The sequence below is a fragment of the Helianthus annuus genome, chromosome 8 (assembly GCF_002127325.2).
Source record: "Helianthus annuus cultivar XRQ/B chromosome 8, HanXRQr2.0-SUNRISE, whole genome shotgun sequence".
Taxonomy (NCBI): Eukaryota; Viridiplantae; Streptophyta; class Magnoliopsida; order Asterales; family Asteraceae; genus Helianthus; species Helianthus annuus.
The window spans coordinates 146,800,726-146,872,814 of NC_035440.2; the positions used below are offsets into that span (position 1 = coordinate 146,800,726).

At 38.7% G+C, this 72,089-nt stretch overlaps 2 long non-coding RNA genes across 2 annotated transcripts; both read right to left on the minus strand.

Annotated features, from left to right (window-relative positions):
- Positions 1-29,060: 29,060 nt before the first annotated feature.
- Positions 29,061-31,494, minus strand: LOC110871450. Its single transcript, XR_002553746.2, has 3 exons — positions 31,356-31,494; positions 30,390-30,482; positions 29,061-29,087 (listed from the first exon to the last, which is right to left on the minus strand). It is a non-coding gene; the product is annotated as an uncharacterized LOC110871450 (long non-coding RNA).
- A 2,852-nt stretch (positions 31,495-34,346) lies between these two features.
- LOC110871452 lies at positions 34,347-36,973 on the minus strand. The gene is made up of 3 exons (XR_002553747.2): positions 36,838-36,973; positions 35,873-35,965; positions 34,347-34,569 (listed from the first exon to the last, which is right to left on the minus strand). It is a non-coding gene; the product is annotated as an uncharacterized LOC110871452 (long non-coding RNA).
- Between the last annotated feature and the right edge of the window lie 35,116 nt (positions 36,974-72,089).

The following is a 72,089-nucleotide window of genomic DNA, read 5'->3' on the forward strand; positions in this document are numbered from 1 at the left end:
ACGGAAATCAATATGCTAGCATGTTAAGTGAACATACATTGCAAAACATAATGAAATCATGTACTAATAGTGTACTATTGAACATAGTAAGTATATGATATAAAAACATGGGAAACATGAAAGTATCAAGTAGGCACATGTGTTCCACCCCAAAACAGTTTGAAAACAGTAAAGAGGGGACTATGTACTCACCTGAGGGAGCTTAGAAGTCTTGAACAACAACCAAGCAAAGCTAGAGTGATCAGGGAATCAAACGGCACCCTATATAGGTAACTATGTAAATAACCGGACCTAAATCGGGAGATAGGATAGAATGAGGTTCTATAAATCAAACGAGTAATTAACCTCATATGGTATTATTTAATAGACCTTACATTCTGATTGGAAAGTCTACCTAAGTGCTTTTGACCCGTTTCGACACATTATGGTAACATAAGCTACTATAAGGCGTCGTTAGCGTAAAACTATGTTCGGATGGTTAACTATGTGCTATGCCAAGTCTTACATGCCCAATTATCCCTAAACATGTTACTAAATCAGATTATATGTCAAAAATAAGTTCACATAGGCAAAATACGAATTTTAGCTTCAAAAGGGTATTTTGGTCATTTCCTATGGGCATACAAGCTAACTAGCAAATGACTAACCAATCCTATGTGATCATAAGGTATAACCTCAGTGGTTATTCCCTAAGCAACTATGATCACTAACTAAACTTGGTCGGATCCTAAAGATCGACCAATCGGGTCGGGTTTGAAAGTCTAAGCGGTTGTTTAGACCGCTTACCTTACGACCCTAAACAAGCACTAAACTAATAGTGTCGAGTTAAACATGTCAAAACATGTTTAACCTACTGATTTGGTATCAAAACAAAGTGTTTTGATACACTAAAGTAGTTCCGTTGCAAAATGCGTGCTAAAACGCATTTTGACCGAAACTTTGACTCGACACTACACCTAGCGAACGTGGTAATCAGCGGGTATAATCACTAAGGATTATAACCAACGTGATTACAATCATGTTGCAAAGTTCAACCAAACTTTGCGTTGACCAAAGGCTGGTCAAACTGATAGTCAAACACTTGTTTGATTATTTAGACTAGAAAGCAAATAAAAGAATGAAAGAAGGCTCACCCAAGTCCTTGCTATCTTTTCTACAAAGAAGACAATTCCCAAATCAGCTTAGGAAGCTCCCAACGCAGATGAGAGGAGAGAAAAGAATGAAATGAGCAAGGAATGAGGAGAAATGGCTTGCTATTTATACTTGTTGGTGATCAACAAGATCATTCCATGTGCTTGTTTGGCCACCAAGCATGAAATCTCATCCATACAAGTGTTAGGAGCAGGTGCAAAGCCTTGGAGAGGTGGTAACTTGGTTACCACACAAAGAATTTACATAAACAGCCCCTGAATTAGCAACAGATTGCTAAAAACAACTTTCTGGTCGCTGGGCATCTGAGGCGGCCCGCATAAGAAATGGGGAGGGGCTTACGCGCCCCGCCTGAGCTCCCCAGATCATCAACTTTCAATTTTGGCAGCTTTAGTCCCTGCATGCATTCGAGTCCATTTCAGGCCTTTTTGACCCCCGTTAAGCCATTTTCAAGGCTCTACAAGGTCAATAAAGTTTAGAGGACTCAAAATATGCTCAGAGAAGTCTCGGATGTCGGCTCGTTTGGTCGTACGGTCCGTTGTTCGTCAAATTACGACGAAACTCAAACGGACGCGAAAACGATCCAAATTAAGCGACGAATGGAATTTTTGCATGCCGATCACAAAAATAGAAATATTTTAGTGTGTACAAAAATTTTGGATGTCCAGATGTGGTCAGAACGTAAGATATGCGCGAAAATGCAAACTTACGCCGTTTTTGACACTTTTAGTCCCTGTAAGATCATGTAAGCATGTTTTTGCACACCGAACCTATCAAAGCTTATTTCTAAGCCATGTTTAGGTTATATATGGTATGTTTAACTTATGATCAAGTCCCGGACTGTACATTGTCTTAAGAAACGGCAGACTTTTGCAAGTTGACGCAAATAGTCCCTGTAAGCGAATAAACTTGATTTCGGCATACCAAACCATCCAAAACTTACTTCTAAGTTATGTAATGGTTATTTAAGGTATGTTAAGCCTATTTCACTATTCTGGAGTGTTTGTTGCATTAAACTGGTTATATTTACGCATCGGATCGCGTATAACCTTCCAGAAAGCGATTTAAAGCCCGAAATTGAACAAGAATTGATGTGTACAAATGATACACATATTTTCACAAATCCCAAGTATGGAACACAAAATTTCATTGGTTTGGTGTTTGTTTGATGGTCACAGTGACACAGGTGTCACAGTCTCCCCTACTTTAGGAAATTTCGTCCCGAAATTTATTCGTAGGAGTCTGTCTGTGACTTTGTGTCAAATAACCACCAGAGATATGCAAGGCATAAACATGTCATTTCCTTAACAGACATTCTTCAGAAACAGCAATGAACAGACGGAGTCATTTCCAACGGTTGCTTCCTCAGAAACGGAAATGAAAAAGGATAATCAAACGGATATTCATTTCCTCAACGGATAATCTTCAGAAACGAAAATGAACAGACGGAGTCATTTCCAACGGTTGCTTCCTCAGAAACGGAAATGAAAAGGATAAACAAATGGATATTCATTTCCTTCAATGGATATTCTTCAGAAGCGAAAATGAATGGATGATCCATTTTCCTCAACAGATTCTTCATCAGAACGGAAATGAAGGATTAAACAAACAGATATTCATTTCCATCAACGGATATTCTTTCAGAAGTGAAAAATGAATGGATGACCCATTTTCCTCAACGGATTCTTCATCAGAACAGAAATGAAGGATTAAACAAACGGATATTCATTTCCATCAACGGATATTCTTTCAGAAGTGAAAAATGAATAGCTAGTTCATTTTTCTTCAACGGGTGCTTCATCAGAATCGGAAATGAACAGGGTTCACTCTGGACACATGACAAAACTCGCTGTGGTTTCTGTGCACTAAATTCCATAATTATGTAGGCGTCCATAATTACGTAATTCCTTGCACAGTCCGCACAGTTTGTTTTGTAATGTGAAAGGGATTGAATTTGAACAAGCTTAAGACAGCATTGATTGGATCAACACATAAACGCATAAATGTTTTTCTTGGATTTTTTATAATCTTGTTATTGATTTCTATAAACTTGACGTCGATTTGAATATGGGCATTCGAGATATACCAGGAACCCAGTCGATGGACTTCAACGTCCTCAAACATCTATCTGAAAAGATAGGATGATCTTCCAAAAATTCGATTTTTGATTACAAAAAATCACCAATTTCGAATTAATGTATACAACAATTGAGGACTTACGGAAATACCCTTAGGTATCCTATCAAGGATTGGGTATTCGTCCAGAGTTGTAACTTGCGCCTTGTACTTCGTTTCCTAGAAGGAAACGGGTACTTAGGATTTTCGTGGAAAACGCAAGAGATCATGAAATGGAAGAAATTTGGGGGGTAGTTTGTTCTCCAAGGAATACGGCTCCTTGATTGTCGGTGTTGTAGGGGATATGTTGTTTATACATGCAACCATATCAATATATTGCGATGTAAAATAAGAGATTTATTTATAAACAACAAATACAACTGTTTCATGGACCATGACAACAAAAGAAATAATACATAAGGCTTGATTATTTCTAAACAGTGTTGTCTTCCAATTGGTCAGGTGCTCATCCCTGCGCTGGATTCGCATTAACAAGCTTTGGGCAATTTCTTCGGAAATGGCCCATCTCGCCATAGTTGAAGCAAGAACCTGGTGGAAAATGACCCAGAGCAGGATTGTTGCCAGCTTGATTTGGTGCAGCTGCAGCTGGGCAAACTCTTTGTAACACCTCGAAAAATTTCGTCCAATAATGTCTTGACACGTGTCATAAGGTTCCGTTATGTGAAAACATACTTTAGAGGGACTAAAAGTGACAAACAGTGAAAACTATGGAACGTAAGGGTCCAAAGTGTCAACAATGGATAAATAGGCTCTATGATAACCCCGCATAATGTTTATAACCTTTAACGGATGGTTCATGGATCATACGACGCGGAAATTGCCCAAAAGTGAAGTATTGTAAACTATAGGGGCCAAAAGTGTCAACATGTTCAATTTATACCTCTGAGTGAACTTTTGGCAGACCCGAAGATTTGTATAGCTAAAATATACTCACTAGAATATGTGGTTAAAATTTCATGAAGTTTCGTCAACGTATGAGAAAGTTATGGCCAAAACCGTACTTAAAGGACTAAAAGCGTCAACGTCGAATTTCAGGGCTTTTCGGTTGAGCGCAAAGTTATCCGAGGGCATTACCATGTTGGTAAAAGTCCTAAGGTCCTTAAAAACCAAGTTTGGGGGTTTACGGGTCGAGAAAAATAGCCGAAACATCGCGTACAAGTTCAGGGGTCAAAGCTGTCAACAATTGAAAGTTGTTTGGCTGAACCAAGGGACAGGCGACCCGCCTGGGAAGGCCCAAGCAGGCCGCGTGGGTTGCCCAGCGTGCAGAATTTCGAAAATGGTTAGTTTGGGTCCGAATTCAAGTGCAATACAGCTCATTTTCGCCTCCTCTTGCACCAATAACATGCCATGCATGCCTACATCAACAGTAAACCTCAGAATCTCTGCTTTAAATCCGAATTCATCTCATTTTTGATCATTTACCATTGTGAACAAGAACACCAAGACTTGCAAGAGCTCTCAAAGCTTCTCTGGAGATAATCTGATCATCAAGGCCGACTTCTAGTGTCCACTAAACATCTTTAGGACCATTGTAAGCCTTCAATTCGTTCTTTAATCCGTTTTTATAGTGATTATTGCTAAAAGTCAAACTGGGTGTTCATAACCTTTGACTTTCTGATTAAACGGATTTCTTTCAGTAATTTCTCGAATTGAAACTTGTTATAGATTGGTATTTATGTGGGAAACAAACCCTCTAAAGGTTACTAACTGATTCCCACTACATGCATGCTTAATGTCGAGTCAAACCTATTTCTAAAAAGTCAACAGAAGTGATTTTTGTGAAAAATGACATGATTAATGATATAGATGACATGCAACCTGATTGATCATTGAAAATAACTTGTAATATATATATAAATGTGTTTTAATCATCATCAACTCGACAATCTATAGTATAGCCACGAATCGGAACCGAAAGTCTTGTAAAACGATTATTTCGTAGACTATCGATTCGGATTCGTACATGCATGTTCGAGATCTGTATTGGAAAGTATTTTTGACTATTTTTATTTTAGTTAAACTTTCTGGAATTTTCTTTGATTGAGTCTATGTTTAGCCTATTCGAATGTATGTTTCCGGTTTATGCATAAAGTTGACTATTTTGCCCTTTTTGATTTAAAACGGGATTTTTGGAAAAGTGAAAGGATAGAAATCTTTATTTTTATTATATAAACTTGCACCGAAAGTTTCGGATCAGTTGGTGGTCCAGATTGTGAGTTATGGCCATTAGCGTAAAACTATATTATAAATTTACATAAACGGTCCTTTTCGCATAGAACCCGTTTCTGGCCACGTTTTGGTACAAAACTTTTTACCAACAGAAGTAATATAATATTCTGGGAATTTTGATGATTTTTAATTAATTTTTGGCTGAACGGATCCTAGTTCTCCTAGTCATTTCGGCTTATGTCGGTTTTGACCGTTTTAGCCATAAAATGAGTTTTGCACATCCTTTTGACCCGAAACCTTTTTCTACTGATTTTATATGATGAATAAATTATTATAAGACTTCTGGAAATATAAAAATCTCAGATTTAATTTGAAAACCCGAAAACGCCCTTAAATCGCATATTTAGCGTTTTAAGCGCATAGTAAGCGTTATACTTGTTTTAAACATATAAGACCTATACCTACTGATGTGTTTAGCTTATTTTCATATAAAAACAGTAAGTATAAGTATATGAACTCAGATTTCCAGTTTTGGCATTTTTAGCCCTTGTGAAATTACTAAATTGCCCCTACGGTGCATAGTTTGGTTTTAAAATGATATATTTGGTATATGGGTCATACCCTACTGATATAATATGTTATATTAAGTATATTTACTGTATGGACCAGACCCGAAACTCAGATTTCTAATCTTACCCTTTTATTATCTTGTAAATGACCAAAATGCCCTTCTAAGGCATAAATTGAGTTTAAAATTATCCCGGGCAATATAGAACATAACTTACTGATATAATATCATATTTTATGCATATTATCTCAGGGAACTTGCATTTGAATCATTTGGCTACCCGTATCGCCCTTTTCGCGTTCGGTTCGGTTTACGTAACTAGTTTGCGTAAATTGACCAAAACGGGTCAAACGATATCATTTTTATTTCAAAATCCAGAATGTATTTAGTATACCCATATTATACAAGTATTCAAACTTGTCGGGTCTAAATCACATTCTATCCGGTCTTTCGCTTAATCGTGCGTAAACCGTATCATTCCTAAAACTAACCGGTCAAAGCTTAGGCTTAAATAAAAGGCCGTTAGGAATCTAATAGGTTAATTATAAACCTTGTTCCAGATTAGGAAGCCCGGTAAAAGCTATCAACACTTATCATTTGTGACTTATACTTGCTCAGGTAAATACATTTTGACTTATTTTCCCTATACGGGCTTGGGGTACGGTATTTAAAATACCGCTTGATCGGGCGCACAAGTCCTGCGCCTTATAGGTGTACAGTCTTGAATAGCTTGTGCGACTTCGTTTAAACAGTTTTGTCTTACTTAAAGGCTTTGGGGGGTTATTGACCGTGTCCCGGATATCCTTGGCATTATCTTACGAGATGGCCACGACCAGAGCACGGGGTGTAGGCGTACACTCGTCGTGTATAACTCTTTAATGTGGTGTGTCAATTAAATCTCTAGCCCGGACAGTAGATCCCGGGCCACCAGAGATATAAGTGCATGTAAATCGTTCACAAGTTTATATTATATAAATATCCCAAGTTAATAAAAATATTTATGCCTTGTGCATTTAAATCAAATTTTCAATCATTTTCAAAATGAGTCAGTCGATTTGTATTTACCAGTGTAAACTGACGTATTTTTCCCAAAAGGTTAAGTGCAGGTACTATACGAAAATAGGCTGGTTGTTTCCTAAGAGCGTCCACTATAGTCTCGCAAGCTCGGACGACAAATATCTGTTGAACTATTTTTATCTTATTTTATTTGATCCGCCTGTGGATCCATTTCAACTACTGTGATATTTATTATTACACTTGTTTAAAAGTTGAAATGTTTCTATTCTGCTTCCGCTGTGCATTATTATATTGTGTTGATTGTCTATGACGATGCCAACTACGTCACTGTACCCCACACCGGGCCCACCGGTGACACGTGGAAATGGGGGTGTGACAGGTTGGTATCAGAGCCAATGCTGAGTGAATTAAACACTATCCTAATGTGTTTAATCTCAGTTACACAAATTGCACATTCCTCGATTTTCGAGTCTAGACAAAGAACTTAGGAAATGTTCGACATTTCGTTTAATTTATTTTTATTTATTATTGCATTGTCTTATATATTTTGTTGTGCAACTTGTTTGACTTTTGACAGGATCACTATGCCGCCAAGAATGAGAGGTCGAGGAGGATTTGCTACAACCCACGACCATGAGGCAGGGCCCTCACATAGGCGAGCACCATCCGCCACACACAACACAGCCGCCAACGACCTTTGGAGGTCTTTCGCCGAGCCTGCTAGACACTCGGTGTCCGCCAGCACTTCACCGTCTTTACCCCACTCGTTTGGGCCCCACTCGGAGAACGGGCCCCATGGTTCGCATGGATCGTACATACCCTTGCACCAGTCACCGCACCAGTATCCAGCGCCAGCCTACCAGGGTTTGTATAACCCTAATGCTTATGTGGAGGAGCCAGTGGGCCACAACCCACTCGGGCCGGAGGACCATTTTCAGGGAGAGCACGAGATGGACGTAGACGAGGATACGGACCCGTCGCTACCTCCATCAGGTACGCCTAACCATCCGATTGAGATATCGGATGGGTCGCCATTTAGGGGATCACCCTACAATGGTGGGGACAGCTTCCAGGAGAGATTCAAGCAGCATGATTGGTATTTCACCCCCAGCCACAACTCTCCAATGCTCCAGTCTCACCAGGTTTCACCGGTGCACTCGCAGCACCACTCGCAGCAGCTTCAGCAGCAGCCGCCTCTACCGCAGGACCTATCTGAGGCCCTGTGGCGTGACGTGATCACTCCGTCACCACCGCCGCCGCCAGTTTTACCTCCTCCACCTCAGAGGCCGAGGAGGAACGCGCGCATGTCTACGCGCGGAGGGATTCGCATAGGCACCCCTCCACGTGTTAGTAGCAGCCGCTACACGTCTCTTCCCGGGGAGTCCGAGACAGGGGAGTCTCAGCATCCCGTATCGGAGGTTACCTCTATACCGATCCCGCCTCTGCCGCCGCTGAACTTTGGAGAGCCAATTCCGGCTTATGCTAGTGCCGCTCAGTTTAACCCGTTCGAGCAAGTTTTCCCTCAGGGTTACGATTACACAGGAGACCCTTATTGGCAAGCTGTGAACTACAGCTCACTCCCTCCTAGCGGTCCATTGGGAGACACTTGGACTGCTGGGCAGTCTACTTTTGGTTACCCTCCGGGTTACCAGCAGCCACCGCAGCCGCAGCCGTACCAGCCGCCGCAGCCGCAGCACTACCAGCCACCGCCACCGGCGCCTATGATGTCGCCGCCGCAGGTTCAAGAAATCCTGCATGGGATTGATAGCATGCGACGGGAGTTGCAAAATGATCGCCGTCACAACCGTGGCATGTTCAAGAAGGTGTTTGACCTGCTCAAGGGTAAGAGCAAGAGGGATCATTGAATCCTTCGATTATTGCCTCATGTACTCATGTCCCTGCGTGGACATTTATCCTTGTACTCTACCCCTGTGTGGGTATATCTATCTTATTCTACCCCTGCGTGGGTATGCTATTCTGACGACCCCTGCGTGGGTTTGCTTTATTTTGTTTTGTTATTGTTGTTACTTGTTAGCCCCTGCGCGGGCCTGTTATTCATGTTATCCCTGTTATTTCAAAATCCCGTTTAGGGCAAATATGTACTGGTATTTTATTGGAAATTTAAATGGTTAATTTGAATTTATCATTTTATTTATATGCATGAATAATATTAAAATAATGGAAAATATCAATTTTATTTAATTTGCCATTTTATAAGAATCTTAGTAAGGTATAACCTAGCCTGAATGCCTTATTAACAGGCCTGGCCTTGATGGTAAAACCTGGTTGAAAGGATTCAACTCCCTGTTAACATCTGAAAACGTGTTAACATTCTGGGCTAAGCGTGATCTGTAGAATCACACGACCCACCTTTTAATAAATTATCTACAGATTATATCTGTATACAAGTCTATTAATGACTTGATACCTACGGGTTATGACTATGTCATATAGTGGCAGTTGTGGTCTATGACTCCCTGCCTAGTAAAGAATTACCTACAGATTTTTATCTGTACACAAGTCTATTAATGGCTTGATACCTACGGGTTATAACTATGTTATATAATGACAGTTGTGGTTTATGACTCTCTGTCTAGTAAAGGATTATTTGTTTAATTATACAATTTATAATCCTATAAAAATCTAAATTATAATTTAGTAATTGTCCGTTGTGACTAGGCCTATGGTGCCAATATATATATTTTCATTCCCTGATTGCTAATAAGAGCCTGAATGAAATTTATTAAATTAACTGCTAAGGTTTTTGATACCATGGTTAATAAATCGTCTAGAACGATAATACTGTTAGGTTCTAAATAAGACCTTGTCCTTTATTGTAGCTTAAAGCTACGATGGCCAAATCGGAAGAAACCAACAGTCATTCTGGGGAACGCTCAGATAATGCAAAGATTCACGTTACCGGTGCAGAATTGCAAGCACTGATAGATAATGCTGTCGCCAAGGCTATGGATAGGCAGTTCAAAGAATCTAGTGGTACTCAGAGTAGAACCCGCTCAGTGACGCATGCCAAGGCTAAGACTCATTCTGGGGCTCATAGTAAGCCTCCATCTAAAAAGAGTGAGCCAAAGAAAGTTGAGGATGATAATCATTCCTCCAACCACAGCAGCGTCCCAAAGCAGGAGATTGAGCTGAAGCATGACACGTACAGCAGGTCCTGTACGTACAAGTATTTTGTATCCTGCAAGCCCAGAGATTTCACTGGGGAAAAAGGAGCCGTCGACTGCATGACGTGGATTGACGAGATGGACACTGTAGTTGATATCAGCGGGTGTGCTGATAGGGACGTCGTGAAGTACGTGTCCCAGTCATTCAAAGGAGATGCGTTAGCATGGTGGAAATCACTCCTACAAGCTGCCGGTAAGGCCACACTGTACGGTTTGTCATGGGAACAGTTTGTGGCCCTGATCAAAGAGAACTTCTGTCCGCAGCACGAGGTCGAGCGAATTGAATCGGATTTTGTATCCTTAGTTATGAAGAACCTCGACTGCCAAGCGTATCTTACTACGTTCAACACGCTGTCTCGTTTAGTGCCTTACTTGGTGACCCCGGAGCCGCGTAGGATTGCTCGATTCATTGGGGGTCTGGCACCGGAGATTAAAGCCAGCGTCAAAGCTTCAAGACCTACTACATTTAGATCAGTAGCGGATCTATCCCTCTCCCTCACTCAAGACGTGGTTAGATTGAGAGCTATGAAGAGCTCTGAGGAGAACAAACGGAAACGTGAGGATGACACCTCACGAAGATCTGAAAAGCGACATAGAGGGAACAACGACCACAGGAAAGGGTCGGGGTCTAGGAAAAGTGATCATCAGTCGGGTGAGAAACCCAGATGCAAGATTTGTAGGAGACACCACTTTGGGAGGTGTCGGTTTGAAACAAAATCCCAGTCTTCTGAGAAACGATGTGGAATCTGCAAGTCCACAGATCATAAAGCTGTGGATTGCAAGAAGATGAAGGATGCAACGTGTTTTGGTTGCAACGAGAAAGGGCACATTCGGCCCAACTGTCCAAAATTTGCAAAGAAGGCCGAGGAAGGGAAGAAGACTAATGCGAGAGTCTTCAAAATGGACGCAAAGGAAGCAGTCCTTGACGATAACGTCATTACCGGTACGTTTCTTGTAAATGATGTTTTTGCTAGAGTCTTGTTTGATTCTGGAGCTGATAAGTCGTTTGTAGATAATAAGTTTTGTAAACTATTAAACCTTCCTGTTAAAACCTTAAGTGTGATATATGAGGTGGAATTAGCCGATGGAACCTTAGAAACCGCCTCGACTGTTCTAGATGGATGCGTTATATCCATTAGGAATCATTCCTTCCCGTTATCCTTGCTTCCCTTTAAGTTAGCTGGATTCGACATAGTGATAGGCATGGATTGGTTGTCGAGTAACCAGGCCCAGATTCTGTGCAATAGAAAGCAAGTAATAGTTAAGACTCCGTCTGGTGAGTCACTTACTATTCAAGGAGATACCCAGCATGGATTGCCTGAGCAAGTGTCCATGCTCAAAGCATCCAGATGCCTGCAGAAAGGATGTGTCATTTATATGGCACAAGTTACCATTGATGAGCCGAAGCCGAAGATTGAAGATATTCCTGTTATTTCGGAATATCCTGAAGTTTTCCCTGAAGAACTACCCGGTTTGCCACCGGATAGACAAGTAGAGTTTCGGATAGATATCATACCAGGTGCAGCACCTGTAGCAAGAGCACCATACAGATTGGCACCAACGGAGATGAAGGAGTTGAGGACGCAGTTGGATGAGCTTTTAGCCAAAGGTTTTATTAGACCTAGCTCGTCTCCTTGGGGAGCGCCAATCTTGTTCGTTAAGAAGAAGGATGGTTCGATGCGTCTGTGCATCGATTACCGTGAGCTTAACAAGGTCACTATCAAGAATAGGTATCCGTTACCCAGGATCGACGATCTGTTCGATCAGTTGCAAGGAGCAAGCTATTTCTCCAAGATTGACCTGAGGTCAGGTTATCATCAGTTGAAGGTCAAGGAGGAAGACGTACACAAAACAGCGTTTAGGACTCGTTATGGACATTACGAGTTCCTAGTGATGCCGTTTGGGCTCACTAACGCACCAGCCGCGTTCATGGATCTCATGAATCGCGTCTGCAAACCTTATTTAGATAAGTTCGTTATCGTCTTTATTGATGACATTCTTATCTACTCGAAGAGCCAAGCTGACCATGAGAAACACCTTCGTTGTATTCTCAAACTTCTGTATCAAGAGAAGCTTTATGCCAAATTCTCGAAGTGTGAATTTTGGCTTCGAGAAGTCCAGTTCCTTGGACATGTAGTAAGCGAGCGTGGTATCCAAGTAGATCCCGCTAAAGTAGAAGCAGTCATGAATTGGCAGGAGCCGAAGACTCCTACTGAGATTCGCAGTTTCCTCGGATTGGCAGGATATTATAGGAGATTCATCGAGAACTTCTCAAGGATTGCTGCGCCCCTAACTTCGTTGACCCGTAAGAAGATTAAGTTTGATTGGGGCCCTAAGCAGCAGGAATCCTTTGACATTCTGAAGCAGAAGCTGAGCAATGCGCCAGTGTTGACATTGCCCGATGGTATAGATGAATTTGTGGTGTATTGTGATGCATCACATACGGGCATGGGGTGTGTACTCATGCAGAAAGACAAAGTCATTGCCTATGCTTCTCGCCAGCTAAAGGTGCACGAGAAGAACTACACCACCCACGATTTGGAATTGGGTGCAGTTGTATTTGCTTTGAAGCTATGGAGACATTACTTGTATGGAACCAAGTGCATAATTTATTCGGATCACAAGAGTCTTCAGCATCTGTTCAATCAGAAGGAATTGAACATGCGTCAAAGGCGATGGATGGAAACTCTCAATGATTATGACTGTGAGATAAGATACCATCCAGGCAAGGCAAATGTGGTTGCCGACGCCTTAAGTAGAAAGGAAAGGGTGAAGCCAATCAGAATCAATGCCAAGCGCATTGAGATAAGAAATAACTTGAATGAAAGGGTGTTAGCTGCACAGAAGGAAGCTGTGCTGGAAGCTAACTATCCTGCAGAAAAGTTGGGAGTAACTGAGGAGCAGTTATCCCACGACAAGGATGGAATGCTACGACTAAACGGACGAATATGGGTTCCAGTATATGGAGGACTTCGGGATGTTATCCTCCAGGAAGCCCACAGCTCTAAATATTCCGTTCATCCTGGAGCTGATAAGATGTACCAGGATTTGAAATCAAACTACTGGTGGATTGGTTTGAAAAAGTCCGTGGCCGAGTATGTGGCCAAATGTCTGACTTATGCGCAAGTCAAGGCTGAGCATCAGAAGCCGTCAGGTTTGCTTCAACAACCTGAAATTCCCAAATGGAAATGGGAAATGGTGACAATGGATTTTATCACCAAGTTGCCAAAGACGAAAAAGGGAAATGATACCATATGGGTCATAGTAGACAGACTGACTAAGTCAGCTCATTTTCTACCCATCAAAGAGACGTATAGCTCAGATATGTTAGCCCAATTATACGTCGATAAGATAGTAGCGCTACATGGTATACCTATATCTATTATCTCTGATAGAGATACTAGGTATACGTCACATTTTTGGAAAAGTTTCCAACAGTCGTTGGGCACTCGTTTGAATTTTAGTACGGCTTACCATCCTCAGACTGATGGTCAGAGTGAGCGTACTATTCAAACTTTGGAAGACATGCTTCGTGCATGTGCGATCGACTTGGGTGGTAGTTGGGATAAGCACCTACCACTGATTGAATTCTCCTACAACAATAGCTACCATTCCAGCATAAAGGCTGCGCCTTTTGAGGCCCTATACGGTAGAAAGTGTAGATCGCCCATTTGTTGGGCAGAAGTTGGAGATGTCCAGTTGTCTGGACCAGATATCGTCTTTGAGACGACAGACAAGATCGTTCAGATCCGTGATCGTTTGAAAGCTGCCAGGGATAGGCAGAAAAGTTATGCGGATCCTAAGCGCAAAGACTTTCACTTCGATGTAGGTGAAAAAGTGTTGCTTAAGGTATCACCTTGGAAAGGTGTAATGCGATTTGGAAAGAAAGGCAAGCTGAGCCCGAGATACATAGGACCTTTCGAGATAATCGAACGTGTCGGGGCAGTCGCTTACAAGTTAAACTTGCCTGAAGAGCTTAGTGCCATTCATAATGTGTTTCACATCTGTAATTTGAAGAAGTGTTTCGCTGACGATTCACTGGTTATACCGCATACAGATATACACATAGACGAAAGTCTAAAATTTGTGGAAAAACCTTTGTCGATTGAGGATCGACAGGTAAAGAAGCTTCGAAGGAAGCACGTGCCTATTGTTAAGGTCAAGTGGGATGCCCGTAGAGGTCCCGAATACACGTGGGAAGTGGAATCCACGATGAAAGAAAAATATCCCCATTTGTTTGAATAAATCTCGGGGTCGAGATTTCTTTTAAGGGGGTGAGGATGTAACACCTCGAAAAATTTCGTCCAATAATGTCTTGACACGTGTCATAAGGTTCCGTTATGTGAAAACATACTTTAGAGGGACTAAAAGTGACAAACAGTGAAAACTATGGAACGTAAGGGTCCAAAGTGTCAACAATGGATAAATAGGCTCTATGATAACCCCGCATAATGTTTATAACCTTTAACGGATGGTTCATGGATCATACGACGCGGAAATTGCCCAAAAGTGAAGTATTGTAAACTATAGGGGCCAAAAGTGTCAACATGTTCAATTTATACCTCTGAGTGAACTTTTGGCAGACCCGAAGATTTGTATAGCTAAAATATACTCACTAGAATATGTGGTTAAAATTTCATGAAGTTTCGTCAACGTATGAGAAAGTTATGGCCAAAACCGTACTTAAAGGACTAAAAGCGTCAACGTCGAATTTCAGGGCTTTTCGGTTGAGCGCAAAGTTATCCGAGGGCATTACCATGTTGGTAAAAGTCCTAAGGTCCTTAAAAACCAAGTTTGGGGGTTTACGGGTCGAGAAAAATAGCCGAAACATCGCGTACAAGTTCAGGGGTCAAAGCTGTCAACAATTGAAAGTTGTTTGGCTGAACCAAGGGTCAGGCGACCCGCCTGGGAAGGCCCAAGCGGGCCGCGTGGGTTGCCCAACGTGCAGAATTTCGAAAATGGTTAGTTTGGGTCCGAATTCAAGTGCAATACAGCTCATTTTCGCCTCCTCTTGCACCAATAACATGCCATGCATGCCTACATCAACAGTAAACCTCAGAATCTCTGCTTTAAATCCGAATTCATCTCATTTTTGATCATTTACCATTGTGAACAAGAACACCAAGACTTGCAAGAGCTCTCAAAGCTTCTCTGGAGATAATCTGATCATCAAGGCCGACTTCTAGTGTCCACTAAACATCTTTAGGACCATTGTAAGCCTTCAATTCGTTCTTTAATCCGTTTTTATAGTGATTATTGCTAAAAGTCAAACTGGGTGTTCATAACCTTTGACTTTCTGATTAAACGGATTTCTTTCAGTAATTTCTCGAATTGAAACTTGTTATAGATTGGTATTTATGTGGGAAACAAACCCTCTAAAGGTTACTAACTGATTCCCACTACATGCATGCTTAATGTCGAGTCAAACCTATTTCTAAAAAGTCAACAGAAGTGATTTTTGTGAAAAATGACATGATTAATGATATAGATGACATGCAACCTGATTGATCATTGAAAATAACTTGTAATATATATATAAATGTGTTTTAATCATCATCAACTCGACAATCTATAGTATAGCCACGAATCGGAACCGAAAGTCTTGTAAAACGATTATTTCGTAGACTATCGATTCGGATTCGTACATGCATGTTCGAGATCTGTATTGGAAAGTATTTTTGACTATTTTTATTTTAGTTAAACTTTCTGGAATTTTCTTTGATTGAGTCTATGTTTAGCCTATTCGAATGTATGTTTCCGGTTTATGCATAAAGTTGACTATTTTGCCCTTTTTGATTTAAAACGGGATTTTTGGAAAAGTGAAAGGATAGAAATCTTTATTTTTATTATATAAACTTGCACCGAAAGTTTCGGATCAGTTGGTGGTCCAGATTGTGAGTTATGGCCATTAGCGTAAAACTATATTATAAATTTACATAAACGGTCCTTTTCGCATAGAACCCGTTTCTGGCCACGTTTTGGTACAAAACTTTTTACCAACAGAAGTAATATAATATTCTGGGAATTTTGATGATTTTTAATTAATTTTTGGCTGAACGGATCCTAGTTCTCCTAGTCATTTCGGCTTATGTCGGTTTTGACCGTTTTAGCCATAAAATGAGTTTTGCACATCCTTTTGACCCGAAACCTTTTTCTACTGATTTTATATGATGAATAAATTATTATAAGACTTCTGGAAATATAAAAATCTCAGATTTAATTTGAAAACCCGAAAACGCCCTTAAATCGCATATTTAGCGTTTTAAGCGCATAGTAAGCGTTATACTTGTTTTAAACATATAAGACCTATACCTACTGATGTGTTTAGCTTATTTTCATATAAAAACAGTAAGTATAAGTATATGAACTCAGATTTCCAGTTTTGGCATTTTTAGCCCTTGTGAAATTACTAAATTGCCCCTACGGTGCATAGTTTGGTTTTAAAATGATATATTTGGTATATGGGTCATACCCTACTGATATAATATGTTATATTAAGTATATTTACTGTATGGACCAGACCCGAAACTCAGATTTCTAATCTTACCCTTTTATTATCTTGTAAATGACCAAAATGCCCTTCTAAGGCATAAATTGAGTTTAAAATTATCCCGGGCAATATAGAACATAACTTACTGATATAATATCATATTTTAAGCATATTATCTCAGGGAACTTGCATTTGAATCATTTGGCTACCCGTATCGCCCTTTCCGCGTTCGGTTCGGTTTACGTAACTAGTTTGCGTAAATTGACCAAAACGGGTCAAACGATATCATTTTTATTTCAAAATCCAGAATGTATTTAGTATACCCATATTATACAAGTATTCAAACTTGTCGGGTCTAAATCACATTCTATCCGGTCTTTCGCTTAATCGTGCGTAAACCGTATCATTCCTAAAACTAACCGGTCAAAGCTTAGGCTTAAATAAAAGGCCGTTAGGAATCTAATAGGTTAATTATAAACCTTGTTCCAGATTAGGAAGCCCGGTAAAAGCTATCAACACTTATCATTTGTGACTTATACTTGCTCAGGTAAATACATTTTGACTTATTTTCCCTATACGGGCTTGGGGTACGGTATTTAAAATACCGCTTGATCGGGCGCACAAGTCCTGCGCCTTATAGGTGTACAGTCTTGAATAGCTTGTGCGACTTCGTTTAAACAGTTTTGTCTTACTTAAAGGCTTTGGGGGGTTATTGACCGTGTCCCGGATATCCTTGGCATTATCTTACGAGATGGCCACGACCAGAGCACGGGGTGTAGGCGTACACTCGTCGTGTATAACTCTTTAATGTGGTGTGTCAATTAAATCTCTAGCCCGGACAGTAGATCCCGGGCCACCAGAGATATAAGTGCATGTAAATCGTTCACAAGTTTATATTATATAAATATCCCAAGTTAATAAAAATATTTATGCCTTGTGCATTTAAATCAAATTTTCAATCATTTTCAAAATGAGTCAGTCGATTTGTATTTACCAGTGTAAACTGACGTATTTTTCCCAAAAGGTTAAGTGCAGGTACTATACGAAAATAGGCTGGTTGTTTCCTAAGAGCGTCCACTATAGTCTCGCAAGCTCGGACGACAAATATCTGTTGAACTATTTTTATCTTATTTTATTTGATCCGCCTGTGGATCCATTTCAACTACTGTGATATTTATTATTACACTTGTTTAAAAGTTGAAATGTTTCTATTCTGCTTCCGCTGTGCATTATTATATTGTGTTGATTGTCTATGACGATGCCAACTACGTCACTGTACCCCACACCGGGCCCACCGGTGACACGTGGAAATGGGGGTGTGACACTCTTGCTGTATGGCCTATGAGTCCACAAACTTGGCATGTGCGGCACTTCACACCAGCATGATGATGTAGGCTACATTGGTTGCACAAAGGTGCAGTTCCGTTGTAGGGCTTCCTAGCAGGGGGTTGAGCTGGTTGGTTGGGAATGGCTTGATCATTGTAAGCAACCACGACGAAGTTCTGAGAAGCCCTTCGCTTCTTTGACTTCTTGGAGGATTCAGTCTGTTCATCCCTTGGTTTCGATTCCTCAACCGGTTTCTTGTCACTTTTTCGGAAAAGTTTACCTTTCCTGATCTGAGATTCAGTCAAGGTAGCGGATAGCTCAATGGCCTGTCTAACTGTAGTGGGATTACTACTAGTCACAATGTCCTGTACTGAGTCAGGGAGGCCATCAATGTACTTTTCGATTGCCTTATCCAAAGGCGTGACCATGTTTGGGCATAACAGACTTAATTCCTCATAACGGTCCGTGTAGGCTCGATGCTCACCGCTTTCTTGCTTAAGATCGTCAAATTCCCTTTCCAAGACCCTGATCTCATGATGAGGACAAAATTCCTTCATCATCAGAGCTCGAAGCTCTTCCCACGTTTGAGCCAGTGCCACATCGGCACCCCTATCTCTCACCACACCGTTCCACCATGTCAAAGCTCGTTTCTCAAAGACACTAGATGCGAAATCTACCTTTCGCTCGTTTGGACATTGAACATGTCTGAAGGTGCTCTCTAAACTCTCGAACCACTGCAGAAGTGCAGTTGCTCCTTGGGACCCAGAAAACTTTGATGGCTTAGCTGAGTTGAATGTCATAAAGGTGCACTGAACATTTTGTTATTGTTTGCCTGATTTATCTGGGTGATAAGGTTCAGGAGTACAGCAGCGATTTGCTGAGTGATTAAGGCTGCCAAGGCGGCATCCTGAGCTTGATCACGCCGAGGAGGCATATTCTAAAAGGGTAAAGAAACATGAGGGAAAATTAGTGAGATGTCATTGGATATTCAAAACTGGATGTTAAGAATATCGACAAGGCATAATGATTGTGATCATTTGTTTGTTACTTAAAACAAACAAACGACACTGAGACAAATCAAAGTAAATAGGTCAATATAATGTATCACTGAAGACATGCTCGCCTATAAGTGAACACTCACCCCAAGAGTTCCCAGGTAAGAGTGACTGGTCCGATACGGCGGATTTGTACGAACACTCTAGCCTTAGACAGAAAACTCAGGGTACAGGCATTCACTTTTCCAGTTCGCACGTGTTCACATTATTTAGACCCAAACTTTGACGAGATTTTGAAAACTCAAAAGGCACAAAGCCAAAGATGAATCAAACCAGAAGGGTTCAAGACCTTATAACAGAAGGTTCAAAACCTAGTAATTAATCATCCAAGAATAGATGATTAATTTTCGAAGCGGATTCGTTATTATGTTCTCGTTGTGATTATCACCTAAGGATAGGTGACGGTATTGTTTTATGACTAAACGCAAGTAAACTCGCGTTAGGGTCCTAGGAAGGTTATAGTCTAGGTCAAAGCATTACTAATAACCTAATTCCCTATAACCATTGGCTCTGATACCAACTTTTCTGTCACACCCCGACCACGTAAAACAACAAAACGTGGCGGAAACGTCGGGGAGTGTTGTAACAGAATCATTGTTTCATAACCATGGAATAAATAGTTTCGTTTTATTGAATTATTGAACTAAATGTTTTGATACAAATTAGATAAATACAACTATTATCCTCCAAGTTTTAAAGTCGCTAAGGCCTTGTCCATTCCTATGTGAGAATACACCAATATCATCATCAAGCATCATCAACTATTGTACCTGAAACACATGTGAAAATAGGTACGTCAGCATAAAAATGCCGGCGAGTACATAGGTTTTGTATGAGTTTCAGATTCATGGCCCGTTTTACATGTTGCAATACTTATTTAAAAACCTTGTTTTGAAAACTATAGTATTGAGACATAATTAACCAACTCAAATCAAATTGGTTACAGTTTATAAAATCCCGTAGCCATGATTCTTAACTTCAAAACATTTGTTTAATTAAATCCAGATTATAAATCGTTTTTGGAATAAAAACTCGAAAAGTATATATATATATATATATATATATCGTGGGAAAAATACATTGTAATATAACTTTGTTTTGTTAACCATTGCCCAAGTGATCTAGATAACGCAACGATATATAATGTGTTAAAAGCACTTATATATAGGAAGTACCAGCGGCGTATCCACCATGCTTTTAACACATTACACCCGCCCCGTTACCTAATCACTTCCCTAACCCAACGGTTCAAACAGATTTCAAACTGTTCATGTCAATCAAAGGTTACAAACGGTTCACATAGTCAAGTAGTCACAAACGTTTAACATAATCAAACGGTTACACGGTTCACAGGATTAAACGGTTACAACGGTTCACAGGATTAAACGGTTACAACGGTTCAAAATGTAAAACAATGTGTCCATATGCTGGATGAGCATATGCGACAAAGTGTAATATACGGAAATCAATATGCTAGCATGTTAACTGAACATACATTGCAAAACATAATGAAATCATGTACTAATAGTGTACTATTGAACATAGTAAGTATATGATATAAAAACATGGGAAACATGAAAGTATCAAGTAGGCACATGTGTTCCACCCCAAAACAGTTTGAAAACAGTAAAGAGGGGACTATGTACTCACCTGAGGGTGCTTAGAAGTCTTGAACAACAACCAAGCAAAGCTAGAGTGATCAGGGAATCAAACGGCACCCTATATAGGTAACTATGTAAATAACCGGACCTAAATCGGGAGATAGGATAGAATGAGGTTCTATAAATCAAACGAGTAATTAACCTCATATGGTATTATTTAATAGACCTTACATTCTGATTGGAAAGTCTACCTAAGTGCTTTTGACCCGTTTCGACACATTATGGTAACATAAGCTACTATAAGGCGTCGTTAGCGTAAAACTATGTTCGGATGGTTAACTATGTGCTATGCCAAGTCTTACATGCCCAATTATCCCTAAACATGTTACTAAATCAGATTATATGTCAAAAATAAGTTCACATAGGCAAAATACGAATTTTAGCTTCAAAAGGGTATTTTGGTCATTTCCTATGGGCATACAAGCTAACTAGCAAATGACTAACCAATCCTATGTGATCATAAGGTATAACCTCAGTGGTTATTCCCTAAGCAACTATGATCACTAACTAAACTTGGTCGGATCCTAAAGATCGACCAATCGGGTCGGGTTCGAAAGTCTAAGCGGTTGTTTAGACCGCTTACCTTACGACCCTAAACAAGCACTAAACTAATAGTGTCGAGTTAAACATGTCAAAACATGTTTAACCTACTGATTTGGTATCAAAACAAAGTGTTTTGATACACTAAAGTAGTTCCGTTGCAAAATGCGTGCTAAAACGCATTTTGACCGAAACTTTGACTCGACACTACACCTAGCGAACGTGGTAATCAGCGGGTATAATCACTAAGGATTATAACCAACGTGATTACAATCATGTTGCAAAGTTCAACCGAACTTTGCGTTGACCAAAGGCTGGTCAAACTGATAGTCAAACACTTGTTTGACTATTTAGACTAGAAAGCAAATAAAAGAATGAAAGAAGGCTCACCCAAGTCCTTGCTATCTTTTCTACAAAGAAGACAATTCCCAAATCAGCTTAGGAAGCTCCCAACGCAGATGAGAGGAGAGAAAAGAATGAAATGAGCAAGGAATGAGGAGAAATGGCTTGCTATTTATACTTGTTGGTGATCAACAAGATCATTCCATGTGCTTGTTTGGCCACCAAGCATGAAATCTCATCCATACAAGTGTTAGGAGCAGGTGCAAAGCCTTGAAGAGGTGGTAACTTGGTTACCACACAAAGAATTTGCATAAACAGCCCCTAAATTAGCAACAGATTGCTAAAAACAACTTTCTGGTCACTGGGCATCTGAGGCGGCCCGCATAAGAAATTGGGAGGGGCTTACGCGCCCCGCCTGAGCTCCCCAGATCAGCAACTTTCAATTTTGGCAGCTTTAGTCCCTGCATGCATTCGAGTCCATTTCAGGCCTTTTTGACCCCCGTTAAGCCATTTTCAAGGCTCTACAAGGTCAATAAAGTTTAGAGGACTCAAAATATGCTCAGGGAAGTCTCGGATGTCGGCTCGTTTGGTCGTACGGTCGCGTTGTTCGTCAAATTACGACGAAACTCAAACGGACGCGAAAACGATCCAAATTAAGCGACGAATGGAATTTTTGCATGCCGATCATTAAAATAGAAATATTTTAGTGTGTACAAAAATTTTGGATGTCCAGATGTGGTCAGAACGTAAGATATGCGCGAAAATGCAAACTTACGCGGTTTTTGACACTTTTAGTCCCTGTAAGATCATGTAAGCATGTTTTTACACACCGAACCTATCAAAGCTTTTTTCTAAGCCATGTTTAGGTTATATATGGTATGTTTAACTTATGATCAAGTCCCGGACTGTACATTGTCTTACGAAATGGCAGACTTTTGCAAGTTGACGCAAATAGTCCCTGTAAGCGAATAAACTTGATTTCGGCATACCAAACCATCCAAAACTTACTTCTAAGTTATGTAATGGTTATTTAAGGTAGTTAAGCCTATGTCACTATTCCGGAGTGTTTGTTGCATTAAACTGGTTATATTTACGCATCGGATCGCGTATAACCTTCCAGAAAGCGATCTAAAGCCCGAAATTGAACAAGAATTGATGTGTACAAATGATACACATATTTTCACAAATCCCAAGTATGGAACACAAAATTTCATTGGTTTGGTGTTTGTTTTACGGTCACAGTGACACAGTGTCACACAAAAACCAATCGTTTATCCAAATCGTTTAACTCGTTAAAATCATTTCAAAATCGTTAACTCGTTTAAAATCGTTTAAATCATCCTCGTTTTAATTTGTGAAAAACTATATATGGTCGTCTCGCTAACAACATTCAAACCTTCGTGACTCGACCACCTCGCTTCTCGCTTCTCGAGTTAACAAACCACCAAAGGGTAAGTTAACAAACATCAGATTCAGTCGTTACCCACAACCCCCACACATAACCATGGGTGCAGTAAAATAACGGGATTTGTCAGATCCTATGGTACCATAACCTAATACTGGTCGGCTTGATCAATGCTAATGAATGTCATTTGTTATGTAACTACAACCAACAAGTTTGTTCACTTTATTGAAATCGTTATTAGTTTTGTAAAAATCATTTTAATCGTTTTTGAAACCATCGTTTAAACCTTGAAAACATTTTGTACATATGAATCACCCCAAAACAATTGAAAACAGTAAAATAGGGGAACTATGTACTCACATGAAGTGCAAAGTATCCTCAATCAATAGAACTTCAAACAACCTCAAGCAAACCAAAGGAATCAAGTAGCACCTAGTAATCGAACCACTAGTCAAACAATAGACGCCTAAATCGGAAGATCGGACAGGATGAGGTCTTGTAAACCAAATGAGTGTTGGAACTCATGTGATATGGTTTAACAAAGCCTACATCCTAAATTGAAACCTAACCTAAGTGCTTTCGACCCATCGCGACCCATTAAGGTAGCTTACGCTACTTTAACGCGTCGTGCGCGCAAATGCGCGTTCGAGACGTCTAACTAGTCCTATGACAAGTATTATATGCCAACACATGTTTTAAATATGTTACAAAATCAGTTATGTGACAAAAGTTTAGGTTACATATGTTTAATTACGAATTACGCATGAAAAGGGTAGTTTGGTAATTTACTTAAGGCATATAAACTACTTATCATACAACTATTTAAACTAGGCGAACATAAGGTATTACCTCGGAAGGTTATTCCCTATGCTATTATGGTCACAAAACATGTTTGGTCGGATCCTAATGATCGACCAAACGGGTCGTGTTCGGAAGTCTAAGCGGGTGTGTAGTCCGCTTGACTTACGACTCTACACAAGCACTAAACTAAAAAGTGACGAGCTAAACATGTCGAAACATGTTTAGTTAAGTTAGAAAATAGGTTTGGTATAAAGAAAAAAACGGTTTTGATACCTAAAAGTAGCTTGGTTACAAAATACGCGAGAAAACGCATTCTGGCCGAAGCTACGACTCGTCACTAAGCCTAGATAACGTGGTAATCAATAGGTATAGTTACTAGGACTATAACCATCGTGATTACGCTCACGTTATGAAGTTCAAACGAACTTCGCGTTGACCATAAACCGGTCAAAGCAGAAAGTCAAACACAGTTTGACTTTAACGATAGAAACGAATGAAAAGAACGAAAGAATACTTACAGAAGGTCCCCGCAAGCTCTTGATCCGATTTACTCTCAGGTATGAAGCATAAACTTCAACTTAGAGAGCCAAAATCAGATTCAAGTGTGCTTTGGGAGTGAAGTGGGTTTGGGTATTTATAGGAATTCAAGTACCGTTAAGATCGTTCGTCGAAAAACGTGCTTTGATCTAGACCTTACATGTGTGCACATGGTTTTCAAAACCATGGGAATACTTAAAACCATCAAATGGTATTGCAAAACAAGGATCAAAACCATCCATGTGTGGCACATTGTTTTGAAATACCTTGGGTGCCTAAAAAATGGACCAAGTTCAATGTATCTGCCAGAAATTTCAAAAATGGTCCCTGCACTTGTAAAACTTGATTTTTTTGGCACTTTTAAACCCCTTTAACCTTATTCAAGGCTCTAAAATAAAGTTAAAGTATAGGGATCTTAAAATATGCTCAAAAACATCTCAGATGTCGGTTCGTTTGGTCGTACGGTTGCGTTGTTCGGTTATTTACGGCGGAAATCGTAATGAACGCAAAAACGATCCAACTTACGCGACGAATGGAATTTTATCATGCCAATCACTAAAATAAAATATTTTAATGATTTCATAAATTTTTTGTAAGTCCGGATATATTCAGAACGTAAGATATGCGCGAAAATGCAAACTTATGCACTTTTTGACGCTTTTTGTCTCTATTGATCAAATAAGTTTATTTTTGCGCACTAAACACCTCAAAGCCTATTTCTAAGCTATGTAAAGGTTATTTAGGGTATGTTTAACTTATGATCAAGTTCCGGAATGTTTGTTACTACACAAATCGGTATAGTTTCGCAGTTTGACACAAATAGTTCCTGCGATCGAACAAACTTGATTTCAACACACCAAACCATCCAGAACTTATTTCTAAGTTATGTGGAGGTTATTTAAGGTATGTTAAGCCTATTTCACTATTTCAGAGTGTTCGTTGCATTGAACTGGTTATATTTACGCATCGGCGCACGTATAACCTTTCAAAAAGCGATTTAGAGCTTGAAATCGGAATCGAACCAAATTGAAAAAAATCACCAAACACAAATACACACATAATAACACAAAAACACATATAATAACACCAAAGCACATTGTTTTATTAATAACTAACATTGTTTTACATTGAACCACGACTATAGAACACAGTTGTCACAAATCAAGTGTAGAAACATGTTACTAACAAGAAAAATTCAAAAAGAAATATTTTTAGAAAATCATTTTTCAAGTTGTAAAGATCTAAAATCTTCAAGAATGATGATTTTAAACAAATGACTACACTTTAAAGGGTAACTAAGCTTACTAAACACTCTACTAAGTTACTACAAATTTTTATAAATTTTCAAGTTCATGAAGTAGTGTAAAACGCTTGATTTTGGCACTTGGTAAGTATTGTTTGCTTTGTTGATGAATTGTGATGATTTTAAAAAAAAATGATATGCTTTGAAAGCATGGAAACCTTCATTTTTAAGTGGAAACTATGGCAAAATTTTTCTAGAAATTAAACACTTAGAATAATATTTTTAAACAAGTGTTAACAAGTATATTTTAACCATGATTTTTCATACAAAATTTGCCATAATTTTTGTTACAAAAATTATAAATATTGGAGGTTGGTTTTGATAAATAAAAATGACTAAATATGTATTTAGGAAAATATATATTTAGATTTCACAATGTGTGTGATTACTTGTATATTATGTGTATTAGTTATATTATTTTAGGACTTGAAATAATGTAACTCACCAAAATACCAAAAATTACAATACAAAATATTACCAAAATTCCAAGAAAATGAATATATAGTTTATACGCAAAATTGGAGAAACCGAACAAGGAATATAACTTACATAAATGTTCCGGAATCAAATTCATAAGTATATTTTGGTAAACGGTATTTTGGGAACCAAGAGGACAAAAATATGATTTTTATAATTGTTACAAAAATATATCATATTCTTGACAAGAAAAAAATATATTATTTAAAGAAAAATATATATGTTTTCTTGAATTATTAGAAAATATAACATTTTTGGAGAAAATATATATTTTCTTGAACAAATTCAGAATATATTATTTTTGGGGAGAAAATAGATTTATATATATATTTTCTAAGTTAATCTTGAAAATATGTGATTTTTGAGAATTATATGAAAATACAAATATTTTTGCCAAGGAAGAAATATAAATAATTTTCTATACAAGTTTTCTTAAAATATTTATATATTTTAAGAATATATTCATGTTGATGATTTTTATTGAAAATATTATTCCGGAAAATTTAATACAAAATTAAGTATAAGGATACTTAATAAGTACAATAAAAATACGTATTCTCGTACGTATAAATACACCGGAATACGACATCGATACTTGGCAAAAATATACAAGTTTAAGAATACGAGTATGTATACGCCCATCCTTGGGGAAAATATACATGTACAAATACATAATGTGTCAAGTTAAAGTATATTATTTTAACTAATAATCCAAGATTTAATAAATATAATTTAAGTTAAAATATTTATTATTTTAACAAATAATTATATACTTTGGGATAATATTAAGACACAAAGAAACGTAACTCAAAGATACTAATTAAGACTAAAGTCAAGGCACGACCCATCCGTCTAATACACCTTAGCACGTTTGTAGGTAGTCGTGTGAACGAGTAGCAGCTTTAAGTTACGCCGGATTTCAAGACGCAAGACTGTGAGTTCATGTCCCCCTTTTCTTTTAACTGTTTTCAGTTTTACAACTTCGGGGTTGAAGTACATGTTACAAACTGTTTACAAACGTTTACATATGGTATGGTTAGCTAAGGAATGAACTGTTAGATCATGTGAGTGGTGGGTACAACGCTTAAGACCATTAATCCTCGTAGTAGGACCGAGGGACATGAGTGATAGATCTATTTGGGTATTGCGAGCCCTACCCATGAGGACCGGGATTTGGCCCAGGAGGTGACTATGTCTTCCAATCGGAAGCCCGGTACAAAATCCGCTAGGTTTGAGCCTTCCTGCATCACATCACACATATTAATGGCCTTGCAAACCATTAATTGATCTGTTTCCTTGTTGCTTTCATACCGGGTTTACAAATACACACACACTATAGTTACAAAGTTTATTACGAGCTCACATACAAAACACATGAACTCGCTCAACTTTTGTTGATGTTTTCAAACTATATGTATTTCAGGGAATTGAAATGGATCTGGCGGGCGCTGAAGTTTTACAAGTTGTGTCTTCCAAATAAATGATGTCATCCCACCTTTTGTAGGGTTTGGAGTGGATGTCTCATCCCAGATGAGACATACATTTCAAAGCCTTGTTTTATCGTTGTATCGTAACAAGTCCATTATGGAACTTAAAACTTTGTTTTTGTTGTATTTTAAACATGAAGTCCGTGTTTGGATCTAAAACAATGTTGGTTGTAATGTTTTGAAAACTTAATTATGGATGGACATCATGGTTTATATCATATAGTTGTTTGTTATGGTTGAATGCAATGATATTAAGCAAGTCACACGTAATCACGCTTCCGCAAAAGTCAGGGTGTGACAGTTTGGTATCAGAGCTTCGATTGTAGCGAACTAGGATTCCTTCTCGAGTCTAGACTACAATCATTAGGGCTCTCTCACGAAAATATTTTTACAACATGTTTTCATTGCATACACAAAACGCCCAGATCCATGGAACAAACGTTTTACAAAAGGAAAGACAAGAAACACGAATGCAAGGTCACGTTGGTGGTTTAGTCTGCATTGGGTAGACTAGGAAAGAAAGGAAAAGTTTCATGAAGGATCACGTGAATACATGTTTAAGTGATGATTGTTTTGTTTGCATGCACTGTGTGATAGTGGTTAATATATGTGCACATGTTATGATTATTATGTTACAGGCACACATGTCATCCTCAGAGAGTGGGTTGTCCGATGTCCACGACCCGATGGCAGTCGTTTCGGACGACGAGGTTATGCCCGCGCCAGAGATATATACGTCGGATACTGAGAGTGATCCTGACATGCTGTCCGAGGACGAGGATGACTTCCAGTCGTTCGCGCTACCAGACTTTGGCGATGATTTACCTATTGCTGATGGTTTCCCTGACGAGGATCCTTTGGACATCCCTGCTCCAGTTCACGATCACCTCATCATTGGTCACCCCGATGGTGAGCACATCGTGGCTCCGATCCTCGATCCTCTTCCTTTTGTGGTCATTCCTCCCGAGGATTGGCCTTTCGATGGCTTGTTCGATGATGATGTCGATTTGTTTGTAGACGGTCCCCTAGTTGACGCCCAGGGCGATGGGGAGATAGATGAGGATGTTGTAGCTTGAAACGCCCAAGGTTTCACCTTCCTAAATGTGATATTATCATACTATAATTTAACAAAAATCAGGCATGACCCGTTCGTATTATGAACAATTCCCTGTAAGACTAACTTGTAATAACTTAAAAATACAACACAGCGGAAAATATGAACCCAAAATTTCGTTCTTTAATAGACATAGTACTTACAGGAAAGTTCAAATACCAAATGTCATACACTCATTAAAAAGTATTTACCACGTTCCATTATATTAATACTTCGGACCTACATTTGTTAAACTATGTGACCGATCCTTCCCGTACAATCCTTGCTCTTGACTCGATCTTCGTCCGCTCATCTTTGGTAGTAGAAGAAGAAATCCGTATGGTACCTGTGAACATCACATACAACTTAATCATTAGTCATTGACAACCTCATACAACAATATTCTCACACAATTAACTTTCGTATAATGTTCGACAATATAGCTTCGATTCATTCGACTATTCTCTCTAAGTCTCTTGATCCGAGTTCGGCTTCAACTTCATAAGAATCCAACATTCTCATTCCTGCATTACATCCCAATCTCAAGGGCATTGTTAGTAACGTTAATTCTCAAATGCATCCAAATCATGCATTCGCACATACTTGCACACATACATACTTACAATCATACACATCTACATACCTAATATACATTCAATCATACCTACAATCATGTATTCATACCTACGTGTTCCGTACGCATTCTTGTATACCATTTACATGTAATACATGTCCAACTTCATTACATACATCTATCATACTCTTATATAAATTACATGAGGCTTAGACTTGGGTTTACAACTTATAATCGTCAAGGGAACACTCGAAATCATGTTTAGGAGGCCCACCGTAGTCCACGGATAATATACCGAAGCCTACGATGCATAAATCACATAAATAATATTTTTGACAGAACCTTCACCCGGCCGTGTCAACTCACCACCCGGCCGTGTCAGCTCTGCACTTTTCCCAGCCATTAATTCTTACCGAAACGGACATAACTCTCTCATTTTTTATCCGTTTTACCCAATTCTTTTTCCTACGTGATCGTAATTTAACCCTCTATGATATGGACTTGATATCCCACTTTCGGTTAAAGGAAATTCTTAACTTACGCGCTTTCGACTTAATAGTCATTTTCTAATTATTCGACCCGTTCATGTTTTCATCAAACCACTCATTTGTTTTATCCCAAAACATACATGAACATTATAATCATAATACTTTTACTTTATCCGGAGTTTCGTACTTGGGGTTTACACATCCAATACCCGGTATTCGTTAAACTCATTCATTTCATTTAAGTCTACGAATCAAACTTCGTTACTAAAACCTCCACTTATATAATGGTTTATCTATTAAACCAAACTCACCTCTGATTATGTTGACCATTAAACCGCATCTCCGATTCCCGGATCACGTACTTACAAGCAATTCTACCCATTAACCAGTTATAGTACCGTAGCCATATCTTATGCAACATTTCAACATAATCATAAGACCTTAATTTGACCCATTGGTCTACTTAATGAAATCCACTAATTTCATACATCCTAATCCACATTTGACTTTAGACATCATGTTTAATTAATTAATTAAAACGCTACATTACTTAAACATACTAAGAAGTGATTACGGAATCACTTACCTCGTGCATCCAAGTTTGTGCATAGCTTCCTCATTTCCTCTTGATCTGTTAGCCTTCCATACTTGAGTCCATGCCAATTTGGGGTTTCCTATCCTTTCAAGTCATTAAACCCATATCATAGTTAGTATGCGTGTTCATTCATATCACATCCATTTCCAACCCTTTGCTACATAGACTTTTAATAGTCAAACTTTATCACGCATAAGACATGAACTGACAACCACATTGTTCAACATTTACTTAATCAAATTTATTATCATACATACGTACATGACATAATTCCAACATTATTACTTACCAATAAGCTATTCGTTTCACATTCATACACATTCACTTTTAACTACCATAAATCAATTGCATCAAATACATGGTGAGCATCTCATCATTTAAGCACAGGGTACAAGTCCCTAATGCATAATTTTTACCAAACCATACATTCGATCCGAATTCTCATATGGACTCCACCTTAAGCACACTTAACATATTATTTTGCTAACAACTACACCATGAACACTTTTTATACATATTTACCCACAACTTTCATACAATTTCACAAATTTGTTCTCTTAGGCATTTCATCGAACACTTGGCGGGTTTCGCATTTGTAAAACATTATGTACAAGCTTTTAAAGCGTGATTCCTACTAATTCTTCACATAACTTATTAACAATAAATCAAGTTCATAACAATATTTCATCCTAACTACGAACATATGGTTGTAACATCAATTATTCATAACAAGTTCATCAACAACAACCAAATTAACATGTAGAATCTCAAAATTTCTAGCCATTCCTTGACATGCAAGTGGGTTTTGCCTAATCCATGCTCATATTCAAAATTTAACATCTCTTGATGTTTTGACAACCATAGCAACCATTATTCATACCAATTTTTTGCATTACATACCCGAATTATACTAGACCCACAAAATCAAACATCACAAAATTGCAAATTTCGACTTACTTGATGTTGGGTATGCTTAGATGATCATCATTCTTAGTTCATGCATTCAACTAGGCTTCAATTCCCCTTTCAATTTGATAGATTTTGGTGTTCTAGGGTTTGACCCCTTTCTTTCTCTTCTTCTGATCGAACACACGCCCGGGTGTGTGGTTTAAGGGTTATTTTTTTTTTGTTTATATTTTATCTTTTCCTTTTGTCCATATCAACCCCTCATGTTTGCCATTGTTCATAATTTACCCAATTCCTATTCTTATTTGTTTAAACCAAGCATTTAACTTGGTTTGATAACCTAGTTATTACATGTCCTTCTTTTAAACGTGATAACATATTAACTACTAGATAATTCGAGTTTTGGGGTGTTACAAGTCTACCCCCCTTAAAGGAGGTTCCGTCCCCGAAACCTGCTTCATCAAAATCGGCTTACCATTAGTATAGTCATAACTTTAAAAGCATCATTTCTAGAAATCCCTTTTCTCATTCTTTCCATAATTCAATCTACCTAAATTGTATATATCGTTCCTTTAATATCAAAAATATCGTCCATCTGACCCGTTCATAACGGGTCAAAGTTTCGACCATTATCACAATCCATCATGCTCGTCTTAATTGACCCGTCTATAACGGGCCAATACATACCCCTTTTATTATGCTTTCTTCGTCACATTGACCCGTTCATAACCGTCAGCTACACCTACTTTACAATTCCATTTTTTTATTAATTTCTTCTTAAACTTTCAACTCATTACATGATTGTACTTAAACTAGTGTGTGCTGACTAGTAAAGACCTAAAGAGTCTAATACCATAATTTACATTACAACAATTTGAATTTCATATGATCTTGCTAATACATTTCACTGTTAGCATTAGTTTCTCTTATTCCTGGAATTTTATTTCTACCTCCTTACTCATTCACACTGCTTACTACATAAGCCAGAACTAAAACTTAATCTTAATCAACCTCTAAAAGCCAAGCCTTCCTTTTCATAACACATTCTGTGCACCATAATTTTTGTTCAGAAAATACTTTTCAACCATAGCTATAATTTTTACATTCAGATATTAATAATTTGCTAAACTTACTACTTTGGCGCAGTGCTTAGGCATGTAAGATCGAACTGGTCCTCTTCATTACCACTCGTACCATCTTCCGGATTGACCTCATTCATCCATGTAATGAGCTTTCGCTCATGAGCATTCTTTCATTGACCTTGCTAGATTTATCACATCCTGATTCCTGCCATTCTCATCATAAGATTAGGGTTTTACGTAGTTCATTCAGACGTGATGTTCTTTACACCACTTTAATTGCATGTTAATTCTTTCTTGATTCCTTTTAGAACATTAGTGCATTCGACCCGTTCATAACAGGTCAATACATGACCACTTTATAACATATCTCTTTCATTGTTTGACCCGTTCATGACGGGTTAATACATAACCATTCCTTCATAGATCTTTAGCTCATTTGTCAACTTTTGCAGTTTGACTTTTCGGAAGTCCATTTACAATTACATTATGTCCTATATTTACCAATTACCCAACTTGTCACATCCCTCTCTTATTTCGAGCTATAAGCTCCCATTAAAAGCCTAACCTTTATATATACCTGACGCGAGTCCAATCCATTGACTCGTTATTCATACCTCACTTTGACTATCTCCTTCCAGTTTGTGACATTACATGTCCGTACATTACGTTCACCTATCATTATATAACCTAACCATTTCAATCATTAAATACAGGGTTCAAATGGCAATTACCATTTGATCCGCATAACTCATTTGTCCTTTAAATCATTCTTGCATACAACGCGTTTGCATAAGTACGTATACATATACACATAAGTTTAAAAGCATAGCTTGAATCATACCCGTTTCATAAAATATTTACTTGCTTAGTTCGTCCTTAATTACAAACTCAAACCTTTCATTCTTATCAATCCTTCTTACTTATTTGATTCATACCTATTTACAATCTCAAACTTTTCATTCTAACATTCATTTCCTTCCATATTTCGAATCCATCTCAAGGATTCTAACCTATCATTTACACTTTTCATTACTTTCACGTTTTGAATCCGTCTCACGGTTTCAAACATATCATTCACATTTTTGTTTCTTACATGTGATGAATCCGTCTCACGGATGCAGACGTATCATTTCTACATTTCATTTCCTTGAATCCGTTTTACGGATTCAAACATTCCATTCATACCTTTCATTCCTTGAATCCATCTTGCGGATTCTAACGTATCATTTATACTTTCATTCGTGAAAGTCTTACATTTCTCTTCACCCTCACGTCCACCTATTACCTAATTCTACGGACATACCTGTAACAATTATCACGGTCTCACGAACGTCGTATGTTTCTTGTGTACTGGCCAGGTACACAATCCACATACTAGTTTCGTGTCTTCGTGTGATCGCCACCTTATGTCCGAAGAATTTGGTTTCGGCACGTGTAACATTTTCAAAACTTCATTACCATTCTACTAATATATTTCATTTAAAATTTTCCTTTACTTCCTAGGTTTTAACATTACAATTACCCACATATTAAATTTAATTACCTGGGATCAATTTGTACTATTACATGCCTTGATGCCGGTCCTAGACCGCATTCACGGATTCTCCCTTCCAAACCATTGCGCTTACCCTTCACATAACATACTATTAGTCTCCTTCAAATACATAATCTCATACATACTTACATTCGCTTTTGCCTTTAGGCCTTGATCGAGTCTTGGATTGTACGGGTTCTTGGTCACGAGAGCACACCAGTTTGAGTTCAAGTATTTACCTCCTTCTACTTGATTTCACTCAAACCATGGCTCTGATACCAACTTGAAACGCCCAAGGTTTCACCTTCCTAAATGTGATATTATCATACTATAATTTAACAAAAATCAGGCATGACCCGTTCGTATTATGAACAATTCCCTGTAAGACTAACTTGTAATAACTTAAAAATACAACACAGCAGAAAATATGAACCCAAAATTTCGTTCTTTAATAGACATAGTACTTACAGGAAAGTTCGAATACCAAATGTCATACACTCATTAAAAAGTATTTACCACGTTCCATATATTAATACTTCGGACCTACATTTGTTAAACTATGTGACCGATCCTTCCCGTACAATCCTTGCTCTTGACTCGATCTTCGTCCGCTTATCTTTGTTAGTAGAAGAAGAAATCCGTATGGTACCTGTGAACATCACATACAACTTAATCATTAGTCATTGACAACCTCATACAACAATATTCTCACACAATTAACTTTCGTATAATGTTCGACAATATAGCTTCTATTCATTCGACTATTCTCTCTAAGTCTCTTGATCCGAGTTCGGCTTCAACTTCATAAGAATCCGACATTCTCATTCCTGCATTACTCCCAAACTCAAGGGCATTGTTAGTAACGTTAATTCTTAAATGCATCCAAATCATGCATTCGCACATACTTGCACACATACATACTTACAATCATACATATCTACATACCTAATATACATTCAATCATACCTACAATCATGTATTCATACCTACGTGTTCCGTACGCATTCTTGTATACCATTTACATGTAATACATGTCCAACTTCATTACATACATCTATCATACTCTTATATAAATTACATGAGGCTTAGACTTGGGTTTACAACTTATAATCGTCAAGGAAACACTCGAAATCATGTTTGGGAGGCCCACCGTAGTCCACGGATAATATACCGAAGCCTACGATGCATAAATCACATAAATAATATTTTTGACAGAACCTTCACCCGGCCGTGTCAACTCACCACCCGGCCGTGTCAGCTCTGCACTTTTCCCAGCCATTAATTCTTACCGAAACGGACATAACACTCTCTCATTTTTGATCCGTTTTACCCGATTCTTTTTCCTACGTGATCATAATTTAACCCTCTATCATATGGACTTGATATCCCACTTTCGGTTTAAGGAAATTCTTAACTTACGCGCTTTCGACTTAATAGTCATTTTCTAATTATTCGACCCGTTCATGTTTTCATCAAACCACTCATTTGTTTTATCCCAAAACATACATGAACATTATAATCATAATACTTTTACTTTATCCGGAGTTTCGTACTTGGGGTTTACACACCCAATACCCGGTATTCGTTAAACTCATTCATTTCATTTAAGTCTACGAATCAAACTTCGTTACTAAAACCTCCACTTACATAATGGTTTATCTATTAAACCAAACTCACCTCTGATTATGTTGACCATTAAACCGCATTTCTGATTCCCGGATCACGTACTTACAAGCAATTCTACTCATTAACCAGTTATAGTACCGTAGCCGTATCTTATGCAACATTTCAACATAATCATAAGACCTTAATTTGACCCATTGGTCTACTTAATGAAATCCACTAATTTCATACATCCTAATCCACATTTGACTTTAGACATCATGTTTAATTAATTAATTAAAACGCTACATTACTTAAACATACTAAGAAGTGATTACGGAATCACTTACCTCGTGCATCCAAGTTTGTGCATAGCTTCCTCATTTCCTCTTGATCTGTTAGCCTTCCATACTTGAGTCCATGCCAATTTGGGGTTTCCTATCCTTTCAAGTCATTATACCCATATCATAGTTAGTATGCGTGTTCATTCATATCACATCCATTTCCAACCCTTAGCTACATAGACTTTTAATAGTCAAACTTTATCACGCATAAGACATGAACTGACAACCACATTGTTCAACATTTACTTAATCAAATTTATTATCATACATACGTACACGACATAATTCCAACATTATTACTTACCAATAAGCTATTCGTTTCACATTCATACACATTCACTTTTAACTACCATAAATCAAGTGCATCAAATACATGGTGAGCATCACACCATTTAAGCACAGGGTACAAGTCCCTAATGCATAATTTTTACCAAACCATACATTCGATCCGAATTCTCATATGGACTCCACCTTAAGCACACTTAACATATTATTTTTCTAACGACTACACCATGAACACTTTTTATACATATTTACCCACAACTTTCATACAATTTCACAAATTTGTTCTCTTAGGCATTTCATCGAACACTTGGCGGGTTTCGCATTTGTAAAACATTATGTACAAGCTTTTAAAGCGTGATTCCTACTAATTCTTCACATAACTTATTAACAATAAATCAAGTTCATAACAATATTTATCCTAACTATGAACATATGGTTGTAACATCAATTATTCATAACAAGTTCATCAACAACAACCAAATTAACATGTAGAATCTCAAAATTTCTAGCCATTCCTTGACATGCAAGTGGGTTTTGCCTAATCCATGCTCATATTCAAAATTTAACATCTCTTGATGTTTTGACAACCATAGCAACCATTATTCATACCAATTTTTTGCATTACATACCCGAATTATACTAGACCCACAAAATCAAACATCACAAAATTGCAAATTTCGACTTACTTGATGTTGGGTATGCTTAGATGATCATCATTCTTAGTTCATGCATTCAACTAGGCTTCAATTCCCCTTTCAATTTGATAGATTTTGGTGTTCTAGGGTTTGACCCCTTTCTTTCTCTTCTTCTGATCGAACACACGCCCAGGTGTGTGGTTTAAGGGTTATTTTTTTTTGTTTATATTTTATCTTTTCCTTTTGTCCATATCAACCCCTCATGTTGGCCATTGTTCATATTTTACCCAATTCCTATTCTTATTTGTTTAAACCAAGCATTTAACTTGGTTTGATAACCTAATTATTACATCTCATTCTTTTAAACGTGATAACATATTAACAACTAGATAATTTGAGTTTTGGGGTGTTACATAGCTGTCCCACCTCCTGCTGTTCCTGTCATTGAGATATCTTCTGATTCCAGTCTACATTCGGTTTCAGACTCATTTGAGTCTATAACTTCTTCAGCTTTACGGGCGGCCAGATTGCAGCTCTATGCTACCGATTCTGATGATGACACCAATATGTCTGCTGCACCATCTCCTGCTCGTGACCCCACGCCTCCACACGATCCTGAGCATGTCCCCGAGCCAAACCCTATTCATTTTGATCAGCCTGATGTTGCACCTGTTGACCCTGAGCCGATTCCTGACCATGACCATGTTCCGTTTGGATTACCTGATATTGCACCTCTTATTCCAGACCCAATACCCGCACCTGTTGATCTTCCAGTTGTTGAGCCATTTATTCCTCCACCCGCACCCGCTGATGTTGCTCCTCTCCCTCCTGTAGAGTCTGATGTCCACCGCACTGATTTGCCAATTGTTTTCTTACAGGACATCCCTACACCCCGTCTAGGGGAAGGTACTTCGGGCCAGCACCCGAGTTACGATCCTTTTGCTTCAGCAGCATTTCCTACAATTTCTCAGACTGCACCATTTGCTCCCTTCACCTCTACACCGCTTGATGAGCCATTCTGATGGTTCCCACCATACACTATGCCGATCTCAGACCCCTATCATCCCTCCCATTTCGTTGGCTACACACGGGATGAGTTACTTTTGTCCTTGCAGTTACAGTTTGAGATATTGAGTCGCAGAGTTTTGGAGCTCGAGCTGACTCCACGTCCTCCACCTTGTCCCTGTCAGGCTACTTTTGTTCCTCCACATTCTTCGACGTCTCCTTTTGCACATCCACCTGCTGCTATTACTCCTTTTTCGGGTTTTGATGCCCGTTTCCTTACTGTCGAGCAGTAGATCAGTTACTTGCTTCGTCGTATGTACGAGCTCGAGGAGGAGCTCACGCATGTTCGCAGTTTGCTTTTCTTCCCTCCTCCTCCTCCTCCTCCACCACCATCAGCATAGTAGGTTTTTGGTTTTATGCAGATTGCATTAGTTTTGGTGAGAGTACCACTATTGAGTCGAGATTGTGAAACCTTTTGAAGACCACTTTTGGCTATGTGATTTTTGTATATTGGCAGACACATTGGACAAGGGTAGTGTGACCCTATATCCCTTTTTGATGTGATACACCTTGTAAACAATGTAACTGTGGTCGGTAATTAATGAAAGCTCAATCGTCATGTTCTCACTAAACACATTGTTGGATTACTTGCTTATGCTATGATTGTGTTGTTGCATGATTGCTTGATATGATAATTGCTTATATATATATATATATATATATGTACATACGACCTTTGGATAACTATATACTTATTTAATGAGTAAGACCTGACCTATCCGATCTTCTTCCTAGAAGAAAGATGCCGCTGCGAAGGAACACCGATACCAGCAACCCTCTGCCGACGACAGAGGTGGAATTATGAGAGCGCATCTCACAGGCCATCGCACAGCACGAGGCCCTTCGCTCTGAACACAGCGGAGGTACCTCAGGGAATAACTCACCCAACGGTAATGTTTAGTCACCTAAGACACATTACAATACGTTTGGACATTTCCAAGTGTGCTTTGCTAATGCTTTCTGTCAATGATGTTGCTTGTGTACAGGCTGTACCTATAAGCATTTTTGGACTGCAAGCCCCTGAATTTCGATGGCACCGGGGGTGCCGCAGCCTTTGTGCGTTGGGTTGAGAAGATGGATTCTATTTTAAGGATGAGTAAATGTGCACCAGAGCATCAAGTCACGTACATTTCTGGACTGTTTCTAGGTGGGGCTCTGTCATGGTGGAACCTTCAGGTTCAGACGTTGGGTGAGGCTACTGCGTATGCTTTGACATGGAATGAGCTGAAAGAGCTGATGCGTAAGAAGTATTGTTCGAGGGCAGAAATCCAGAAGTTGGAAACTTAATTCTGGAATTTGAAAATGGATGGTCCTAAGATAGAAGAATATGTGCAGAGATTTCATGATTTGTCTACAGTTGTTCCGTATTTGGTAGAACCCGAGTTTAAGAGGATAGAACGTTTCATCTGGGGGTTGGCAACTACTATTTCATAGTCACAAATAAACGCTTAACTCCAAAGTTAGCGTCATTCTACGTTTTATGTAGTTATTTGTACCATACGTACCCTTACGATACCTTAAACTCACCTCACTTATCCTACATTACTATTCTTCTCAATTCGTGCATCACTTAGGTTGCCTAAGCAAGCGCATCATGCAGATTCTTCATACTATAGTTTAACCACTACCCGAATTTTTCGCTCAAAACTTATATAATTTAGTTTTTTAATGACATAGTTCTCTCCTTATGTCAACTATAAGGAATCAAACATTCCATACTACACCATACTCCTTCCACCATTCAATTTGCAGGGCGTTTTCAATTTACTAATTCTTACTTATCCGTCATAATTTAAAGCACTTTACTTACCTCGATTTCATTCCATACTACAACGACCCGTAAATCAGATCTGTCCACATTCTTCACGAGTACTAGCCGTACCAGGCTAGATTTCATTCATCCATGTAATGTGCCTCCACTCGTACGCATCATTCCACCAATTCTGTTGGTTTCATCACATCAAGGATTCTAACATTTTCATCAAGAAATTTAACAGTTAGTACATTTCATTTCTCGCACGAAACTCTTTCATTCTAGTTACTTATTTCATCAACCTTCATAACTTGATCTTTCAAGGCTAACTGACATTTCTTATTTATCGTATATGCATCGAGGTACACATTCGTACTTCTTTCCATTCATCCTTACTTGCAAAGACATTCATTACATTATTTCGGTACTCATGACCAAGCTTACCCTTCTCATTCATACTTAAATTATTGTCCGGGTCGTAGCCCGCCCTACATTATGACTCCTACGGATCGGTTACTAACACATTTAACACACAACGGGTTTAAAACTTCTTTCTTTCATTTTAAAACTTAGGTTTGCGTGTCCATTACGATCATTCTTTTGTTCATTTACTTTACATTTACTCATAGAACTCGTTTGACATAACTACGGTCAATTATTGACACAATTCTGATGTGGGTAAATTTTATCCTTTATATGTTTTAAATCCATCTTGCGGATTCAAATGTAATATCCATACCTTTTACTACTTCTTTATTTTGAATCTGTCTAGCGGTTTCTAACCAACCATTCATACATTTTCTTCCTTCTATGATTTGAATCCGTTTCGCAGATTCAAGCATATCATTCCTGCATTTCATTCCTTGAATCCGTCTTGCGGATTCAAACATTCCATTCGAGCCTTTCATTCCTTGAATCCGTCTCGCGGATTCAAACATTCCATTCATATCTTTCATTCCTTACACGTGTTGAATCCGTCTTGCGGATTCAAACATGTCATTCATACTTCATTCCTTTCATGCTTCGAATCCATCTCGCGGATTCTAACACATCATTCATACTTTCATTTCTTTCATGTTTCGAATCCGTCCCGCGGATTCTAACATATCTTTCATACTTTCATTTCTGAAAGTCTTACATTTCTCTTCACCCCCACGTCCACCTACTACCTAATTCTAACAGTCATACCTGTAACAACTATCACGGTCTCACGAACATCATACGTTTCTTGTGTACTGGCCAAGTATACAATCCACATACTAGTTTCGTGTCTTCATGTAATCGCCACCTTATGTCCGCAGAATTAAGTTTCGGCACGTGTAACATTTTTAAAACTTCCTTACCATATCATTATTATATTTCATTTAAAATTTTCTTTCACTTGCTTAATTATACCATTTCATGCACCCATAAGCTAAATCTACGTACCTCGGTCAATATGTCATATTACATACCTTGGTGCCGGCGCTAGACCGCATTTACAGATCATCCTTTCCAAGCAATCATGCTGACCTTACACATAACATACTGTTAGTTATCTTCAAATACATACTTAAGCACATACTTATTTTGGCTTCTACCCTTAGATCTTGATCGAGTCTTGAATTGTACGGGTCCTCGTCACAAGAGCACACAGGTTTGAGTTCAGGTATTTACCTCCTCACACTTGATTTCTCTCAAACCAGGGCTCTGATACCAACTTGTAAGACCCTAACACGCTTTAACTGAAAGGACGCAGCGGAATTACGTGCCATAAAATTTCTTTCATTAAAAACGTTTTGACCTACTTGAAAGTTCATTATAAAATAACCTTTTTACATTATACGCATCCTTCGTACTCATTTACAAAATGAAAGTATAACTTATGTCTATCAATTTACAAACTCAAGCATTCCCCTACAATCTATCTTGTGACTCGGTCTTTGATCGTTACACCTCATGATGATAATCTGTGATTCGTACAACCTGCACCCACCACAAACATTCACAGCATTAGCATACATCATATACAAACAAGATTCTTAATCAAGTAGTCACGCTACGTTCTATCTACATATACTTTCCGTCCCGTTATCTTCCTTGATTTAATCATTCCATCCGGGTGTCTAATCCTTGACGAACTTCAATATAGTACCTGCACTATGTTTCATTCTCGAGGCACACTGTTAATAACGTCAATACTTAAATGTATTGAAACCACGTATACAATACATACATAAGTGCGTACATACATTTCTACTCACATACCTACATACATACATAACTACATACAAACATACCTTCTCACATACATATGTACATACATAACTACATAGAAACATACCTACTCACAAACATACATCCATACTTAACTGCATACAAACATACCTTCTCACATACATATGTACATACATAACTACATAACTACATTCAAACATACATACATACATACATACTACATACAAACATACCTTCACTCACACGTCCATGTACTTACATAATTACATAAATACATTCATACATACATACATACATACTAACTCGTATTCATGATTACTTATTAGCTTAAGCGTATTGGGATGAAGTTAAATTTATACATACATACCCATATACTTAGTTCATTACCCCGCATACTTGCTCCCACATCCCGATCTTGCCCACACATCATAACGCTTTTAAATGCCCTTCGGGTAGGTTTCGGATCATAAGAATAAGTTCCAAACTCACCCGTAACTTACCAAGCCTTTCGATAGGTTTGAGGAACATTATAAAGACTTAACGAGGCTTGGAATGGGTCCACGGGGTCCGAATTCGAAGGAAAAACAAAGAAATCCATAAACTTTTCATTTGCATCTGACCTCCACCGTAAGCTACGGTGGCTACCGTAGCTTACGGTGGCCCCAAAAGGCTTACAGTAATTCTAAACTGCCTTACGGCAGAAAAGGAAACCCAGCTCCTACCGTAGCTTACGGTGGGCACCGTAAGCTACGGTGATGCCCAGTTCATCTCCCCAAATTAATAGTAAAACCCGCATAACTTGTTCGTTTTGCATCCGTTTCACTTGAAACTTGCTCCTAAACATCCGCAAAACAATTCCTTACATATTAGTCTAAGAACCCTTACCCGGGTCCTTAATCATTACAAATTTTATTACTGTTATCCCACTTATTCTTATTTATTCGACCCGTTTGGTCCCACAAACTACTTCCGACTATCTAGATCATTACTTCTCTTAATACCCTCATTCATTTTATATCATACATAATTTCCCTTCATTCATATACAAGAAAGTTCTTATGTATACTAAGAAGTAAGTCGGGAGTCACTTACCTTAATCGCTAGTGTTCATGCTTGCTTCCTCGCTTCTGCTTGACCCGTTAACCTTCCGTTCTTGAGTCCATGCTAATGTGATTCCTATCCTTTCATGTCATCACAATCACATTATGGTTAGCATGCATGCTCATTCATACTAACATTCGTTTCCTTCCATTCATACATTACTTGACTTTTTATTAATCAATTACCACATACATAAGGCATAGACTAAAAGTCACCTTGGTCCATATTCACGCAACTCAATTATCATCATACATGGCACATAGATCGTCTACTACGATACACATGACTTCTCTACTATTACAATCATGTCCGAAAGGTTAATCATGCTATATATTCATTATTGACTTTCAGGAAGTCAAATGTTCTATTTACACACATTCAACTTATGAACATATGTCCATCTTAATAAGGTAAACTATTGTGACACCTGTGTCACTTCAACCATCAAACAAATGCCAAACCAATGAAATATTGTATTTCATACTTGGGATTTGTAAAAATATGTGTATCATTTGCACACATCAACTCTTGTTCGATTTTAAGCTTTAAATCGCTTTCTGGAGGGTTATACGCGCTCTGATGCGTAAAAATAACCAGTTTAATCCAACGAACACTCCAGAATAGTGACATAGGCTTAACATACCTTAACCTATACCTAACTTAGAGATAAGTTTTGAAGGCTTTGGTATGACAAAAACAAGTTTATTCGCTTACAGGGACTAAACTTGACAACCTGCGAAAGTATGACAATTCGTACTAAAACAGACATTCCGGAACATGACCATAAGTTAAACACACCTTAAATATCCTTTGCAAAGCTTAGAAATAGGCTTTGTGGTGTTCGGTGTGCTAAAATAAACTTTTGGGTCATTTAGGGACTAAAAGCGTCAAAAAGTGCACAAGTTTCACTTCGCGCATAACTTACATTTTGAATACATCCGGACGTCCAAAAATTTATGTAAGCACTAAAATAATTTATTATAGTGTTTGGCATAAGAAAAATCCATTCGTCGCGTCATTTGGATCGTTTTTCGCACTTATGCGCATTCCGTCGTAATTAACCGAACATCGTGATTGTACGACCAAACGAACCAACATCTGACATATTTTTGAGCATGTTTCATGTCTACAATGTTTAGGCCTCATTTTAGGGCCTTAAAGTTGGCTTTATGGGCCTTAGAAGTGTCGGAAATGGCTTAAACATGCAACAGGGACCAAAACTGCCATTTCTGAAAGTATGTGCAGATCAGACATGCCCAGGCGGGCCGCCTGAGTTTTGTCTGATCCTGACGCGGGCTGCATGGCCCCTACAGCTGTAGAAACTTTGTTTTCTTGCAAAACTTGGCCTTTCAAACACTCCAAAGGGCAAAGCCCTTTCACAATCAGTAGAGTTAAGATCATTTTAAGCCACCACAACATCTTGACAAGTGTACGCATAAGATCATGGCACGATATTCAAGAAACGATCCTAACGGCTTTACTTTTCCTATAAATACCCACCCCCCCATTTGTGTTAAAACCCACAAAACTGATCAAAGAGCTCTAAGTTGATGCTATTGCTTCATACCTGAGCTCCTGGATCAAGTTTAGCTTTCGGGGACCCTTCGTAAGTGTTCTTCCGTTCTTTTAATCGCTTTCTAGTCCGAAAGTCAAAGTTTTCTTTGACTTTCTGCGTTGACCAGCCTATGGTCAACACGAAGTTCGTTGGAACTTCATAACGTGAGCGTGATCACGATGGTTATAGTCCCTAGTGACTACACCTACTGATCACCACGTTATCTAGGCTCAGTGACGAGTCGTAGTTTCGGCCAAAATGCGCCTTTCTTGTGTATTTTGTAACCAAACTACTCGTGAGTATCAAAACCGTTTGTTTACCAAACCTGTTTTCTAAACTTAGTTAAGCATGTTCTAACATGCTTAGCTCGTCACTCTTAGTTTAGTGTTTATTTAGGGTCGTAAGGTAAGTGATCTAAACAATCGCTTATACTTTCGAACCCGACCCATTTGGTCGATCATTAAGATCCGACCAAACACTTTAGGTGACCATAGTTGTATAGGGAATAACCTTCCGAGGTTATACCTTATGGTCACAATGTTAGGCGTTCCAAACGCGTTCTACGCGAACGACGCGTTAAGGTAACATAAGCTACCTAAACGGGTCGTAATGGGTCGTAAGCACTTAGGTTAGGTTTCATTTTAGTATGTAGGCTTTGTTAAACCATATTACACGAGTCTCCATACTCGTTTGGTTTACGAACCCGCGTACTATCCTATCCTTCCGATTTTGGTCCGGTATATTAATATAGCTACCTATTAGGTGCCGTTGATATCCGTGATTTCTAGCATTATTTCGTTGTTATACAAGAACATCAAAGCAATCTCAGGTGAGCACATAGTTCCCCTCTTTTACTATTTTCAACTGTTTTGGGGTTAAGCATGTGTACATATCTGTTATTTTCATGATTTCAAAGTATAATTGATTATACATGTTAGTACTTATCTTTTGACAAACTAAATGACTATCTATGGTTTAAACACTGATTTTTCAAAGATTATGAAATAAATTGTTGGAATAGTACTTATTTTTGTTCACCAGACCGATTGGTAGTATGATATAGCGCTATAGGACTAGACACCCCATTCCTGTTGTCATGGAATGTCTGAAACCAATTTGTTTCTCCATCCAAATAGGGATTTCCTTTGTGGTATCCTTATAGTCTCAAAGGTGTAGTTTGATGCACTAGGTCTCAATGAATTCTTAAATCGCACCTTTAAAGTATATTTTGATATACTCCCAAAAGTACAGTTTGATATACTCTCATGTGTGGTAATTGTACAGAACCAACATATACATTTCATCAACAAACCAAAACATATTTTTAATATGTTATTTACAAATCCAAAGTATACTTTTAATATGCTACTATAAGGTTATTCGTTTAACCTTACATTATTTTACAAAGCATAACTTTTGATTTATTCAAACACTTTGTTTTGTACATTTTTACTTTTAGTTTAAGAAATCCCATTTTACTTACCATACATAACTTTTGTTTATACATTACATGGTTTACATTTAACTTGAGTTATACAATAACATTGGACTATTGGTTTAAACAAGAACATTCTATATTGGTGGTTTGGTTTGCATAAGTGACTTAAGTAACGAGGCGTGTGTAATATGATACAAGCATGGTGGATACGCCGCTGGTACTTCCTATATATAATGTTTGTATGGTATTACATATCGTAGCGTTATTTGAATCATTTCAATTTAAGTCATATAACACTTTATACAAATAACATACTTTTCATAAGACATTGTTTTACAACAACTTATCTTATACAAACTCATTTTTACTAGGTTATCCATTTAACCTTACATTTAATTATACATATAATCTGATCTTATCGTTTTTCAAATGATTTACAAGACAAAGCAAATTACAAGGTTCATGACTGACTGTTAATAAACGTTTTCTTTAAACTCAAGTCATGAATCCTATATTCACAAAACCTATGTATCTCACAGGCATTTTTATGCTGACGTACCTATTTTACACATGTTTTAGGTGCTGTCTTGAGATGATTGTTGATACATGCTACATTTAGGATGGACTCGTGCCTTAGCAACTTTAAAACTTGGAAGATCATAGTTGTACTTATTTGATTGTATTAGAACAATGAGTTCATTTGATCAATAAAACAATATTTCAATTTCCATGTGTTATGAAACAATGATTCTGTTACAACACTCCCCGACGTTTCCGCCACGTTTTGTTGTTCCACGTGGTCGGGGTGTGACAGAAAAGTTGGTATCAGAGCCAATGGTTATAGGGAATTAGGTTATTAGTAATGCTTTGACCTAGACTATAACCTTCCTAGGACCCTAACACAAGTTTCCTTGTGTTTAGTTTTAAAACAATACCGTCACTTATTCTTAGGTGACAACCACAATAATAACATAAATTTCTATCCCGCTTTGAAAACTAATCATCTGTTCTAGGATGATTTATTATATGGTTTTGAACCCTTTTAGTTTTCAAATCCCATCAAAGTTGGTCTAAATAATGTGAACACATGCAAACTGGAAGGGTGGGTGCCTGTACCCTGAGTTTTCTGTCTAAAGCTAGAGTGTTCGTACAAATCCACATAATCGAACCAGTCACTCTTACCTGGGAACTCTTGGGGTGAGTGTCCACTTATAGGCAAGCATGTCTTCGAGATACATTATTTTTGACCTATTTACTTTGATTAATCACTGGGGTCGTTTGTTGCTTTGTAGTAACAAACAAATGACCACTATCCTTGCTTTCATCAGATTTGTTTCATCTCATTCTTTTCGTCTAATTCTCTCACTCGTTTCCTCTCATGTTTCCTCTTTTAGAATGCCTCCCCGACGCGACAATCAGATAGCGAATGCCAAACTGGCGAAAATCATCGCGCAGCAAATGGTTGCTGCCTTCCCAAATCTTTATGCTCAAATGATTCAAGCCATCAACAACAACAATGCTCCATGCAATTTCAAGAATTTTAACTCGGCTAAACCGCTCAAGTTTAGTGGTTCTGAGGGAGCAACTGGGCTTCTTCAATGGTTCGAGAGCATTGAGAATACTTTCCGTCACGTTCACTGTCCTGAAAATCGCAAGGTCGAGTTTTCTTCGAGTGTGTTTCAGAAAAGGGCTCTTACGTGGTGGAACGGGGTTATGAGAGACCGCGGTGCTGAGGTTGCATTAGCACAGACTTGGGCCGAGCTTAGGGCTCTTATGATGAAGGAATTCTGTCCTCGTCATGAGCTAAGGGCTCTAGAAAGGGAATTTGATGATTTGAAGCAAGACAGTGGGGAACATCGAGCCTATACTGACCGCTATGAGGAATTGAGCTTGTTATGCCCTGCTATGGTTACGCCTCTGGATAAGGCGATTGAGAAATACATTGATGGTCTTCCTGACGTAGTTCAGGATATCGTTACTGGCAGTAACCCTACTACTGTTAGACAAGCCATTGAATTGGCTGCCACTCTGACTGAATCCCATATCAGGAAGCGCAAGCTGTTTCGGAAGGGCGACTTAAGACCATCTGACAAGACTGCTCATGTGGAACCAAAGGAAGAAAATGCTGAGGTGTCCAAGAAGAAGAAGCGCAAAGCCTCTCAAAGCTACGCTGTAACTGCTCAAGACAAACAGGTTGCACCAAACCAGCCAGCACAACCTCGTAAAAGACAGAACTATGTTGGTACCGAACCTTTGTGCAACAAGTGCAACCGTCATCATCTAGAGCAAGAGCAGTGTCACAAATGTACCCACTGTGGGCGGTTGGGACATTTGATCAATGTTTGTCGTTATGCAAATCAAGCTGCTGCAAACCCTGCTGCTGTTCAAGCACGGTTCCCTCCAGGGTCATGTTATAACTGTGGTGACCTTACCCACATACCTCCAGCGCGTGGACGAGTGTTCAACATCAATGAGGCAAACATGAACAATGATGCAGCAGTGAACAATTAGTGTTTTGTATTTCCTTGGTTGTTATCTTGTGACACTTCAAGACAATTCCGTTGTTACATAAATAAAGATTTGTTGTTTTTATTTCTGCAAAATTTATGTGTTTGTGTGAATGCTTGATGAAACCCTATGATGTCAACCCAAAGACAAACTACTCGTATGGTTCTGTCATATTATGATCACTTGTGATCTCCCCAAGAACCTTAAACTCTCGTTTCTTTTAAGAAACAAAGCTAAACTCTTATTAAGAATCCCTCTATCTTTATAGATAGATCTTTAAAAATCATTAAAGTGCCAAATGCAATCCATGGATTGGATTCCTAGTGTGCTTTAAATATCCATACCTAAAGGTAACAAAATAAACAATCAACTTAACTAAATTTGTGCTTATGTGCTTTCTTACATGTTTTGTGGTTGTATGTGATCCATCCAAATCCTCATAGAATCTTTCATATCTCATACGAGAGATTCATAATAGGATATCCAAAGATACTATCTTAAACCCTTAATGGACTTCAACATTGTAGTTAAGTCCCTCGGGTTATAAAGTATTATTCTATAACTGGACCTCTTGAATGGTCTGGTTAAACAGATTGATTTTGAAAATCTGATTAGAAATATCATGTGATGATGTAACTAAAAAGGATCCCTTAAGTGGTCTGTTTAAAGAGATCGTACGACGGTCTAGTTAAGAAGATCATATGTTGATCTAGTTTAAAAAGATCGTTCGTTGATCTAATTAAAAGGATCCTTTGGTGGTCTAGTTGAGTCGCTTCATGTTTATTCAAGTAATTATTCCTACGCATTATGAAATGGACTGTGCGGACTGTGCAAGGAATTACGTAATTATGGAGGCCTACATAATTATGGAATTCAGTGCACAGGAGCCACAGGAAGCTTCGTCATGTGTTAAGACCTAGTGACAAGAATAATGATACGGGAGAAGTCTTGGACCTCGACCAATGTCATTTATTCTCACACTCCCCCAATTCTGATCTCAATCACACACCAAGTTTCCTATGATAAGCCTTCATAAGAAACGTTCATCTGTCCGTAGTCAAGGAATTCACTTTGAGGGTTAACAAATTCGCTAAGAGTCCTAACATGGCCCAGAGTTTTACTTAAGGGTTCAATGGATCTATTAGAAGGCGAAACCGTCACAGCTGTCCTCACAAGTTTCCTCTAGAATTAAATTTCGGGACGAAATTTCCTAAAGTAGGGGAGACTGTGACACCTGTGTCACTTCAACCATCAAACAAATGCCAAACCAATGAAATATTGTATTTCATACTTGGGATTTGTAAAAATATGTGTATCATTTGCACACATCAACTCTTGTTCGATTTTAAGCTTTAAATCGCTTTCTGGAGGGTTATACGCGCTCTGATGCGTAAAAATAACCAGTTTAATCCAACGAACACTCCAGAATAGTGAAATAGGCTTAACATACCTTAAATAACCTATACCTAACTTAGAGATAAGTTTTGAAGGCTTTGGTATGACAAAAACAAGTTTATTCGCTTACAGGGACTAAACTTGACAAAGTGCGAAAGTATGACAATTCGTACTAAAACAGACATTCCGGAACATGACCATAAGTTAAACACACCTTAAATATCCTTTACAAATCTTAGAAATAGGTTTTGAGGTGTTCGGTGTGCTAAAATAAACTTTTGGGTCATTCAGGGACTAAAAGCGTCAAAAAGTGCACAAGTTTCACTTTCGCGCATAACTTACGTTCTGAATACATCCGGACATCCAAAAATTTATGTAAGCACTAAAATAATTTATTATAGTGTTTGGCATAAGAAAAATCCATTCGTCACGTCATTTGGATCGTTTTTCGCACTTATGCGCATTCCGTCGTAATTAACCGAACATCGCGATCGTACGGCCAAACGAACCAACATCCGACATATTTTTGAGCATGTTTCATGTCCACAATATTTAGGCATCATTTTAGGGCTTTAAAGTTGGCTTTATGGGCCTTAGAAGTGTCGAAAATGGCTTAAACATGCAACAGGGACCAAAACTGGCACTTCTGAAAGTATGTGCAGATCAGACATGCCCAGGCGGCCCGCCTGAGTTTTGTCTGATCCTGACGCGGGCCGCATGGCCCCTACAGTTGCAGAAACTTTGTTTTTTTGCAAAACTTGGTCTTTCAAACACTCCAAAGGGCAAAGCCCTTTCACAATCAGTAGAGTTAAGGTCATTTTAAGCCACCACAACATCTTGACAAGTGTACGCATAAGATCGTGGCACGATATTCAAGAAACGATCCTAACGGCTTTACTTTTCCTATAAATACCCCCCCCCATTTGTGTTAAAACCCACAAAACTGATCAAAGAGCTCTAAGTTGATGCTATTGCTTCATACCTGAGCTCCTGGATCAAGTTTAGCTTTCGGGGACCCTTCGTAAGTGTTCTTTCGTTCTTTTAATCGCTTTCTAGTCCGAAAGTCAAAGTTTTCTTTGACTTTCTGCGTTGACCAGCTTATGGTCAACACGAAGTTCGTTGGAACTTCATAACATGAGCGTGATCACGATGGTTATAGTCCCTAGTGACTACACCTACTAATCACCACGTTATCTAGGCTCAGTGACGAGTCGTAGTTTCGGCCAAAATGCGCCTTTCTTGTGTATTTTGTAACCAAACTACTCGTGAGTATCAAAACCGTTTGTTTTGATACCAAACCTATTTTCTAAACTTAGTTAAGCATGTTCTAACATGCTTAGCTCGTCACTCTTTGTTTAGTGTTTATTTAGGGTCGTAAGGTAAGCGATCTAAACAATCGCTTATACTTTCGAACCCGACCCATTTGGTCGATCATTAAGATCCGACCAAACACTTTAGGTGACCATAGTTGTATAGGGAATAACCTTCCGAGGTTATACCTTATGGTCACAATGTTAGGCGTTCCAAACGCGTTCTACGCGAACGACGCGTTAAGGTAACATAAGCTACCTAAACGGGTCGTAATGGGTCGTAAGCACTTAGGTTAGGTTTCATTTTAGTATGTAGGCTTTGTTAAACCATATTACACGAGTCTCCATACTCGTTTGGTTTACGAACCCGCATACTATCCGATCCTTCCGATTTTGGTCCGGTATATTAATATAGCTACCTATTAGGTGCCGTTGATATCCGTGATTTCTAGCATTATTTCGTTGTTATACAAGAACATCAAAGCAATCTCAGGTGAGCACATAGTTCCCCTCTTTTACTATTTTCAACTGTTTTGGGGTTAAGCATGTGTACATATCTGTTATTTTCATGATTTCAAAGTATAATTGATTATACATGTTAGTACTTATCTTTTGACAAACTAAATGACTATCTATGGTTTAAACACTGATTTTTCAAAGATTATGAAATAAATTGTTGGAATAGTACTTATTTTTGTTCACCAGACCGATTGGTAGTATGATATAGCGCTATAGAACTAGACACCCCATTCTTGTTGTCATGGAATGTCTGAAACCAATTTGTTTCTCCATCCAAATAGGGATTTCCTTTGTGGTATCCTTATAGTCTCAAAGGTGTAGTTTGATGCACTAGGTCTCAATGAATTCTTAAGTCGCACCTTTAAAGTATATTTTGATATACTCCCAAAAGTACAGTTTGATATACTCTCATGTGTGGTAATTGTACAGAACCAACATATACATTTCATCAACAAACCAAAACATATTTTTAATATGTTATTTACAAATCCAAAGTATACTTTTAATATGCTACTATAAGGTTATTCGTTTAACCTTACATTATTTTACAAAGCATAACTTTTGATTTATTAAAACACTTTGTTTTGTACATTTTTACTTGTGGTTTAAGAAATCTCATTTTACTTACCATACATAACTTTTGTTTATACATTACATGGTTTACATTTAACTTGAGTTATACAATAACATTGGACTATTGGTTTAAAAAAGAACATTCTATATTGGTGGTTTGGTTTGCGTAAGTGACTTAAGTAATGAGGCGTGTGTAATATGATACAAGCATGGTGGATACGCCGCTGGTACTTCCTATATATAAGTGTTTGTATGGTATTACATATCGTAGCGTTATTTGAATCATTTCAATTTAAGTCATATAACACTTCATACAAATAACATACTTTTCATAAGACATTGTTTTACAACAACTTATCTTATACAAACTCATTTTTACTAGGTTATCCATTTAACCTTACATTTAATTATACATATAATCTGATCTTATCGTTTTTCAAATGATTTACAAGACAAAGCAAATTACAAGGTTCATGACTGACTGTTAATAAACGTTTTCTTTAAACTCAAGTCATGAATCCTATATTCACAAAACCTATGTATCTCACAGGCATTTTTATGCTGACGTACCTATTTTTACACATGTTTCAGGTGCTGTCTTGAGATGATTGTTGATACATGCTACATTTAGGATGGACTCGTGCCTTAGCAACTTTAAAACTTGGAAGATCATAGTTGTACTTATTTGATTGTATTACAACAATGAGTTCATTTAATCAATAAAACAATATTTCAATTTCCATGTGTTATGAAACAATGATTCTGTTACAACACTACCCGACGTTTCCGCCACGTTTTGTTGTTCCACGTGGTCGGGGTGTGACAACTATATTAATGACGTGATATTTATTTCATACAAAATGTTGTATGACATATACCACTACATGATTACCTAGTCACATACTTAACATACAAGCTCCAAATGCATAAACTTGACTCACGCATACATTCAACCCGAATTCTTATACGAGTTCCATCTAGAGCACATTCTTCAAGTTAGTAAACTACTAATCATATCATTATCATATTCCATTCATATATGTCAAGCCGTTTCCTACAATCTCACATCCTAACTTCACTTAGGCATTTCATCATACACTTGGAGTGCATACTACCATCTTAGCACAATGTACAACTAATTTATGCATATTCTTCTAATCTCATACATAATTCATCCAAACCTCCTACTAATTAGCATCTACCATTCATACATAACATCAAGCATATCAACACCATATTTCTTTCAATTTATCTAACAAGAATTCATCATACCCACATAATACGAACAATCATGCAACAAGAATTAGACATGGATGATGATTCAAGTCATCATTCTTACCATAACTAATGGGTTTCATCTCTAAACATCAAATTAACCTAAACCATGCATAATCCATGTTCTATATGATGATTCTCACACACACCCATTCTCAATTTCACACAAATTCGCGATTTATATCAAAACCCACTTCGTGAAAGATCACCAATCTAACTTCTAAGACATACCTTATGATCCCCTTGTGATGGTGATCATTAATCCATGTTCATTCGTGAATTTAAGCCTTGAATCATCCCTTGATTTGAAGCTTTTTGAAGAACTAGGGCTTGGCTCCTATGGAGCCCTTCTGATCGTTCCAGAACACACGAGATGTGTGTGTTTGTGTGTGTGTTTTGTTAAATAAAAACATAACTTTCCCCTTGTCCATCTTTGGTCCCTCAAGTTTATACCCTTGTTTGTTTTGCTAAACATTTGACTAGGTATAATAACCTAGTTATTACATTCCATTTTATTAGACATGGGGTCTTACTAACAAATTTAATAATTCGAGTTTTGGGGCGTCACAGGTTGGCACCTCAGATTCTGAGCATGGTGACTGTGAATAAGCCTCCAACGATTACTGAGGCTATTGACTTGAGTGTTGCACTGACTGAGGAAGCAATCCGTCTGGGAAAGTTCTCGATTTCTGAAGCTAAGAAGAAAGAGACTCACGTGGAGTCGTCTGGGGAGAACAAAAGGAAGTTTTCAAACTTCAAGAAGGGTACTCGGGCGAATAACAACAACAATGCCCACAAGCGCAGAGACGCTCATCCGCCAGCTGAGGCACAGACTGGCCCTACAGGTGCTGAAAACAAAGGAAAAGGATACATGGGTACCCTACCAAAGTGTGATGTATGTCAGTTTCATCATGCCGGTCAGTGTAGGTATAGGAAGTGTGGTAACTGTGGAAGGAATGGTCATTCTAAGGAAACATGTTGGTATGGAGCTGGTCGTGGAAATGGAGTACAAGGCGAAAATGGTAATGGTAATGGTAACCGCGGTGGAAATGGGAATCAGAATGGTAATCAGAATCGTGGTGGAAACGGGAATCAGGCAGGAAATGGAAACCGTGGAGCAAACAATAACAATAATAATCAGGGTGGTAATGGGAATGGACGTGGCTAAGGATGTTATGGTTGCGGTGATGTAGGGCACTTTAAGCGGGACTGCCCCAAGAATAACCAGGCACGTGGAAGGGTGTTCACAATCGGAGTTAGGGAAGCCCGCCAGGATCCGAACATGGTTACTGGTACGTTCCCTATTAATCAACGTTATGCATCTGTGCTATTTGATATTGGTGCTGATTATAGCTTCGTATCTCTAGAATTTAAGAATATACTTGGTTTAGTAGCAAGTAAGTTAGACGTCCCATACTCGATAGAACTAGCTAATGGGATGCTAGTAGAAGCTAATGAGGTGATTAGAGGTTGTGTTATAGAGCTTGGAGAGCGTGAGTTTTCGATAGATCTTCTGCCGGTCGAGTTGGGAAGCTTCGACGTTGTAGTTGGGATGGATTGGTTGTCGAGTAACCGTGCTTACATTGTGTACCATGAGAAGATTATCCGCATTCCGCTGGCGAATGAAGAGACGATCATGATTCACGGGGAGAAGCAAGATACGCCTCTACGGATTATTAGTTGTTTGAAAGCATGGAAGTTTTTGCGTAAAGGATGCGTTGCCTTCTTAGCTTATGTTGTGGACAAGAACGCCGAAGAGCCAAAGCTCGAAGATATCCTTGTGGTAAGGGAATATCCTGAGGTCTTCCTCGAAGACTTGCCAGGATTACAGCCTCAACGAAAAGTCAAATTCCACATTGACTTGGTTCCAGGCGTCGCGCCTGTAGCCAAGGAACCTTATCGACTTGCTCCTTTAGAGATGCAAGAGTTATGAACGCAACTTTAGGAGTTGTTGGATAAGGGATTCATAATGCCGCGTTTCTCGCCTTGGGGAGCTCCAGTGCTGTTCGTCAAGAAGAAGGATGGTAGCTTTCGAATGTGTATCGACTACCGGGAGCTGAACAAGCTAACCATCAAGAATCGGTATCCCTTGCCGAGGATTGATGATTTATTCGACCAACTTCAGGGATCAAGCTACTACTCCAATATTGACCTTCGATCAGGTTATCATCAGCTGCGAATTCAAGAGGAAAGTATACCAAAGACTGCCTTCGGAACTCGTTATGGACATTATGAGTTTCTAGTGATGCCGTTTGGGTTGACAAATGCACCGGCAGTATTTATAGATTTGATGAATCAGGTTTGCAAGCCATATCTTGATAAATTCATGATCGTATTTATCGATGATATTTTGATTTACTCGCGGACTAAGGAAGACCATGAGCACCACCTCAGAGCCATCTTAGATGTGCTAAAGAAGGAAAAGCTCTACGCTAAGTTCTCGAAGTGCGAGTTTTGGATACGAAGTACAGTTCCTTGGTCACGTGGTAAACGAGGATGGTATTCATGTGGATCCCACCAAGATCGAGGCAATCAAGAACTAGGAAACTCCAAAGATGCCGACCGAGATCCGACCATTTTTGGGTTTAGCAGGGTATTATCGCAGGTTCAATGAGAATTTCTCCAAGATAGCTCAATCGTTGACCTCCTTTACTCAAAAGGACAAGAAGTATGAATGGGGAGATAAACAAGAAGAAGCCTTTCAACTGCTCAAGAATAAGCTATGCGATGCACCTATACTATCCCTACCTGAAGGCACCAACGACTTCGTGGTATATTGTGACGCCTCGCTTCAGGGATTGGGTTGCGTGCTCATGCAACGCCAGAAGGTTATCGCTTATGCTTCTCGCCAACTGAAGGTCCATGAGAAGAATTATACCACGCATGATTTGGAACTAGGCGCAGTGGTGTTTGCTTTGAAGATCTGGCGACATTATCTGTATGGTACTCGATGTACAATCTTTACGGATCACAAGAGCCTTCAGCACATATTCGATCAGAAAGAGCTTAACATGAGACAACGATGATGGGTTGAGTTGTTAAATGATTATGACTGCGAAATCAAGTATCATCCCGGAAAGGTGAATGTGGTGGCAGACGCCTTAAGTCGAAAGGAAAGAATCAAGTCCATAAGGGTTAGGGCTTTGGAAATGATTATTCAGACGGATCTTACTTTGCGTATTCGTGTTGCACAAAAAGAAGCTCTTAAGAAAGAGAACATTAAGGCTGGATACCTCCGAGGAATGGAGAAAAAGTTGGAACCTAACGAGGAAGGAACCTTGTATTTCATGGGACGCATTTGGGTTCCGCTTTATGGAGGTATTAGAGCGGTTATTTTCGATGAAGCTCATAAATCGAGGTACTCGATCCATCCAGGATCGGACAAGATGTACCAAGATTTGAAGGATTACTACTGGTGGCCAAGACTTAAGAGTGATGTTGCCATGTATGTTGGGAAGTGCTTAACTTGTGCCAAAGTAAAGGCCGAGTATCAGAAACCCTCAGGTCTTCTGCAACAGCCAGAAGTACCCATGTAGAAGTAGGAACAGATTTCGATGGACTTCATCACAAAGTTACCCAGGACTCCCAGAGGACATGATACGATTTGGGTAATCGTAGATCGGTTGACAAAGTCTGCGTACTTCTTACTGATTCGAGAAAATGATAACACTGGTAAGCTAGCTGAGCTTTACCTCAGAGATATAGTGGCACGTCTTGGAGTGCCTATCTCGATAATATCTGATAGAGATGGACGGTTTGTGTCAAGGATTTGGCAATCCTTTCAAGAAGCATTTGGTTCTCAGTTGAATCTGAGAACAACTTTTCATCCACAGACTACCGGACAGAGCAAAAGAACTATTCAGACGTTGGAAGATATGCTGCGCGCTTGTGTAATGGATTTAGGTGGCAGTTGGGATACTTGTCTGCCTCTGGTTGAGTTTTCCTATAACAACAGCTACCATACGAGTATTCAAGCCACACCGTTCAAAGCTCTCTATGGACGTAAGTGTCGTTCGTCGTTGTGCTGGGCAGATACAGGGGACAGACAGATGGTTGGTCCCGAACTGGTCCAAGAAACAATGGATAAGATCATGCAGATCTGAGAGCGCATCAAGGCGGCTTGTGATCGACAAAAGAGTTACGCGAATCAAAGACGAAAACCCTTGGAATTTGAAGTGGGTGATATGGTTTTGTTAAAAGTCTCACCTTGGAAAGGTGTGGCGCGTTTTGGAAAGCGTGGTAAGTTAAACCCATGTTATATCGGGCCATTCAGAATATTGGAAAGGGTTGGTACTGTTGCATACAAGTTGGAGCTACCAGCGGAATTAAACAGTGTTCACGATACATTCCATGTATCAAACCTGAAGAAAAGTCCAACTCAGGAGACAGTTGTCATCCCTGCGGATGAAGTTCATATAGACGACACACTTCACTTCACTGAAGAACCCGTCGAGGTTACAGATTGGAAAGTTAACAAGACTCGGAGGAGTAGTGTTAAGCTTGTCAAGGTTCGTTGGAACGCACGTCACGACCCAGAGTTTACTTAGGAGCATGAAGATCGTATGAAAGCAAAATATCCGCATTTGTTCCCTAAGTCCCCTACAACCGTTGGCGCAGCTTAAAATTTCGGGACGAAATTTTCTTAACGGGGGGAGAATGTGGCAATTGTCAAAATTTCATGTATCCGTACAATTATTAAACAGAAATTAGTGCCTTAATGACTGTGCTGAATTACAATTAATGACATGAATGCTTTCTGATTATTGTCATAATACATACATGTGCATCACATACTGCATGAATTCATATCATTATTGCATGCAACACCTTACTGATTCAAATGATGCACGAAACAAAGCTAGCACAGTTATCAGACAAATCAGAAAATACTGGCGGAGTTCAGTACATAGACAGACATGGTATTGAGACACAGAATGGGCCAGAAACCAAGAGTTACGCTAGTATAGTGTGTAGGGAAGTAAGGATCATAAAACTGCTTTCCTAGTGACAGTTTAAGTGCCGGAAAGTGCCTAAAACTCACATAAACTGCTGAATTCAGCAAAAATCAGCTTTTAAACTACTAAATATTATGCGAAAATATGGTTAAATAGTCCAGAATGCTTTCTTAAGTGTCAGGAATCAAAACTGTCACAAAAGGTAACATAAAGCAAACTAAACTGCATAGTTTATCACCTTAACGAACCGGTAACCAATCGAACAACCGGACACTACCCGAAACACCAAATTTTCACTAGAAGCGTTGTTTTATCATTTCCGAGCTAGTTATGGTCCCCGAACATCATAACACACTATATAACATTATAACAACTAAACACTAACTAAACCCATTGAATTTCAACTAATCTCCTAACTTACCATTGAAACATAACCCAACCCCCCCCCCCCTTCATATTTACGGTCACAAGGTGGCCCCCACCTTGGATTTTATTTGCTTATTTTTTTGATCTTGTCTAGGACTTTGTTACAGAAATTATAAATATTGGAGGTTGGTTTTGATAAATAAAAATGACTAAATATGTATTTAGGAAAATATATATTTAGATGTCACAATGTGTGTGATTACTTGTATATTATGTGTATTAGTTATATTATTTTAGGACTTAAAATAATGAAACTCACCAAAATACCAAAAATTACAATACAAAATATTACCAAAATTCCAAGAAAGTGAATATATAATTCATACCCAAAATTGGAGAAACCGAACAAGGAATATAACTTACATAAATATTCCGGAATTAAATTCATAAGTATATTTTGGTAAACGGTATTTTGGGAACCAAGAGGACAAAAATATGATTTTTATAATTGTTACAAAAATATATCATATTCTTGACAAGAAGAAAATATATTATTTAAAGAAAAATATATATGTTTTCTTGAATTATTAGAAAATATAATATTTTTGGAGAAAATATATATTTTCTTGAACAAATTCAGAATAAAATTTTTGGGGAGAAAAATAGATTTATATATATATTTTCTAAGTTAATCTTGAAAATATGTGATTTTTGAGAATTATATGAAAATACAAATATTTTTGCCAAGGAAGAAATATAAATAATTTTCTATACAAGTTTTCCTAAAATATTTATATATTTTAATAATATATTCATGTTGATGATTTTTATTGAAAATATTATTACGGAAAATTTAATACAAAATTAAGTATAAGGATACTTAATAAATACAATAAAAATACGTATTCTCGTACGTATAAATACACCGGAATACGCCATCGATACTTGGCAAAAGTTTACAAGTTTAAGAATACGAGTATGTATACACCCATCCTTGGGGAAAATATACATGTACAAATACATAATGTGTCAAGTTAAAATATATTATTTTAACTAATAATCCAAGATTTAATAAATATAATTTAAGTTAAAATATTTATTATTTTAACAAATAATTATATACTTTGGGATAATATTAAGACACAAAGAAACGTAACTCAAAGATACTAATTAAGACTAAAGTCAAAGCACGACCCATCCGTCTAATACACCTTAGCACGTTTGTAGGTAGTCGTGTGCACGAGTAGTAGCTTTGAGTTACACCGGATTTCGAGACGCAAGACTGTGAGTTCATGTCTCCCTTTTCTTTTAACTGTTTTCAGTTTTACAACTTCGGGGGCGAAGTACATGTTACAAACGTTTACATATGGTATGGTTAGCTAAGGAATGAACTGTTAGATCATGTGAGTGGTGGGTACAACGCTTAAGACCATTAATCCTCGTAGTAGGACCGAGGGACATGAGTGATAGATCTATTTGGGTGTTGCGAGCCCCACCCATGAGGACCGGGATTTGGCCCATGAGGTGACTATGTCTTCCAGCCGGAAGCCCGGTACAAAATCCGCTAGGTTTGAGCCTTCCTGCATCACGTCACACATTTTAATGACCTTGCAAACCATTAATTTTTATGTTTCCTTGTTGCTTTCATACCAGGTTTACAAATACATACATACTATGGTTACAAAGTTTATTACGAGCTCACATACAAAACACATGAACTCGCTCAACTTTTGTTAATATTTTCAAACTACATGTATTTCAGGGAATTGAAATGGATCTGGCGGGCGCTAAAGTTTTACAAGTTGTGTCTTCCAAATAAATGATGGCATCCCACCTTTTGTAGGGTTTGGAGTGGATGTCTCATCCTAGATGAGACATAGATTTCAAAGCCTTGTTTTATCGTTGTATCGTATCAAGTCGATTATGGAACTTAAAACTTTGTTTGTGTTGTATTTTAAACATGAAGTCTGTGTTTGGATCTAAAACAATGATGGTTGTAATGTTTTGAAAACTTAATTATGGATGGACATCATGGTTTATATCATATAGTTGTTTGTTATGGTTGAATGCAATGATATTAAGCAAGTCACACGTAATCACACTTCCGCAAAAGTCAGGGTGTGACATTAACAGACGAGGAACTTCAGGTTCCCATCGAAGACTTGCAAATAAATGAGACACTACATTTTGTGGAGAAACCGGTCGAAATCATGGACCGAGGTACCAAGCGGCTGAGGCGCAACAAAATTTCCATAGTTAAGGTATGATGGGAAGGAAAGCATGGCGCCGAATTCACTTGGGAACTTAAGAGTGAGATGAAGACCAAGTATCCACAGCTCTTCGAGCAGTCTTCCTCTTAGATTTTGGCAAGTCTCGTCCCTGTAATATTTAGTGTTGCCTATTTGAGCCTTAAACTATGTTAAACTATGTGGAACTTTGCTCGATGTGATACTTTGTGAAACTTGACTCTTATGATACTTGCATCTTGTGATACTTTGAAACTCGAATCTTGAAACTTAACACTTGTTTTGCTTGATACTTATTAAACAAGAAACTTGAGACTTATTGAACGAGAAACTTTGATTCTTATTGAACGGGAAACTTTAATTCTTTATTGAATGAGAGACTTTGATACTTGATACTTATTGAACGGGATCCTAGCTTAGATGCAGACTTGAAACATGGAAACTCTTGTGTATTTATATAATATTATCATGTAATAGTTACTCTCAATAATAATACGCAATGCAACGCAACGCTTAATCTAGCTCGCAAAACGAACCAAAGTCGGAAAACTAGCAAACGGGTCTCGGTTGTCCGAATGCACATCCGATCGGATGACCATTCGACCGAATAGCCATCTGATCCCTCACACTTGCACCGCCTTAGCTGTCACTGTCAACTATAAATAGGTCTGTTCACCCTCATTCTCACACCTTTGCCTTTGTCATCCGACCATACGCACTCTCAGTCACTTTTCTAGAGATTCAAGCTCATTCCGTAAGTATTTCTTCTAGATTCTTGTACAACTTTCATCAATTATCACTTCTACACAAGATTCTTCATCAAAATCACACGAAAACTTATACATTTTCATAAAAACCAACTGTTTTTAGGCCTCTTGAAGGTGGTTTCCACTCAATGGTTTGTACAACCTGTTGTGGAGCATCATCGGCCTCAGATCTAACAGATATTCATAGTGCTTAAACAAAATCTAAGGAATAGTCACACTTTTATACCAGATCCGCCGGAATTTTTTATGTTTCCGGCTCAGATCTAATGAACTTCACAGTTTACACTTGATTTTCGAGCTTTTCTTCAACTTTTAATACGGAACATGGGTGAAATCAGACTCGAACAGACTTTCGACTCGTTTCTTAGTCAAAAGCCGGCTTGAGAACAGAACTTCACCGGAAAACGGACAGTTTGACGAGTCCAAACATGAAACGCACCGAAAACAGTTCGTTGGTTCGAGAAGGGGTGGTTCCCAGCCGACCGACGAGCTGGGTTTGGTACGTTTCCGTTGTTTGACACGTCATTACACCGTCTCCGTTAACTCGAAACTAAGAAACTTCACGAAACTTCACTCACTGATCATCTGTCCAGATGGCCATCGGATAACCATCCATCCAGATGATCTGATTATCATGACACTTGTTTGATTTATAGGATACTATGATCACAACACTTGAAACTTTATAAGTTCACAAATACCCACTGTTCGAATGGCCATCCGTTCGAGTGGTCATCCGACCGGATGACCACCCGTCCGGATGACCATCCGCCCAGGTATACAGTCAGACACTTTTACTCGATTTTCGCACCGTTCGACACTCTGTTCCCAACGGGGTCAGCTCTTAGAGGACTTATGCTCTGTTCCCCGCACGAAGGCTGATCCAGCGCTCCCTTTGATCCAATTTAAGCAGTGTTTGGATGTTAGCACCTGCTATGAGTATACTCGATCCTTTTTTATTTTAAACACTTTTGGGATGCAACATGTATTCTATTATCAAGACACTTGACACTTGAAACTTATTTGACACTTACTCTATCCTCGTTAAACATGAAACTTGAAACTTGATACTTGAGACTTTTCTGCTATGTGAACGTTTAATCCTTGTGTGCAGTTCTGCCTTAACAATGGTAGCGCTATAGGGGTAATGCGCCTCCCCGTTAGTCTTTGGCGTATTGGTAGGATGAGACATTTAACCTCCCGTCAGTCTTTGGGAAAGGCATTTAACGCATTGGAAACTTGGGCTATCACTTGGACTGCATAAACTAGCATGGTGAAGCTTTTTATATGTTTACATGATGGATGTGAGTTTTTAAACTATTATGCTACGTATTCAAACTTGTATACTCGCCAACATTTTTGTTGATAGTATTTTCATACATGTTTTAGGTTGATAGTAGCTAAGGAAATCAAGAAACAAGCTAGGATGATGCTTAGAAACTCATCTTAGATAATTCAGAAAACTTGAACAATATTCAATGTTGATGTCATTTGATACTTTTATGGTTATGTATCGTGATTGATGTTTTAGACTATTTTATTGAAACTTGATTAATCTATTATCGAAACAATTAGTGTTGTGGAAACTCTTGAGCAATCTAATTCGCTTAGTGCCGTGCGCCGATGTTTCTGCCATCGGTTGGGGTGTGACTGATGTGTGTAAAATGCAACATATAAATTACATCAAATGAGGCATAAAACTAACCCTTTTTAAGTACTAATGTTGGAAAAAGTGTATTTTTGTCTTCCTTTTGTATTTGTAGGATTAAATGAGCTCAAATTAACAAAAGAAGCAAAAAAGACAGCTAAATCTAACATAAATACAAGAAAAGGAACAAAAGTGGATTGCCCAACCCCTTGAAAGCAACCTCCCAAGCAAAACAGAGAAGACAGAAGACTGAACACGCCCCGTGCTCAGCGAGCACGGGGCCGTGCCCAAGAAGCAGCAGAAAAGACAAACCTGTAGAAGCTTCTATTGCTCACCACGGGGGCGTGGTCAAAGTAAAGCAGGCGCATTAATTGTAATTGCGAATTACAATTAATGAGGAGAGATAGTGTCAGACGGGCACGGGGCCGTGCCCAGCGGACACGGGGCCATGCCCAGACTTCTGTTCAGCCTATAAATAGGAGTACTTGGAGCCGTTGCAACTCATCCCTTGGCACACCACCTCTCTCACACTTCATCCACCACCCACCACCATCACAACACCATCATCCACCACCATCATCCATTGTCCATCATAGAGTGTGTGAGTCGTCTCGGGATCCAAGATTGATCGTAAGAGTTCTTGACAATCAAGGCCATGTTTGCCTAAGTCTCTTACATCACTTGGTGAAGACAAGTGTTTAGTATAATACTTTTTATTTTTAATCTTTTGCACTTCTTAATTGGTTTTGTATTAATGACTTTAATAACTAGTTTCTTATGTTGAAGGTGATTCTTCCTTATCGTTTGTGCGTGGTGTCTTGGCATTATTTTACTGTCTATATAAAATAAAAGATTTTCACCATTCATATCTCCACGGTCTATATGGAGGTATGTTGGCTACCTGGTCGGGGGCTAAGGGAACGGTTTGGTAAGGGTTTTCCCCTTGTTCAGCGTCTAGAGGTCCTGCAAGGGACCTAGGTCAAATTTAGTAGGACCTCCTTCAAACTCTTTGATCCCCTCATAAGTTAACTACTATTAATACTATAACTCGGCTATTTAGGACTGTATCCCTGCTGACTCAGACTACTTAGTCGAGGGTAACGTCACCTCCAAAAGAGGGGCCTACCATATCTTGCATTAATAACTTAATTAATTATCTTTCAATAATCCGACCCTTTAGGATTGTATTCTTGCTGACTCAAACTACTGGGTTGAGAGTAACGTCGCCTTCAAAAGAGGGGCCTACTACAATAACTAAGATAATCTCTTAAACAAGTGCAAAAGTGCGAAAATAATCAAAGGTTATACTAACACACGAGTCGGATCCAAGTGATTCATCTTGTCTATCTGTTTTTATTTTTATTTTATTTTTCAGCATTTAGTTAATTTTTTTTTTAGTTTACAAATCTTTTTCTAACATTTTGATTTGATTAGACGTTGAGGATAAACCGGTACTAAAAGCTCTTGTGTCCTTGGACGACCTCGGTATCTTACCAACACCATACTACGTCCACGATGGGTGCACTTGCCCATATGTGTGTTTAGTGTTAGTAAATATCGTGTTTTATAAATTTAAAACTTGGCTAAAGTGTAAAAAGGGCTTAAAATATATACCTAAAACATATACACACTAGCACGCATCAAGTTTTTGGCGCCGTTGTCGGGGACACAAGGATTTTAAGAAAGTTAGGAATCAATGGCCTAATCATTTTTTTATTTTTTAGGATTTTCTTAGTTTTTCAGCTTCTGCAGAGCTCTGCACGGGCCGTGCCTGCTGAACACGCCCCCGTGCTCAAACATTGGAACTGGCAATCCTGTTTTAAGTCAGACAGTAAGCTGAACATGGGGCCGTGTCCACTCAACACGCCCTCGTGCCCAAGATTCAGTTACTGAAAACAGAACCGTAAGATCCCGACGGTTGGTAATTTCTGACACAAAAATGAGTGATAATGATCTTTTTTACTTTTGGCACTCTTATGGTACGTGGTGTCAATTATGTGGAGGCAAACATAAAGAATTAGAATGTTACTTTCTAAATTATAAGCCCCACTATATAGACCCACCGTCTCCTTATAACCTTAAGAGGGGCGAAAGTAAAAATAATCACGATCTCTCCCTCGAGTGCGCCCAACCAGATATTCTAGGAGAAATGCTCCTTGACGAGTTATTTCAACTAGAAAATCTAGTTCTAAATTGGTTAAAAGAGCTTAGGAAGGATTTCATTGATCCATCCCAAGACGATGACCAAGAAGAAATGTTGGGGTCGCATGAAAACAACCTCGTTGTTCCCAATCCTACCTTCGTACCTCGGTGCATACATAGACCTGAGCGATTCGGCATGTACCTTCTTTAACGAGAGCCCGGAAAAGGGTTGGACTTGTCCACCTAAAATAAACATAGGAATTACCCTCACCGACAACCTCTTGCGTTCTCGTCTTAGTCTAGGACAATTAAGGTATCTTAGGCACTTTGGGGTTGTTCCATCCAGTAAGGAACCACCCGATCCGAATAGATTCCTTAGAAATAGACGAACTTCATAATCAGCCCCTCGACACAGGGCCGTGTCCAGCCAACACGTCCCGTGTCCACCAAAAGATTCCCTTCTGACTTTTACGTTAGAATATGGACAAACTGTGTCAGGATTCTATCTGCACACGGGGCCGTGTCCAGCCGACACGGGGCCGTTTCCAGCCGACACGGGGCCGTGTCCAGCACGCTGTCGTTTTCTATAAATGAAGCCAAGAATTCTGCACATTTGGACCATCTAGGAACAGAGATTTGAAGGAATCTTCTCTCAACTATCCTAGGTATGTTCTAAAAAAAGTTTCCAACAACCCTCTTGTACTTTCCTCTTTTATCCATTTCCTCTTCTTCATCTTTCTCCAAAAACCTCCATTAAAGCTTGAAAATTCAAGCTTTATGGCAAGAAATATTGAGTTTTGTTCAAGGAATCTTGTTAAAAATAAGTTGTATAACATCGTTTTAAGTTACTATTGATCAAAAAGGCTTCACAAGTTAGATAAATAACTTAAAACTTCAAGATTCCTTGTTTCAAAATTCTGCAGAAAGGTGAACACGGGGCCGTGCTCACTGAGCACGGGGCCGTGTCCAAGATACTGTTTCATTAAAATAAGCTGTTTTCGGTTTATTTTCACAGAATGTCAAGTGAAAACAGTGAAACATCGTCAGTGCATTCAAGAAACAGTAGAAGTGGAAGAAGGCCTTCCATTGAAGCTACCCTTGTACACTACGTCATGGCACTACGGGAAGCAATCGATGAAATGACTTCGGTAGAGGAGATCCTAATAGACCGTATAAATTATCTTACGGTGGGGCTGGAAAATAGTTTTCAAGAAATTAACCTCTTGCACCAGAGGTTAAATATTCTTGTAACACCTCCCATGGATCCCATCCTCCCTCAAGAGGATTGGAACCTAGCACTTGGAGTCAACAATCCTACCGGATGGGATGATATTCCAGCAGAGCCTCCTCTTGAAGATCTGCAAGAAGTCCCGGTGGAAGTCGCACCTCCTCAAACCGATGCCAACGAGCCCTCCTTTCTCCTCCCAAGGGAGATAGAGGAATGGCTCTCCGACATATGAGGAGTCCATAACCGGAGAAAGGAGTTCTATGAAGCCACATTCAACCGAGACTACTACCTTCTCGGAAATTTTGCTAATTAAAATAACTTGTAGGCTAGGGCTCCTTAGGTTTAAGCTTCTTGTGCTTACTTATCTAACTTACTAGTATTTTAGGACTATGTAATTCTCTCTATGGTTTTAATGAAATGATTATTTCAAGGTTTGGATGATGTTGGAATAAATAAAACACACTCGGGATGGTCAAGGATAACAAGGGAAACGAGAAACATGGCCCATGCACGAAAACAGGGCCATCCGACAACAATTTCTCAATTACAGTAAGCTCAGCACAGGCCGTGCCCAGCCAACATGGCCCCGTGCTGAACATCCTGCAGAGAAATGCCCAATTCAGGTAACTGGACACGGGCCGTGTTCACTGAACACGCCCCTGTGTCCAGGCTTTTGTTTCTTTTCTTCAAATTTCGTTACTGGCACCTGAACACGGGGCCGTGCCCGGTCACCATGGGGCCGTATCCAGACTGCCAGTAACATAAAATTTTGCTTTTTAACACCATTTTACACATTCAATCAACCTAAAAATTTATTTTTGGGACACATTGAGAACAATGTGTAATTTAAGTGTGGGGGGATGCTAAAACCTTGAATTTTGCAAGTCCTAATAACAAGCCTTACACAAAACTCTATTGGGACCGCTAATCACCCCAAATTTTTCAAAAATTTTCATTTTTTTACTTGTCTAAGTTTAAGTTGGGAATTCTATTTTTAACAAGGTTATATTTTTACAAATTTACAACTGATAGCGTCGTGATAAAAAGAACCAACATAAGAAAATTATGAAACGGCATGACAAGCTTAGTTAAAATTTGATTATATACACTTGATCACATAAAACCCCATTCCCACAAAAGTGAGTTTTGAGCCTTTATAGAGCATACAAATACACATCTTTACAACTAAATGCTCATTTTACGTTTCTTGTGTAAATAGCCGCTTGGTTCTTACGACTCTAGAACTTGCCACGACAATACATTCCCGGTCCTTACCAACTTAAACCCAAGTAAGTAAATGATGGAGGCATTAGGACTAACCCTTTTTCTTTCAACACCATTATTTTTATTTTCCTTTTCACCTACCCAAAAATTCCCCCTAGTTAACCCCTTTGGGCCTAAACCTTTTCATTTCTTAACCCAAAACCCTTTTTACCCACCAAAAAAACCCTTTTTATTTTTACCTTTTATTTTAGTAATAAGCTTGGTTTTCGTATGACTAAAAATAAAAAAAAAATTTACAATGAAGTTGGAAATAAACAAACAAAGCTCCTTAAACAAAAACTTGTTTGAATAAATACTTCATTAAAAATAAAAAGTCACAAAAACAAAATGTTTTACGAAAACCGACGCTTTTTACGCCTTTCGCCCTTTTCTACTAACCACTAACCCAACTACCCACCTTTAGCCCAAGCCTAACCCTTCACCCAAAAAGTCCTCTTGATATTTACAAGGTATAAAGTTAAAAAGGAGGAGGATTGATTGCTTGGAAAGCTTATGGTAGAAATAAGTTCCATGCCGCTCTCGAGTGATTCACTAAAAAATACACCTTCGGCCGAGTGTGAGTGATTTCTCCCGTGAGGTATGTGAACCTGTATATAAATGGAATTTTACAAAGGTATGCTATGCCTTAATAAATAATTTATCTTATGAAACATTTTTAATAAATCATGACGAATAGGATTGTAAATAAGTAAAAATAAAACCGAAACAATCTTGGAAAATCCCGACACTCTATGACAATCCCAAAACCTTCTCTTCTACCCATTCCATTTGGGAGTGTAAGCCACATATTAAAGAGTTTTGCTTGAGGACAAGCAAAGATTCAAGTGTGGGGATATTTGATGTGTGTAAAATGCAACATATAAATTACATCAAATGAGGCATAAAACTAACCCTTTTTAAGTACTAATGTTGGAAAAAGTGTATTTTTGTCTTCCTTTTGTATTTTCAGGATTAAATGAGCTCAAATTAACAAAAGAAGCAAAAAGACAGCTAAATCTAACATAAATACAAGAAAAGGAACAAAAGTGGATTGCCCGACCCCTCGAAAGCATCCACCCAAGCAAAACAGAGAAGACAGAAGACTGAACACGCCCTGTGCTCAGCGAGCACGGGGCCGTGCCCAAGAAGCAGCAGAAAAGACAAACCTGTAGAAGCTTCTATTGCTCACCACGGGGCCGTGCCCAATGAACACGGGGGCGTGGTCAAAGTACAGCAAGCGCATTAATTGTAATTGCGAATTACAATTAATGAGGAGAGATAGTGTCAGACGGGCACGGGGCCGTGCCCAGCGGACACGGGGCCGTGCCCAGGCTTCTGTTCAGCCTATAAATAGGAGTGCTTGGAGCCATTGCAACTCATCCCTTGGCACACTACCTCTCTCACACTTCATCCACCACCCACCACCATCACAACACCATCATCCACCACCATCATCCATTGTCCATCATAGAGTGTGTGAGTCGTCTCGGGATCCAAGATTGATCGTAAGAGTTCTTGACAATCAAGGCCATGTTTGCCTAAGTATACAAATGTATACGGCTTGTATAACATTATATTGCTCGTATACAAATGTATACGGCTTGTATAATATTATACGGCTCGTATTGTCACACCCCAACCGATGGCGGAATCGTCAGGGCATGGCACTGAGCGAAACAGATTGTCCAGAAGTTTCCATAACAACTATCATTACTATTTAGTTTAAATAATACGTCTCATACCGTATCCCAAATAATAAAACAAGTTATTATAGATAAGCATCTAGTCAAATATACTGTTCCGACAACTCAGATTTAAATAAAATATAAATATTGTTCAAATGCCTCTAGAGACTCGATCTGCAAGATCTACAGACAACTATGCTCTAGACGTTTATTCCTAGCTCGCCTTCCTAGCAGACAAGCATCCTAATTGCCTATCACATACGTTAAAATAAAGTCAATACATAGAATGTAAAGGTGAGCATACAAGTTTGATAATAGCATATAGAGTTCGAAATAGTTTACGCATAACCAGCACGTACACAGATGGAAACGAAGCATGTTAATTATCGAAATGGATCTATCGATACAAATGACTGCGGGTTGACTGTTCGAGACAGTTCGTAATACATGATTACCACCGTAATCCATGCAAGTAATTGTCCTTAACAACCCCCGTGTGAACGGGTGCTGAGTCCAAACTATAGTACTACATCGTTAAGGCAGGTAGACAACATTCCACGTGTAAACATAATAACAAGCATTCATTTAGTCACGTAATACATGCAGAACGGTTAGCATTAAATAAGTGAGTAGTGTGATCGATTGTGATTTTAGATAAGTAACGTATGTAACACCCAAAAGTGCTAAAGCAAAAAGGGTTTGAGTATACTCACAGCGATTAATTGATGGATTGAAGGGAGCGCTTGAGAGTAGGGTTAGCCTGAATAGTTCGATAGCATAACGATGAGTAACGCGTAAAATGGAAACAAGTGATGATGGGTCGAACAGCCTGGTCGATCGAACAGTAGGTTCGATCGAACGGGTTGTTCGTTCGGTTAGGCAGTCCGTTCGGACAGCCTGTTCGATCGGCCGGTAGGCTCGATCGGTTGGACTGTTCGAGTGGATTGTTTCTTCCTTTGAGTAGGATGTGTTTGTGTAGGATGGCTTGTCCTTTTGAAGTTTTCGTTGTAGTATTTGAGAACATTGAAGTGTTCTTACCTTTCAGGTCGATCGATCGAACGGGCCGTTCGATCGGCCGGCTTAACCGATCGGTTAAACACTTTGGTAGTAGTCCTCAGCAAGATGTCACCTGATCGGACAGTATGTTCGATCGGGTGGCACTCCAATACATCAAACGAGTTGAAAATCGATTTAAGGGTTGAAGCATAGTATCTCATGATCCGATGAGTAATGTTATCGAACAGCTCGTTCGATCGAACATCACTTCGTTCAATACTATACATCATGAAATTATCAAAGTGTGGGTCCATGTGCTAGCCGATCGGCTGGCCTGGTCGATCGGCTGACATGTCCGATCGGTTGGGCTGTTCGTTCGAACAGCCTGTTCGATCGGTCAGCATCCTGACCTGGTCGGCCTGTTCGTCTAACACTTGGCTTTTCTGATTGTTTGACGTTATATCGAGGTATTTCGATAATGAGCTGAACCATGGATCCTTCGTTCTTGCTTGTTCCTCCTGCTCAGACAGGAATCACCCAAGTCCGGCCGGTGAACGGTTCGGAACGGAGTTTATAGTTTAACCCGAAATCGGTGAACCTCGTAGATAGAATCCGAATCTTGAACCACACAACCATTAGAATGATTAGTGAGTTGGCTCAAGCTTCGTTTCTACCGGTTTGAAGGCATTGAGTGTAAAAGAGTTGAAAGAAAGTTGGAAATCATCCTTTCAATCCTTCACACCATGTAAATGTTCAGATCTGTGATAGATCTTAGTTTGTTTATGTGGAAATCGGCTAGATCCAAGTGATTCTTGGTGGATTGAGGCCAAAACATGAAGTTCTTGAAGAACACCATGATGACATCATCCTAGAATACTTAGATCTTGATGATTTCACGGTTAGAAATCAAGATTTGAAAGATAGAAAGGTGTAGGAGTGTGTATTGATCAAGAAAGTACAAGATTTAGGATGAAAACTTACCGAAATCAGAAGAAATCTGAGAAACGAAAGGGAGCACGAGCTGGTCGGTCAGAGGATTTCCAAAAGTGGAAAGAATGACAATGACAGGCCTATTTATAGGCTTCCAAAAGGGGAAAGGGCTGGCCGATCGGCCAGGCATCCCGATCGGACAGCCTGCTCGATCGGACAGTCCGTCCGATCGGCTAGGCTGTTCGATCGGCTAGGAGCCTGATCGATTCACAGCCTGCTTTAAGCGTTCGGTGCGACGATTTCTGATATTTCGATTTCGATTGAAGACGATACGACTACGATAGAGTTTCCTATTCAAATTACTTTTA